Source organism: Podarcis raffonei, chromosome 8 (genome assembly GCF_027172205.1).
Source record: "Podarcis raffonei isolate rPodRaf1 chromosome 8, rPodRaf1.pri, whole genome shotgun sequence".
Lineage (NCBI taxonomy): Eukaryota > Metazoa > Chordata > Lepidosauria > Squamata > Lacertidae > Podarcis > Podarcis raffonei.
The window spans coordinates 61,640,868-61,712,956 of NC_070609.1; the positions used below are offsets into that span (position 1 = coordinate 61,640,868).

The 72,089-nt window shown below is 42.5% G+C and overlaps 1 long non-coding RNA gene across 2 annotated transcripts; it reads right to left on the bottom strand.

Annotated features, from left to right (window-relative positions):
• Positions 1–2,458: 2,458 nt before the first annotated feature.
• Positions 2,459–35,668, bottom strand: LOC128419516 (uncharacterized). Of its 2 annotated transcripts, XR_008331865.1 has the most exons (7): positions 35,344–35,668; positions 30,529–30,760; positions 24,330–24,434; positions 9,421–9,525; positions 3,776–3,864; positions 3,625–3,695; positions 2,459–2,657 (listed from the first exon to the last, which is right to left on the bottom strand). It is a non-coding gene; the product is annotated as an uncharacterized LOC128419516 (long non-coding RNA). The 2 variants fall into 2 exon arrangements; XR_008331866.1 differs by lacking the exon at positions 3,625–3,695.
• Between the last annotated feature and the right edge of the window lie 36,421 nt (positions 35,669–72,089).

A 72,089-nucleotide genomic window follows, 5' to 3' on the forward strand; every position in this document is an offset into this window, starting at 1 on the left:
TGACTATTACGCTGGAGAAACTGAGGACTGAACCTGAGACTATTTGGCATCCAGAGCTTGTGCCCTACTACGGAGCTATTTGGGAATGGCTGAAGGTGGTTTCCCTGCTTGAGAAAAAACTGAACTACTTGTCAAACACAGTTGCACATGGCTCTGTATAATATGTTCTATGGTCCAAATAAGCATTGTCAGAAAAGCATTGATTTAATTGCTGCTGTGATGATCCCACCACACACACACACACACACACACACACAGCCACCAAGAAAAGCTTTTGCAGGTGTCTCACACATTGACACCTTTTCCCTTTCTAAGGCACTTTAATCAAAGCACTTGCTCCAGAGGTGTATTATTGCTTTAAAATATTTCTGTGCTGTGTTTTTTTTTACCCTTTTCCAAAACAGTATCTGGAATGGGTTTACAAAATTCAGCATGAAATCACAATAAAAAGCACATCAAACCATTTGGCGCAACTGCTTCTGCAATCTCCCGCCATGCCCTACACCCCAGTTAAAAAGAAAAGAAATGAAAATTCCATCATTTCATCCTAAAAGGTGGTTTGGAAACTTCAGAGATCCTGCCTGAAACAGATGGGATTCCATTGCTCAAAGGCTGGTCTTTAAAATCTATCATCATTATTAAAAACGTGGACACGGTTAAACCTTGAATGCTGTGTGCCCAGCTGGATTAATTAATACCCACCAGTCATTGACCTTTCACTGAGAGCGTGGACAATCATTCCCCTCAAGACAGATGATCCTTTCACTCGCCTTCCATAGATGATGCATGGAGGGACCCCCACATGCAAGACCACACACTTTCTCTCTCTCTCTCTCTCTCTCTCTCTCTCTCTCTCTCTCTCTCAGAGATCAGACTCCCAGGGTGTGACATGTTTTCTTTCGGATCAACCCATAATTCACTGAATATTCATAAAACTGAAAATCAATAATATTTGTGGTGCAGCCAGCAATTCAAATAAAGGAACCCTTCTGTGGATATGCATTGAAAACTTTTGCTGCCTGGATTGAGACCAAATGGCCTTTGTGCCATTATGGGGTGGGGTGGGGACAATATTATGTAGACATATGAGGAAAGGTCTCTTTTGCCAGCACATCCACTCACCCACCCTGACAATTTTGTTTTGCCAGGTGCCCCAAAAAGCGAAAGAGTACCTGAGTACCCTCTGGCATTCAGCTACACAGGAAAACAAGCGGGAGCTGCAACAAAATGTTGCAGTGTTGAGTGCTGCTTTTTCGTGTGTCAGCCAGCCCTTCCTTCTTTCAGGGAGCCAGTGTGGTGTAGTGGTTAAGAGCAGTAGTCTCATAATCTGGGGAACCGGGTTCGCGTCTCTGCTCCTCCACATGCAGCTGCTGGGTGACCTTGGGCTAGTCACACTTCTCCGAAGTCTCTCAGCCTCATTCACCTCACAGAGTGTTTGTTGTGGGGGAGGAAGGGATAGGAGAATGTTAGCCGCTTTGAGACTCCTTCAGTTAGTGATAAAGCTGGATATCAAATCCAAACTACTCCTCTTCTTCTTCTTCTTCTTCTTCTTCGGGTCAGCCCATGACACCGCATCTTGAACTAGAGCAGTTTTTACAGCTCTTACCATCAGGAAGTTCATCTTAATGTTTAGTCAGAATCTCTTTTCTAGCAATTTGAATCTATTGGTTTGGGTCCTGCCATCTGGAGCTGCAGAAAACAAGCTTTATTCATCTTCCATGTGACAGCCCTTAAGATATTTTCCTCTCAGTCTTCTCTTCTCCAGGCTAAACGCCCCCAAACGCCATCAACCATTCCTCATCAGGCTTGGTTTCCAGGCCCTTGATCATCTTAGCTGCCCTCTTCTGCACACATCCCAGCTTGTCAATATCCTTCTTAAATTGTGGTGCCCAGAACTGAACACAGGACTCCAGGTAGGGGGTGACGAAGGCAGAATAGAGCAGTTCCTACTACTTCCTTTGATCTGAACACAGTCTTTCTTGGAAACCAGCGCAGGTGAAATTAATCAGGAGTGATATGATCAGTTTCTGAATGTTTTTGGGAGGCAGCATTCTCACATGGAGCATGTTGCCATCTGGATGCGACCAGGGCATGGGGGACAGTGGCCAGATCCAGGAAAGCACATAACTAGCAGAAGGAGGCAACCTTCTGAATTCTGGTGTGAAACGTGGTGTAACTAAAAACCTGCAGTTCCTAGACACTTTTCTCAGCCAACCATATACAACTAGCACAATCTGAAAATTATATGTATTTGAGGCCCGTTTCAGTATGCAAGCGTACCCCTCATAGAAGAGACCAGCCTTCTGCAAACTTGACCCTTACAGATGCTTTGGACCCACGTCACTGTACACCAATTGCACAAAATTCTACAATTTACCACAGATTATATTGTGGGGGACTTGTGTGAGGGAAAACTTAATGATTTAGAGTCTCTGGCAGGAGCTGGTCAAACAACAAGAAAAGCTTTATTAAACAAAAGGAAGTTTATGAAACAAAGTGGGTCAAGAAATGTGTTCTTTCAGGTAGAAGTTAACTTATTCACTTTAACTGACTATAAGATGTCTCAGGCTTATGCACAATACTATAGGCACAACTCTTCGTAAACTTCAGTTACTAAAAATCAGTTGTTACACTTCAGGTGGTAGATGTTCAGGTTTCTAGAACAGAGGGTAAAATGCTCAACTCAGTTTCTGTTACTTAGATATTACAGCTGAATACTTTCAACACCATACAGTTTCTTTCACAGCTTAATATTTTGGTTCATAAGCAAGGGGCACTTCTCCTCAGTTACCCACTCTCTTAACCATCCCACACCTGAGGTCTTCTAAATGGTACAACAGACCCAGGGGGTCACCTCACCCCTTGTCACTGGGCTGGGGGTCTTCTGTACCTAGAAGAACTCTCCCCTTCTGGCTATACTGAGACCCAGGTAGCCTGAATTCCCACAGGATCTATCTCTCCTGGCTTGGACTCAGCCCTCCCAGAACACTCCTGTCTGTATACCCTTCCCAGACCCTCAATATGGTCTCCCTATCCAAGCTGTGGGGCTCTGTCCTCTCGCTATGGATAGTCTCCTCAGTGTGGATGTTTAACTTAACTCAGAACCAGTTCTCCCTATCTCATTCCCTATCTCCCAACCTGAAATGTAGCCCTATCTCAAAACCAAAATCAAATCCAGCCCCATCTAACTCTCTCCCTCAGAAAATGCTCCTTTTATCCCCCCCCCCAAAGTGCTGTTCCTCCCCACTCTGTGGCTAGCTGACTCTGGAGCCAATCAGCAAGAGGTTCCAATACTCTGGCAAAGTTTAAGAGGAACTGCATCACCAGACTCTAGTCTGGCTCTGCTGTCCATCACAGACACCATCCAACCATCTTAGGGACTCCACTCCAAATTTGTGGAGACACCCCTAGACTTACCAGCCTCCACAGCTGGAGGCAGCAATTCTTCTGAAGACCAGTTGGTGGAAAGCATGGTGGGAGGGGAGTGCTCTTGTACTCAAATCCTGCTTGCTGGTTTCCCACAGGCATCTGTTTGGCCACTGTGAGAACAGGATGCTGGACTAGATGGGCTATTGACCTAACCCAGCAGTCTCTTCCTATTTCCTTATGTTCATATATTCTTACCTACAGATGCTGAGGATTGAACCTGGGACCTTCTGCATGCAAAGCAGGTGCTCTGTTACTTAGCCACAGCCCTGCCAAATTAAAAGCCATTTTATTGGCATTGACATTCAACACATTTTAATCTCTTCTGATGCTGTCGTGCAAAGCTCACCTTCCACAGAGGATCTGAAATTCTTCTGATCCCGCCAGCTGTGCCTCAGCACTCTTCCAAGGTGCTGTTTCAGAACTCAGCATCAGTCCCTGGAATGAAAAGCAAGGTTACATACAAGTAATTGAAGACAAAAATGCAGATCAATTAAAGCTGAGAAAATTCAATGTCTATTAATTTTTAATGTGCGTTGAGTGGATCTGCTGTCATCCCTTGCCTATGGAATTTCAGTTGACGCTACTTGGTGTATTCCTTGATTCTCTGTTTATATAGCATGCAAACGAAGGGGAAGAAGAAAATAAGGTGGTCCTCAGACGCTTTCGAAGGAGCGACTAATTGTACGTTTCCCATCAAACACGCTGCACTCGTCTTCCATCACTGTCCCAAGTCCATCTTTTATTTATAACATGACGAGATTTTTAAGGCTTTTTAAAATTTTGATGACTTCAATGGAGAATGACGACAGGATGGAGCTACAGTTAGAAAATGCCTCCGAAGTCCAAGGAGAACAAAAAAGAAGATAAGGAAACATGTTTTGGTTTTGTCAGAGACCAGAATATCCATGTTGCTTAATAGAACATTGAATGTATCAGGAAGTCAATTTCACATATTCCCAGAAGCCATGAAATATAGACAAACATGACAGCTAAGGGTGAGTTTTTTTATCATCAGAGTAGCACATCTGTTTCTTCCCCTTCAGTGCAATCCTACTCAGAAGTCCCTTTGAGTTCAATGGCTTGCTCCCATGTCATATGATTACAGCCCTTATTTGTATTCTGTGTGGATCTTTGATTGATAGTGGTGAAATCTACAAAAGAACATAAGCAGAGACCTGCTGGATCTGACCAAAGGCCCATCTAGTCCAGCATGCTGTTCTCACAGTGGTCAAGCAGATGCCTATGGAAAGCCCAGAAGTTTCCCACAATGTCACTGTTTAGAATGGTTCTCTTTTCTAGGAGGGTTCTGTTCCAATGGTGTCTTGTTCATCACCTTGGAAATCCATGTATAAAAATTGTGTCGCTATCCTGCCCTAATGCACCTGATGACTTGCACTACCTTCAGAGGAAGAGTTGTGTGAAGAATTTCTTTAACCTCTTAATCATTAAGATTTGCTCCAGAGGAAATTCTCTAAGGACTTCCGTATTCAGATGGATGTCAACCAGAAGGAGGGGCTTTTCAGTGGTGGGCACTCTGGTTATGAAATACACACACACACCAAAAAAAGAGAGAGATTCTGAAGGTGGGAACACAAATGTCATTTTAAAATCTGGCTAAGATATATTTATTTTCCAGGACTCATAGTTATTGCACTGTGCTTATGCTGTTTTATTTGATTTCATTTGATTCTTGGCTGTTTTACTAAGCCTGCCATCTCATCTGATTTCTCTGCTGTTCTACAGTAGCTTTGATTGTATACAATTTTAATGCTTGAGTTGGCTTTTAAAATTTGTAACCCACTTCGAAGAGGTTTTAACATCGGAAGATAACACAAATGCTTAGCAAAAAAAACCATGAATGCACACGAGTTTGTTTTTTTAAAAAAAGTTTTTGCATTAAAGTGGGTTATGCTTTCTTCAGACACTAGATATCACTATTGGTCATGTCCCACTGAATTCAGGAAGCAAAGACTACACTTTGTTATGCCGCGTTCTGACTTTAGGTGTCACTATTAGCTTTTCTAAAAAAGGTAAATGACTAGTCATCGCCACACCAATACAGGAGTATTGGAGTGGCTTCTCGTGTTACATGAAAAGGTTCAGAAGAGAGCAACCAAAATGAACAAGGAAATGGAACAACTCCCCTATTAGGAAAGGTTATAGCATTTGGGAGTTTTTAGTTTAGGGGGGGAAAGGCAGGTAGGAGGAGATATTATGGAAATACATAAAATTATGTGTGATGCAGTGAACATGGATAGGGAAATGTTTTCCTCCTCATAATTCTAAAATTTCTTGAATTCTAGAATTCCAGTTCATTCAGCGAAGGTGGATGCTGGAAGGTTCACAACAGTCAATAAAGTCCTTCTGAATTCACCCTCATGAGATGGCCTCTAATTTGGATGGTTTTAAAAGAGGATTAGACAAATTCATGTAGGAAGAGAAGGCTATCAGTGACTAGTACCTACGATGGCCATGTTCTGCCTCCATTGTTAAAGGCGGTATGCCACTGAATACCAGTTGCTGGAAATCACAAGTGGGGAGATTGCTCTTGTTCTCATTTCCTGCTTGTGGGTTTCCCATTAGGGCATCTGGGTGGCCACTGAAAAAGCAGGATGCTAAACTAGATAAGTCATTGGCCTGATGCAGCAGGCTCTTCTTATGTTCTTACGAATTCCACACGAATTTGAAGCCCAAGCATATCTCCAGAAGAGTGCTGTACAAATGGTAGTTTAACACATTCTAAGAACCATCAAAAATGCATTCACGTGTTCATGTTTTGCTGCTTAATGTGATGGGTTAAGGGGCTGTTCAGTATTGATGTCATATTTGAAAGTGGGCGGGGTGGGGTGGGGAACCAGGAGACAAATCCACTCTGCACAGCTTTAAACTCTTTTCTCAAACCCCTCCTCTCCCTACCTCCACAACACATCTCTGTATTATCATTAGCTTTTTGAAATCTGCAGAAGCTAGCTATATTTTGATTAACTACCTTTCCTGTTTTATCAACTGCTTTTAGTTCCTTGGCTTCCTTCCAAACTCATTTGGGTGGCCACATGGACCAAGCAATCTTGGCATCAAGGAGCATTTGCCTTTACAAATCCAAATCCTACTATTTCTTTAATTGTCATCTTCCAATCCAAACAATCAGCCTGTCCTACAGTAGACAACAGAACACTTCACATGGTTGTTGAGGTTCATTGCATTTCCATGGTGAAGTTCTCTGATAGTTTTCTGATGTGAACATCAACATTTCTCTCCAGGCCATTTTCCCATTGTATGGATGCATATCAGCAAGACAATATTCACCGCATCATACTCTGAAAAACAAATTTGATCCAGTACAAACCACCAAAACCATGGTCTACACCAGCACCAGACATTTTTCAAAGCACTCTTGGACCTCTTGTTTTTGACAGGGATGGCCAACTGTCAATCACCTGATGTCACTGTGATTTCTTTTTTTGTGGGACACTTTGCAAGGGGTTCCCCAAGATCTGAAAAGCACCTTCTACTCATAAGACCATTAGATGGGCCACTGGATCAGGTCTATGGCTTATCTAGTCCAGCATCCTGTTCTCACAGTGGCCAACCACTGCCTTAATAGGAAGCCAGTATTCAAGCACAAGAGCTCCTGTGGTTCCCAACATCTGGTATTCAGCAACATTGCTGCCTCCATCTAGAGAGGGCAGTGTAGAACCATCATGGTAGTCGCCATCCACAGACCATGAATTTATCTTTTAAAGCCATTCCAAATTGGTGTCTATCACTCCTATAGGAGTGAGTTCCACAGTTCAACTATGTGCCGCATGTCGAAACCTGAATCTTCCAACATTCAGTTTCATTGAATATCCACAAGTTCTACTGTTATGAAAGAAGAACAACTTTTCTCTGTCCACTCTCTTGATGCCAGGCTTAATTTTATAAACTTCTATCGTGTCACCTCTTACTTGTCTTTTCTACAAACTGAAAAACTCCCCAAGCTTCTGCCACTACTCCACTCTTAACCCATTTCTTAGTTCATCCACCATTATTAGCTAGCAATACTGTTTCAGTACGAACTGGGTTGAAATTTTCCAGGAAAAGAAATAAGATGCACATAAAGAAAGCCCTCCTGGATCAGGCCAGTGGCCTGCCCCAGTCCAGCCTCTTGTTCTCACAGTGGACAGCTAGATGCCTATGATGAAAAGCTGCAAGGAGGACCTTCCTGTGACTTGCAACAACAGGCATTGAGAAGCATTTCTGCCACTTACAATGGAGGCAGGCCATAGACATCATGGCATATAGCTATTGATAGCCTTCTCCTCCATGAATTTGTCTAATCCTCATTTAAAGGCATCTGTGAAACAATCACCTTGCCAACAAAGGTCCGTATAGTTAAAGATATGGTTTTCCCAGTAGTGATGTATGGAAGTGAGAGCTGGACCATAAAGAAGGCTGATCGCTGAAGAATTGATGCTTTTGAATTATGGTGCTGGAGAGCAGCAGTCTCTCCCATGGACTGCAAGAAGATCAAATGTATCCATTCTTAAGGAAATCAGCCCTGAGTGCTCACTTGAAGGACAGATCCTGAAGCTGAGACTCCAATACTTTGGCCACCTCATGAGAAGAGAAGACTCCCTGGAAAAGACCCTGATGTTGGAAAAGATGGAGGGCACAAGGAGAAGGGGACAACAGAGGACGAGATGGTTGGATAGTGTTCTTGAAGCTACCAACATGAGTTTGACCAAACTGTGGGAGGCAGTGGAAGACAGTGGAAGACAGGAGTGCCTGGTGTGCTCTGGTCCATGGGGTCACGAAGAGTCAGACTAAATGACTAAACGACTAAACAACAACAATGTGAAACAATCCCCCCCCCAAACACTTACACCACCTTGTAAGAATATTGCCCTCTCTCTGCCACCTCCAAATCAAGGAGGCAAATTCAAAGAGACCGTTTTAGTTTGGGGAAATGATCTCCGAAAGCAACCCTAAATATTAGTTAGCTAATCGGGCTATTTGATAGAGTGCTTAAAAGCCGAGGATGTTTGAAGGCCCAACGTAATATAATTTCTGCCAGTGATGTTCAGTTATAGCGGTGTCAACATTCATCAAGCTCGCTCACTCTGGTAACTTCATTATAGCAGCCACTCTGCTCTTTAACCTGTTTTCCCCACTCCTTTGCAAGAGGAAAACCTCTCTGAGCGCCTTAAGCGTATTTGGAGATCTCTTGCATAATGAACATCCCCTTCTGCAGCTGAGGGCACAGGTGTCAGCTCCTTGTCAGCCTCCAGGGCCAAAAACGGGAGTCCCTGAAATGTTGAACGAGACACCCTGCCACTACATTTTCCTGGTAGATGCTAAACTGTGAAACAGATTGTTCAAACCTTACGACACCCCCACCGCACCCCTCTGCATTCATAAGGCTCATTAAGGCCTCTAATTGCATTGCCTACTTATTGTTTCCTCCGCTGCGCCATCGCCTTCGCAGCATCATTCCAAATTGATGTCGTCCGGGCCGAAGCATTTTTAATAAATAAATAAATGCCCAAGTGCAATTTAGGCCAGCGTATCCCATGATGGGGGAGCTTTACCCCCTCCTTCTTTTTGCCACCACCAGGACAGAAACTCATTACGAAGTTAAATGAACTTGTTCCAAATTTCTGCATCCTCCTTCAGTTTCTCCCATCAATCTTTTTAAAGTGGCTTTTTGGCAGTCAAAGTGGCCATCTCTGTTCTGCAACAAAAGGACTTCCAGCTGAAGCGGTGACCTGACTCTCAGAAACGATGGCGTCTTTGTTAACGGCTGCAGCCACTCTTCCATTTGTTTCGTAGACAACTGTACAGCCCTACTTGATGAATGAGGAACTCCTCCCCACTCTGAATTCTCTTATGACCAAGAAGCTTAAGGCTTGTCCCATTGGTCTCCTGTTCCTGAGAAGAAGTACATGGAAGTGCCTGGAAGACAATCTTCCCATCCCACCAAATGGCAGACAATTTAGCAAATTCACTCACACAACGTTCCCTTGATGTATTGCAATTGGGTGTATTCAAATGACCAGAAAGGAGATTGGACCAGAGGTTGAATGGCTGTCAGTCATGGATTCTTTAGCTGGATTCCTGCATTGCAAGAGACTGAACTCGATTACCTTTGGGGTCCATTTCAGCCCTACAATTCTATGATTCTATATTCCTGCATGTTCTGTTATCAGTTATTTATATTGGACAATGTGATGATGTATCCATTCCAAACTTAAACCTGTTTCTCTTTAAGTTTCTCTTAGATTTGTTCCCAATAGAGGCAGCACACTATTCATGATAAAACTGAAAACAACCACTCCTGAGCAAAAGTAGATTCCATGGAGAACACTGAACAGTCACTTTAGTCTGAAGCAAATGTTCTGTATTGCTGCTGTGTTATTGACAAAAGTCATATTCCAGCCCACTAGTAACATTCAAAGAGCCATGTGGCTATTTTAATGCCACATTTTCAGTTATTACTATAAAAATTAGGTAGAAAATTACAGCGCTAATATTCATTTTGAACAAAATAGTTGTGGGAATTTGCATTATTATGATAGCATGGTGACTTATTCACCAAGGAAAGCTTTGCCTTTCTTCATAAAACTTTCCCATTTTTCAGATTTTCTTCCCTCAAACTTTCCTCTAAAAGTAACCCAGGGAACAAGCTAAAAAAAAAATCTCCAGTCCATTCAAATAGATATTCAACTGCTCTGGATGCTGTGAGATGTCTAGTCCAGCCTCTGCTCAAAAATCTCAAATGAACGAGAGCCCACCACCTTACAAGGGAGTCCATTCCACTGTCAAACAGCTTTTACCCTCAGAAAGTTCTTCCTAATGTACATTCAGAATATTCTTTCTCGCCATTTCTTTCTGATGGTTTGGGTCCTTTCCTCCTTAGCAGAAGAAAACAAGCTTGCTACCTCTTCCAGTGACAGCTATTTAGATATTTGGAGATATCGTGTTTCTTATTGTGTTTTGACTGCATATATCAGGGATGTCCAGCAGGTTGATCGTGATCTACCAGTCAATCTCAGGGTGCCCCTGGTTGATCGCTCAACAACTTCCTCCCCAAGACAACTTTGGTCAATCCAATGGTTAGATCACTTCCAGTTTTTTAATAGTGGGAGTAGACCACGGCCTCTTGGGAGTTGGACATGGCTGCCATAGATTGCTTTGAAGACCCAACTCTATAATGAGGAAGGACCTTAGCTCAGCGGTAGAGCTTTGCATGCCAATGACCCCAAGTTCAATCAACAGGAGCATCTCCAGGTAAGGCTGGAAGAGGACCCTTCCTGAAACCCTGGAGGGCTGCTGGTGGTCAGTGTAGACAATACTGAGCTAGATGGATCACTAGCCTTACTCAGTGCAAGGCAGCCTCTGTGATTCTAAGCTCATCCACTACCACACAGGTTCCCCTTGGCAGTGATATCGGTGTTGTGGAGCTGCTTCCTAGGAAAAGTGTGTCGAGTCTGCTCTGTTTCAATCTTCAGAAAAATAGTAAAGACTCATTATATTTATCCCAGCAAGCATTTGGGGGATTGTGATGGATTTTTAATTGCTACATTTTTATGTTGTTTATGGTGTCTATACTGCTTTTAAAAGTTTGCCTTTATTGTTTTGCTTTAGGATGATGGATTTTTAATGGTTTTTATTTATTGTGGGCTCCTGCTTTTATGCGATGTTGCAAGCCACCCCGAGGGTTCTCATGACAGGCAAGGTAGCAGTCTAAAGTGAAATGAAATCAAAACATCTATCCTGGGGGGGGGAAACAAACACTTTTTGTTTCAGAGATCTGAAATGGCGGGGCACACTCTGTTACTCTTCCCGTGTCTGGGCTCTGAGTTACCGGATTGCAGAGCGAAATAACATTATCACTTTAGCAAGGGGGAAAGTCCCATCGAGTTGCTCCTTTGTTTTCCTTCATAAATGAGTTGCAATAGTTAATGAGTGGGACTAATTAGGACTGCAGCAACCACAGCATGTAACAAAGACTCCTGCCTCACTAGCAGCACTACAGACTGTTGACTGTTGAACCAGTTTGGAGAAGATCCATTATTTTCATTAATGGCTCTCATTCTTATTTTAGTGTGTGTGTGTGTGTGTGTGTGTGTGTGTGTGTGTGTGCACGTGTGTTTTACTATCAGATTAAAATCACATTTTTTATTGTTTTTCCTAATGCAATCTGGTGTAATAAGTACAGAATGAATGGAATAGTTATTGTTTTAATTATTTTTTCATTTTGTTCTTTATCTTGCATCTTCCTGCCCTTATTTACTACTTTTATGTCTCCTGATCCTCATGTAACTTGCTGATATATCTGTAAGCATTTAAGTGTATGTGTAAGTTTTCCTGCACGCGCAGGCATATTTGGGGGGCACACACACACTCAAGGGTGTCCATAAAAACACATCATGCATTATTGCTTCTGCCGGCATTAGAAAATAAACTTAAAAGGAAAAACATAATAATTATCCTAATTAAAATCGCCTCCGCCACTGCAAAAGGCAAAGTTCTGGGTTCCCTGAGGTGGTGCTTCACTGGAATGGAAACTTAGCCTGTTTACTAATATGCAGGGGTGCCAAGTTGAATAAACTATTGTGGGGGCCCAGGTAAGCCCCGCCCTGCATAATTGATCACATGACACAGTGCATGCACACCATTTGAATAGGAAAGCCCATCAACCTTGTGGGGGCCCAGCCCCCTCAAATATTTTATTGTGGGGCCTGAAGCCCCCACAACCCCTAGGAGTTGCCTCTTATGCTAATATGGGTCACACAGTTCTGCACATACTTCTTAATTATTCATTGATCTGTTTTCACCTTGCTGTACTTCATATTGTTCCTGAAATGCATAATGAAGGGTGCAGCCCTAGGGTCCCTTATGGCCATGGGATATTCCAGACTTTCATTTCCACAGGTAGAGAGAGAGAGAGGACCATTGGACTCCCCTGTAGAAGCCTCCTTGTTGCATCTGTAGAAATCACCTGTCTCCCACCATCAATGCAGAAGAGCATATCAGAAGCTCATCAAAGTAGTCTATTCTCCTGACATTCCCTATGCAAGGGAATAGAGCCTGTGAATTTGTTTTTTGTCTGACTACACCACCACCCCTTTTCCACCCAGGCACCACATTCATCTTTCAAACATACACACACAATGCAGGATTGCTCTGAAATTCACGCAATTCATGATTATAAGATGTGATGATGGTGGTAAATAGCTTAAATGACTAAGAGTGGTTTAACAAGCAATCCCTTTTCCCAGGGAATTCTGGGACTGTAGCTCTGTGATGGGCAATAGAAGTCTCATAACCACTCTCAGCACTCTGAACAAGCTATAGTTCCCAGGACTTCTTTTGCAGGGGGGCAGGACTGTTTAAAGTGGTATCAGTAATTGTTCCTGCCTCCTTTCAGAAGTTGCCCAGAAATTGTGTTACTCAGGCAGACCTTCAAAGTGCGAATTTTCTTTTGACCGACAGTATATACGTATGATTTTTTCCTGATATTTTTTTCTGTGGTTTTTTTCTTTGTTTGCTTTGTTTTGTTTTGTTATTGTAGCTTTTGTATCGGGTACACATTTTGCTGTTTGTGTTTGGTTTGTTTTTTACCAATGTGCTATTTAGAAATGTTTACAGAAAAAAGTCAGGGTTACGGTCTCGTTGACAGGTGCAAACCAGACATGTTGCCTTTTAGCAATCTCATTCTGGGGTACTAGATCACCTGCAGAAATCTCAGCACGAATCGGATTTGCAATGATACTGGTAATTTTCCAGATGTTTCCGTCGCTGGTTGCTAAAGCAAAGTCTGGCTCACAGTGAGGTCCTGTGGACAGGACATGGTAACTGGCTTGAAGAGGGTTCAGTTGTAATTCCCAGTGGAAAACAGCAAGAAACAAAAAAGATCACTTGTAGCAACTGAAGATCAAGTCAGCACATTTAAAAGTTTAAGAGGAGACAATGTCACAAAGACCCAGGCCCTCTGCAAAATCTTTAAGCATTGACTTCAGCAAAGTAACAGCAAGAAATGCTCGCAGAGATACAAAATCTAAGAAAAATAATGCTGGCATCTAATTACCCCAGTGCAGTTTGCTGTTTTTATCTGTAATTGGACTGTATAGTCTTTCATTCTAATTTACTTTACATCTAAACTGTGATAATCAAGACAAGCAGAACAGAATGGCCTGTAACTGACTATACCACTGACACCCGTTAATGCCTAATTATAACAACTAAATTAAAGATGTGACTGTAAAGAGGTTGAGTACCAGTCTGAAGCATTTAATTCGGTGGAAAGAAGTAGAGATTTTAAATCCTATGTACGAAAATCAATATTATGGCTCATTATATTGGTATTGCTAAACAGATTAATGAAATTAAGTATTTTGCTTTTTTTAAAAAAATGTTTTATTGCGATGTAAAGATTGTTGCTACTGTTGTTTTAACAAAAGGCCTAGATAAAGAAGAAAACCCACATCCTGAACCAATTTACCGAGCAATCTAATTAAGATAGTGTTCAGAAGACTCTCTTGTGATACCCACATGTCATTTCAGGATACGGGTTATAAGTGTCATTCGTAGTATTGTTATCTTGCAGAGGCTTTCACTTAAAAGGGCTCATTTCCAGGGCTTTGAAAATCATATGTAATGTTGTATAGAGGGCAAGGATTGTATCTGTAGGATAGATTGTTGTGTCACCCAGAGCCACAGAGGCATCCAGGTTGAGGTTAATGTAAGGGAAACACCCAACCAAGTGAATCAGAAGATGAACAGGGACTAAGAGGGAACGTAAACTGGTGGTGAAGGAAGAATTTAAGCTAGAAAACCGAACAATTGTCGGAACAAGGACAGAAATGTTGGCCTATAATGAACCACAGGACTCTTATTCTTAGGGCAGATGAAAATAGGAAAAATCTTGCACAAAGTGTCATCCACTTCAATAGGGATGGGGAAGCTTTAGCCCTCGGGATGTTCTGGAGGTATTGTGGGATAGATTTCAGCTTATTCAGTCAGCTGATATGGGCAAAGTGCTGGCCAACCACACTCCCTCTTGATTCTTGTCCCTCTTGTCTTATTAAATCCAGCAGGGTGGGTAGGGTTGGCTGGTTGGCTGGCTCCAGGATGTGGTTGATGCTCCATCGCATGACTGGGTGGTCCCTATTGCATTGCAAGAGATGGTTGTGTGGCCCACATTAAAATGCTGGTGAATTTTCATGAAGACTTCTAAAGACAAACAAAAACAAAAACAAGCAAAACACCCCAAACTGATGTGGAAATATGGAGAGCTAAATTTAAGACTGGAAAAATGAGAAACTGAGAGGTCAGAATTGACCCATCCCAAATTTTAAGTGCAGTCAAGGATGCTGCCTCATCACCAGAAGTTGAAATAAGAGTCAGTTGCCAGTTGAGCCAGATTTTTCACATGGAATGTAAAGCACCATTTCACCCTTTCCCTCAGGGAGCAAAATGTCTCAAGACAGTCTTGCAAAAGCACTTGAAGAGGGTGCAGAGTCAGGGTGCATGTGGAGGAGCAGGGAAGCGAACCCAGTCCACCAGATTACAAGTCCACCGCTCTTAACCACTACACCACACTGGCTCTCAATAACTGGGAGCTTTAGTTTGTGAAGGGGACTGAGAGTTGTTAGGAGACTCCACTGGCACCAACTCTATAGGGCCGAGGTGTCTTTGGCCCCCTCAATATCTGTGGGGAGGGGGCAGAGGAGGCTGCGCATGGAGCTCAGCTTCAGTGTTTGGCTCCTCTTGAGTAAGTGTGAGGAGCCATCGGCCATTGAAGCCATGCCACACTGGGCTCCATGCTTGACCTTCTCCCGGCGATGCAGCCACAATATACTTTGTCACTACAGACAATGTCAATCTTCCTCAAAAGGTATAATAATTCAAAAAGTCTAACCATCTACAAAGAGTTAATTTTGCAGCTGAACAGGTGAGTCTCCTTAAAAAAAGTACAGATACCCATTGATCCATATGATTCAAATAAAGTCATAAAATATGAATATTGTCCAATAAATAGTACTGAAGAGGAAGCAGACAACACTTCAGAAGCAGAAAGTATTCTGAGTACTAAAATGTTGGACATGCATATTCACAAGGAAAGTTAGATGACTCAAACTGTGAGCTAATGACTTTTAATACACCATTTGGACATTATAAATTTAAGTGAATGCCGTTTGGCATTACTTCCACTTCTGTGGTATTTCAAAAAGTCATTGCGGAGATCACAGGATTACAAGGTGTGGAAACTATAATGCTTGATTATTTAATTTGAAAGAGGGGCCTCAGTGAATGCAACAGAAGACTCAGCACTTAGCATTAAATAACAGAGTTGAGGCTAAGGCTGCAATTCAACCCTCACTTACCTGGCAGTAAGCCCCACTGAATGCAATAGTGCTTACTTCTGAATAGACATAGTTAGGATTGCACCCTGAGTCCAAAGCTGAGCTAGTGTTACTTTTAGTTCTTGCCTTTGACTTTCCTGTAACAGATGTTTTGCCCATACAGATATGCTGCTGGAATTGTGTGTTGTGGATCATAAAAAGAAAAGCTCGACCAATACTGAATTTGTATACCAACCAGGGAAAGGCTGAGCAGTTGAAAAGGGAGGCTCAAAAATCAAGTTGTCTCCTATTAAAAAAACAAAAACCCTCCATAGTAGCAGCTCCCTCCCACCGTAAAAAGCCATCAAAACTCAATATTTTGGGTTGCATCCAATAGTAGACTTATTTAGAGTAGACCCATTGGAATGGATGACTTGCTCGAGAACATTAATTTCAGTGGGTCTACTGTGTGTAGAACTTAGTTGGGTAATACCTTTTGCCAATCCAGTTCTCCTGCCCATGCATGCCCCTCTCCTGGTAAGCATCAGAAGCTGTAATGTTGGAAGGGACTGTAGTCCAACCCTCTGCAATACAGGAAATTCAGTTAAAGCATCCATGACAGATAGTAATCCAAGCTCTGCTTAAGAATCTCCAAGGAAGGAGAGACTACCACCTTCTGAGAGGTTGTCCATTCTACTGTCAAACAGCTCTTACTGTTAGAAAGTTCTTCTGGATGGTTAGTCAGAAACTCCTTTCTTCTTACATTTGTCCCTACTGAAATTCATTTTGTTAGTTTGGGCCCAGTTCTCCAATCTGTTAAGCTCATCTTGAATCCTGAATTCTGTCTTCTGTCTTCTGCAGCATTAGCTACCCTTCCCAGTTTGCTGTCACATGCAAATTTGATGTGCACCCCCTAGATTCCTTCATCCAAGTTGTTTATAATGCCCTTGAACAACAACAACAGGCCCAGGACAGAACCTGGTGGCACCCATTTGACTCTTTTTCCCAGGACGATGCGAAGAAATGATAACGTTAGTTACCCAGATATTTGTGCGTAAGATGCAGTTGCACTGCATTTTAAGTAGGGATTTATGTATTTTAATAACATATCATTGTCTTTTATACTTGTAAACCACTTAGAAGCCTATTTTGACCTTTGATAATATTTATGTTCAATAATAATAATCAAGAATAAATTAGTTTTCTACTTACACTGAGTCTTTAGTGTATGCGGGAACATTAAACAATGTTATCACCCCAACCTCTTCTATCCATCATCTCAGGATTTGGCAGCCTCCTTCCGCTGCCTACACAGAGCACATTTCTAAAACAGCCGTGTGAGGAACTGCATTTCTCGTGCTTCAGGTGATCACAGGGAACAGTTCACTGCCTGCCTGCAACCAGGTTGCCATTATTTACTGCACACCTGTGGCAGGCAATCGGCCTTAAGGCTGGCCATGTGACAGTATTTCAGCTGTCACATTTTATTGATTACAAGGCCCCATATTGGGTGTGCAGGCACTGGGGTCGGAGGAGAAGAAATTTCCTAGTTTATTGAATGGTTTGACTTTTGCTGGTTCAGGTGTATGAAAATGGCTGGACCTCACCACTGGGGCCATTTCATAATTTAATGAAAACTTAATAAACCTGTGAAAGCAAAGAAGTCTTTAAACTGCTCCAAAAGAGATGCTTAAACCTGTTATATGTGCCTGCCTATAAAAAGATGGATAGTGTTGCCATTCACCCGGGGACCGTCTTCGGTAATAAATTTGGATGCGATTTCATCTGCTTTCCTGAACTGTGCATCAAGCAGGTGCAGCCAGAAGTGGCACTTTGGGGGAAAGAAAAGGAACATTAGACATTATCGGGGAGGAGAGTTTTCCATTTTATTGCACCAGCATTTTATACTGTCATGGCATCTGATTTTGTATGATGGGTCCTTAAAAAAGGCATATACAATAACAAATATGAATAATTTCGGCTCTGTTTACATCTAGGCATGTTTAGCCTGGAGAAGAGGAGACTGAGAGGTGACATGGGAGCCATCTTCAAATACCTGAAGGGCTGTCATGTGAAAGATGGAGGAAGCTTGCTTTTGGCTGCTCCCGAGGGGAGGACCCAAACCAATGCATTCAAATTACAAGAAAGGAGATTCCAACTAAACATTAGGAAGAACTTCCTGATGTTAAGAGCTATTTGACAATGGAATGGACTACCTTGGAAGGTTGTGGACTCTCCATCTTTGGAGGTTTTTAAGCAGAGGTCGGATGGCCATCTTGTGCTGTAATTCCTGCATTGCAGGGGTTTGGACCAGATGATCACTGGGGATCCTTTCCAATTCTGCAATTCTATTATTCTAAGTCATGTGCTTTAAATGTATACTGTGGATCTGCCCAACTGGCTGTCATTCCTGTTACTCCTTCCATCACCTTTCTTCTTCCAACTTGAGTTGTTGCTGTGGGGAATTCTGCTTCTTCTCCTTGCGTTTCTTTGCTCTTCCTTTTCCTTTGCTAGCCCTATAGCTGAATGGCTTGGGGCCTGACTGAAACTGGCTGGGTGAGTATTTTGGAACTGGGGAAGTTCATATTCTGGTGTGATTGGGAACTATGGAAAAGCAGGAGAGAGAGAGCCCTTCAGACATGCAGTTGTCTGTGGAGTCTTTCTTCCCACTTTCAAAGGGACACAGACAACTTGAGGGCATAGTCTGTTGCTCTGATTCTGTTTCCAGCTATGTGCATTCATTTGAAAATGTGAAAGGTACCTTTTCGCTCACTTTATGGCACCACCTGGGTTTCAGATTTGTGTGCCAATCATCCAGAGTACAGTAATCAGCTTGTAGGCAAATCCATGAGACATATTTCAAGTCTGATCTGATATCAAATGATTGAGATGTGAAGTCTTGGTAGCTAAGCTCCAACCCATCCCATCCCTTCCTTATATCCCAGAAATCGTCTCTCTGGAGAGGGGTTGGACAGATGATTTACAAGCAGATGGAGTGCAACTCCAATCATCCCTGGCCATTGGCCATACTGGTTGAGGCTGATGGAAATTGGAGTCCAACAACTTCTGGAGGCTTCTGGGTCCCTTGTTTCTGCTTTAGAGGGCAGCGAAGCTGGGTTTTTCTTCTTCTGAACTTATTTTCCTTTATGACTTTGGCATCCTTGCAAACTTTTTTGGCCACTCATTTTGACACAGTTGTCATTCAGAGAATGTTCCCTGCTCATATTGTAAAAATAAAACTCCCTGCATTTTCTGTAGGGAACAAGCAATCCCTGGGGTGGGGTGGGGAAAGATTGTTATCCAGCTTTTGGCTTTGTCTTATTTGTTGTATCTTTGGACAAAAGGAAATAAATGTGTCATAAGGCATTGGCTAATAAGAAATTGCAGTTAAGCAGGGAAATGTGCTAGTCCTCCAAATGTCATAACTTGTCTTGAAACCTCTTGTTAGAATGATGGGAGGAAGACCAAAGTGTGTGGGCCCAAGGAACGGGATGCTGCTTCACTCATGACTGTACCTCAAGAGATTGACATCATCAGGACTGTGCCCTGACTCGAGAGAGCCAGTGTGGTGTAGTGGTTAAGAGTGGTAGTCTCGTAATCTGGGGAACCGGGTTTGCATCTCTGCTCCTCCACATGCAGCTGCTGGGTGACCTTGGGCTAGTCACACTTCTCCGAAGTCTCTCAGCCTCACTCACCTCACAGAGTGTTTGTTGTGGGGGAGGAAGGGAAAGGAGAATGTTAGCCGCTTTGAGACTCCTTAGGGTAGTGATAAAGTGGGATATCAAATCCAAACTCCTCTTCTTCTTCCTATTCTTCTTCTTCTTCTTCTTCTAATATATAATAGTGTTTTAAATGTATAGTGTAGATTGGACCAATGGCAGCTGCCTCAGCTCTGAGGGATCTGGGTCCTGGTGACTGTGACAGAGTGCTTCATAGTTGGAGTTTATAAGGAAAAAAACACATCTATGTCTGATAAAGATTTTTTTAAAAATTAAATGCATAAAGTTTGTGTTTGTTTCGTTGTATTTATATCCCACCTCTTTCTACAAGGAGCTCAAGGTGGCATACATGGTTCTTCCCTATCTCATTTAATCCCTACAAAAACCCTGTGAGGTAGATTAAGCTGAGAGGCAGTGACTGGGCCCCTGAGCTGACATGCAGTGAGCTTCAAGGCCAAGTGGGAATTTGAACCCTGGTCTCTCCCAAGTCCTGGTCCAACACGTTAACCATTATACCAAACTGGCTCTCAATGTGCATAAACTAAATGGTGCCAAGTCTCAGCATTTGTTTGGGAGGTGACCTATTGCACATCTAATGCACAGAGTATTAATGTAGTTTCTCCCCCCTTCATTCGGGTATTTAAAAAAAATGGAGGGGGGCATCACCTCACCATTCATTTACTCTGCCAGTGTGCATACACACATTTCTATTGGGGAGAATGCCAATGTAGGACAGAGCGACATAATTTGAGCTCTCCAATGTACACACAATTTACTTTAAATGTTGTATGGTTGCAAGCTGGTTAACAAGTTAGCTCAGAATCCAATTTATTACCATTCTTGTCATATTTTGGATTCTTCCCCTTTCCGTATGACTAGAAAATATCAGTAAAAAAATTAACCTAAAGCTTAACGGCTTATGTAAGAATGCTCGACTAAAAAATGTCACTGGAGTTATTGAGCTGCACCATTAAACCCCTCCCTCCCAAATACGTTGCAGACTAATTTCCATCTAACGCTTAGTCAGCAAACAGAAATGCCAATGGTTTTCTTAAAATTCCATCTGTATGAACCAAACCAATAAAGGATCTCTTCTTAAAGTTGTGTATATCTTTGTAGCTTTAAAAAAAACCCAACACCAAACAGCAGCCAAATATTTAATTTTGTTATACAAAATAACTTTAAGGATATATATATATATATATATATATATATATATATATATATATATATGATTCTTTTGATTTCCTTCAGCTCACTGTATTTGATTTACATCAATTAGGTCTTTCTTATAAGATATCATATAACAAGAAGGCTAATAACCCAGAAATAACCTCATTAAAAAGACAGCATATCAGTCTAAGCAGAATGAACTCTTAAGCAGAAAAACTACTGACCTGGAAAGTAGCAGGAAGAGGTAATAGCAATGGGAGGGGGGAGAGAAAAATGCATTCCTATTAACTAGTCAAAAGTAGAAATCACTGGCTATATTTTTTAAAAAATAATAATAATAATACAATACATGTCTGGGAGAAAGGTGTGTTTTGAAAAACAAATTATTTTTTATCCTTTCAGATTCTGCAACCCAGAGGCTTCCTAAGATGTCAAGGTATGAAATGGCTAATTTGGGGTGTTGTCTGGTGCTATCTAACTAGGACATTTATGGGTCACAGAATACGTTTTTGGCCAGCCAAGCAACAATAAGCTTGTGCGTTTCACAAGAGTGGATGACCCCTCAAATACCATTGCTAGCTCTCTGGTTACTCTCTGTTACACGAGAGAAGCACTGACAGGGTGTAATGCGCTGACATCATCGGCATGCTGTTCCAATGATTACAAATCTACCTTATTATGCCTGGTAATGGCCATAAAGCACTGTTTATAGAGGGCAAGCGGAAAAGGTGATTGGAAAACCCTTGGCTCCTCAGAAGACATGCAAAGATGTTTTTTTTCCTGCCCCAAAACTTTCCTTGAGGAATTGTTCGCATGTTTTGGAAGTTGGCGTAGGGCCAGTGAGGGAGAAGAACATCATGGGATTCTTGGGAACATGGGATTGGCTATGCATGGCGCTTTGAAGTCCCAACATCAAGACTGCATTGCACTTGACTGCATGATGTCAGATGATTGACAGGTAGGAAGCCCCATTCCTCTGTCAAATTTAGGACCTGGCCAGTGAAGTCAAACAGGCTCCCCCACCTCTGATTTAAAACGTTGGCCACCAGCAGTAATGGCCACCCACTTGGATGGCTTTAAACGAGGATTAGACAAAATTATGAAGGGGAGGGCTACTAACAGCTCCTTCCAACCTATCAGTTTGAAAACATGCCCAAAAGTGCAAGTAGATAAATAGGTACCGCTCCGGCGGGAAGGTAAACAGTGTTTCCGTGCACTGCTCTGGTTTCAGTGTTCTGTTGTGCCAGAAGTGGCTTAGTCATGCTGGCCACATGACCCGGAAAAACAGTGGGAGGCCCCATTAGCTAAAGTGGTACCTCAGGTTAAGAACAGTTTCAGGTTAAGAACGGACCTCCAGAATGAATTAAGTTCTTAACCAGAGGTACAACTGTACATGCCTTGTTTCTTTTTTCAGATTGTACACTGGATTCATCCAACCTAGCTCCAGAAGTGGCAGAAAAAACTGCACTCATTTATTTTCTCACACAAAAAGTCAAGAATAAGCCCCAAATATTGCACCTCCCCTCCTCAGAAGGAGGAAGGGGAATCCCCAACACAGAATCGCCAACCTAGTATGCCACATAATCCTGTATATTCTAGAAGACGAGATGAAACAATGGGTGCACTTGGAGAGAGACACCATCAAAAATATCCCCACAACTGCAATGCATTACTGAATTAAGTCTGGATAACTGACAATTTGTTGTGAGCCTCTGTATTGAACCCTAAAAGGAAATTTTCTGCTACGGTGTGGTGAGTGGAGAGCCAGTGTGGTGTAGTGGTTAAGAGCAGTGGACTTGGTGAACCGGGTTCGCGTCTCCGCTCCTCCACATGCAGCTGCTGGGTGACCTTGGGCTAGTCACACTTCTCTGAAGTCTCTCAGCCTCACTCACCTCACAGAGTGTTTGTTGTGGGGGAGGAAGGGAAAGGAGAATGTTAGCCGCTTTGAGACTCCTTCGGGTAGTGATAAAGTGGGATATCAAATCCAAACTCTTCCTCTTCCTACAGGCTCTGTTCCGTTTATCCACATGTATTTTACAGTGCTGATCACCTTTGGCCTTTGACTTGTTCTTAGGACTTGCTCAGTGTTTTATGGTTTTCTTTACCACTTGATAAAGAGATTTACACATTTCCTAAAAACACACAACCCCCCCCCAACAAGAAGTAATCTTTCTCTCTCTTCCCTTACCCTTCCCAGTAGAGTTTCAATGCATAAAATCTGTGTTAACACCATCATACTTCCAGTTTTGCAAAAAGAGAAAGAAAAAGCCTTCCAGCTACATGTTTATTCTAGGTTTAATCTACTCAAAATGGATGTAGCTTCCTTTTGCTCAGGGCTGCACTGCAGGCCAAACCACATTGGCTGGTCAATGAGGAAGTTGCTTTGAAATTTCATGACATCTCAATACATTTCCTTGAGCTCAAAAGGATTCATCTATAATAAATGCTACGAACTCAAGATCAGACCTCAAATATGCTGCACTGGATATATTGGAAGATGAGTATGGGTTGTATCCCATTCAAGTTTCACTCTGAGTAGACCCATTGAAAGTAATAATCCAAAGTAAGTTATGTCCATTAATTTCAATAGATCTACTCTGAGTCAGACTAGCACTGGCTAAAACCTTTAGTGTTTAATCTACTACTTGAACTATAGGTACAGAGGCTTATCTCCTCCGCAGTGATAGCTGATCAGGAATAACTTCCTTATGGTAAGATCTGTTTGACAGTGGAATCGGCCACCTCAGTATGTGGTGGCCCTCTTTCCTTGCAGATTTTAAAACAGAGGTTGGACGGCCATTGGTCAGGGATTCTTCCTGTACTGTGGGGACTGGACTAGACAACGCTTTGATCTCTTCCACCTTTACAGTGCTGTGATTCTATGACTGCCGCTCTTCGCGGGTGAATTGCATGCTATATTTAAATGTGAAACAACTGTTACCCTATTCAGAGAGTCAGGTTTTGAGAATGACAGTTTGACCACAAAGACAAAAAAATAGCATTATCCAATTTTCAAAGAGAACTGGCAGATATAATGTATTTGGATTGTCATCCAGCTTCTGATGGCCACACCTTGGAGGAGGCAATTAAGGAAATCACTAAATAGTTTCACAGTTAAAGGCAAAGTTAAGTACTGGTAAGGAAGAGCAGGAAGTGACAAACAACTTTTAGCCTCCAACAAAGTCAATAATATTTCAGTTTTTATTAGGAAAAAAAATGGGCTCCGGTGTATTAAATTTCAATTTCTGTGCTGTTTCACACGTTATTTTTCCTAACCTGATGATTAATATTTGAACAGAGCTCTGTGTGCACAATGAATGGATAGATATGCAAGTGGCTATTTTGTATAGCTGAACATTGGCTGACTGGAAATTAGACTGTTGCTTTAATAGAACAATAAGAGATGGGTGTATCAGTTGCTTCACAGCCTGTGCCAATTTTGCACAGGTTCACCCCAAAATTCATTCTCCCTTCAGGAAAATTTATCTTTGGGAAAATTCTCATTGCAGTGCCCCTTTTTCTAAATTATTTTCTCTTACATTATTATTATTATTATTATTATTATTATTATTATTATTATTATTATTAGTCTTCTTCCCAGATTGGGACTCAGGCAGCTTAAACAAATTAAAACAGCACAGATAAAATACAAAAAGCTAAAAACATGTAAAAGATATACCGGATCATCCTATTCGTCCATCTCCTTCAGTATTCTCCACTCTGACTGGTAGCAGTTCTTCAAGGTCACAGGCAGAGGTCTGGCCCATCCCTGAAGAAAATATTTCTGGGGAGGAAGGAAAAGATAGGCTGGGTTAGAGCTCAGCCGCCAAGACTTCAGACCTCAGTCAGATGACATCACACTAGACTTGAAATGGGGCTCGTGGATTTGAGGGGTTTTGCGCAACCTGTGAGAAGAGGGCACTTTCAGCCTTTTTCAAGCACATTCATTTGTTATTATTATCATAGCTGTTTTAAAAAGAAAGACCATCCTTTTTTTAAAAAAAATAATCCTCTAAAGCCCCAAGTGAGCTAAGTAGGAGGTTTTGCCGCCAAAATTTTGGCAGCCGGGCCCCATCAATAATTTACACATCACCCAGAAAGCATATTTCTCACTGTCATAGCAATTTATCATTAGATAGATGTTCTTGGCACCCAACACACAGTGTTAAAACTTGATATAGACAGCCAAATAAGTGAAATGCGGAATGCTGACAGAGTAGCTATTGGCAAGCTTTGATGTATCAGTATTTTAGAAGATATCAACTTCTCCGCTGAATGCTGAGGCAAGGCGAACAGTTGTCAAAAGGGAGAGATTGGTGGCTTGTCTTCCTTAGGCGGTTGTGGGGTTTTTTTCTTCCCCTTAATGCATATGTTTAGTGCTAATGATTTGAGCAGTTCCAGTTGCTTCTAATTGCACTGTGTGGATTTCAGTTTATTTATTTATTTATTTATTTAAACCTATTTATATACCGCTGTACTATAAAAATATATCACAGCGGTCTACAATGTAAAATCATAAAACCATACAGTAAAATAATATGAAAAATTAAAAACAAGTTAAAAGGAAACACACACCAGTAGACCAATGTGGGAGATGTACTATTGATGTCCTGCATCAGCCTGGTAGAATAGGAAAGTTTTCAGTAGGCATTTAAAAATAGTTACAGGAGGTGCCAACTGATTTTCTATTTGCAGGGTGTTCTACAGGACTGGGCTGATGACACTAAAAGCTCAGTTTTCTCACTGTCTGGGTTAAGCCCAAGGAGAATGCCCCATGTTAAGATCCTGCACCAAACTCCTAGGCGCAGTAAAACTATATGGTGCATATACCCTTTCTGTGTGTGCAGTGCTTCCTCCTACAGGAGGAGAGCCAATTGAAATATCATACAAAATAATGAAGTAATTAATTAATTGCAATGTATCCAGTTCTGGACACCATACTTTAAGAAGGATATTGACAAGCTGGAGCGTGTACAGAGGAGAGTGACCAGGATGGTTGAAGGTCTGGAAACCAATCCTTATGAGTAACGGTGGAGGGAGTTGCGTATGTTTAGACTGGAGAAGAGGAAACCAAGAGATGTGATAGCCACCTTCATATATCTAAAGGGCTATCACATGGAGCAACTGTTCATCATAAGGCTTGGTTTCCAGAACCTCAATCATCTTGGAGTCAAGATTTAGTGTTGGAAATGCTTGCTTTTTTTGCTGCTCTTGGTATTAATTTTTTGTATCTTGATTGCTGGGCCTTATTATGACTTATGTGGGGATCGTTTAATTTTACTGTGTGCTTATGGAGATGTTTTCATTTATTGCTCATGACTCTTTTTTGCTGTATTTTCATAATTATGTAAATCTCTTCATGTTGTAAGCAGCCTTGGAAAGGAGGCATATGGATAAATTATGGTGATGATGATAACCGATCAAATTTCGCCCCCATATTTCGTCTCTCTCTAGACTCCATCTGCCCCAGCTGCCTAAAGAATTTGACAAGGGATGAGGGGATGACTGCTTCTTTCCCCTGCTCCGCCTTCCCCTTGATGCCTGTTTGCAAGAACAGGGTGTTCCTTGAAGAGTAATGTTTGCTAACTCTCTCACGCACATGCTTCCTCCACGGCCACCCAGCTCCCATTGCACTCATGCTAGCCAGGAAAGAATTCGGAAGACAGACAGCAAACAGGGATCTAGCAATTGGCAACTGTGTCAGGAGTGACACTCAAACAGAGTGAACACCTCAGTCGTGGAGAAATATGGCCTCCTCAGCAAAGGTTGCTTAAAACAAAAGCTCATTTATCTGAATGCGGCAGACACGCAATCAATTTACATGAAGAATTTCAAAATTAGTCAGATTGTAATGAACTATGAAATACTGATTAATGCATTTTTGCAATGTTTGGTTAGAAGTGCACGGTGCCCTGTAGCATATTCTTGCTATTTCCAACATGTACAGGCTAATCATAAGGTTCATATCAATTGCCAGAACATAAACAGTCTCTCAATTCTGACAATCTCTCATCCTTAAGCGCGCGCACACAGAGAGACACACAAACACAAATATTTGCAGATAGAGAGACTGTCATTAAGGTGAGAAGGTGAGGTAGTTGGTGAGGCTGGGAGACACTGGCTGGCTTCCAAGGTCACCCATTGAGTTCCATGGCTGAGTGGGGACTTAAAGCCTAGTCTCCAAGATCCTGGTTTGACACTCTAACCACTACACCACTGACTTGATAACAAGCTAGATGATATATACAGGGGTGCCAACTTGAATAAAATATTGTGGGGGGGCAGGTAAACCCTGCCCACATCACATGCTGTGGCACTTGTGCACCATTTGAATGGCAACGTCCATCAACTTTAGGAGGGGCCGACCCGTCAAATATTTTATTGGGAAGGGCAAAGACCTATCGACCCCTAGAATTTGGCTCCTATGGATGGATGAATAGGTAGGTAGGAATATCTATCTATCTATCATCTATCTATCATCTATCTATCTATATCTATCTATCTATCTATCTATCATCTATCTATCATCTCTATCTATCATCTATCTACCATCTCTCTCTCTCTCTCTCTCTCTCTCTCTCTCTCTCTCTCTCTCTCTCCCACCTATCATCTATCTTACCTTTCCTCCAACAACCTCAAAGCAGCTTACAAGATACTCCCTTAAAATATCATCTTCATAACAATGCTATGAGGTAGTGTGATTGGCCCAGGATCGGTGAATGGCTGAGCAGGAATTAGAACTCAGTCCCAATGTTGTAGTGCCCTTCTGGCTACCAAGAGGGGGAGAGGGAAGCTACCAAGAGCGGAGAGCAGGCCACTTGGTGAAGGGTTGGTGGTGGAGTCAATCTGACGCTCTTGCCACTGTGCCCCCAGCACACCAAACTCCCCACTGCTTTGCTCCTCCCCCCTCCCAGTAACTAGCTGTGATGCACAACATTTGGAAGCCAGTCAGTCAGTCAGCCCCACCCACCCATACCACCCAGTTGCCAGCTACCAATATTGGCCATACTGGCTGTGGTTGATGGGAGTTGGGAGTCCAACATCTGGAAGGTGAAAAGTTCTCCAGTAGGCGAAGTTTTAAACTAGAGATTCCGAAGAAATACTGTTTCTGATTCCCCCACCCCAAAAGTCACATCCTTACAGGGCATGTCTTAAATAGTTTCTTTCTTGTTTATCTGAATCAGTTCAATTATTCATGTTTATGCAAGAAATGCATGAGCTTTTTGGCTACAATCCTCCACATCCTTTCCTCCAAAACGAAGGAAATCCCTGGACTTTGGAGTTGACATGCATAAATTTTTTGCTGCATGCAGACTGGCCTCTTTCTGTAGTTTGATATGGTTGGCATCATTACTCAAAAAAATAAAAATAGAACCCATAGCTAGATTTAAAATGTTCATGCTGCTTATCTCATCTAATTTTCTTCAGTCAGATTTATTAATGAAAAATAGGAAACAATATTATTGGTTATGTGGTTATCAATGAGAGTTCTGGAACTGCCCTTGCAATAAAAATTCAGAAGCAGGGCAAAATTATTGTTATTTTAAAAGAGTTTATTATCTTGTATAGGTGAAGTCTTTTCTCAGAAGTATGGGATGTGTGAAAAAAATAAACATAAATCCCATTGTACACAATGGAAGATCTTTCAGTTTGGGGTTGGTGGTTGCCAGTAGCAACAAAGAATGGAAAATTGCCATCTGGCTTCAAGTTTTAAATGGGATTTGAATAATCAATTTAATAATGGATCTTGTACACGCCTCACAAAAATAATCACTTGTGTTGGCTTCCGAACAAAACTTTGGAATAAGACAAAGATATGCCTTACAAACGTAATACAAAGCGAACAATCATCTACCACAATTTTGATTTGCATTCCTAACTTTACTTAAAGTTGAGAGGAGCTGCTCTCCTCATCTGCTGGGTTGTTCAGATACAACTCATTTGTAAATAGACAAGATGATAGCTGCAAAGAGGCAACAGAGCTAGAGGACTCCAGTTCCCCAATCCTCCCACAGAGTATAAAATGGCTGCCCTGAGGGAAGCCATTTTAACTGGCCTAACACAGCAGCCATTGCCTCATGGTAGGCTTGCCAATTCTCCCAAGGTTCATGGGGAAGAGATGTGGTCCATTAGCAGAGCACGTGCCACTGACACCGAAGGTCCCAGGTTCAATCCCTGCCATCTCCATGTCAAGTTTTTCTGTGCCCTTACTATATGATTATAAATTATTTCAAAAGTTCCATTGGGAAGGTCCTTGCACTTCAACTTACCATAGGTAAGGGAACTTTTATTTTTTATTTTAGAACAGGGTTTTCATAAAGTGGGTGAAGGCTATGAAAAGGCTGGCGAAATTAAACATCTGCATTGTTAATATTTTCACTCTCGCTAGATGGAATTATGGTTTAGGAACAGAGATGCTGCATAAAGGTTTCACACTATTCCTTCATTTACAAGATAAATATTGTACCAAAAATATCCTCACACAGTGCTGAGACCAGCAAAAAAGATGGAACTGATTATCCTGAGCTAGAAGTGTTACAGTTGTATGGAGAAGCTTGAGAAAGATTTCTATTTCTGCAAAGTGTCCTTAATGTGGCACATATCAAATTAGAGAATTACATGGCACTCCTGCGGAAACATAATCTGAAGCCGAGCACTTATGTTTTCAAGCTAACATCTTCCTGACTAGGGTTGATTTTTACTTCTGCCATTAGTCATCAGACCAGTTCCTACTCCTTAGCCTTGGGGTGCCCACTGTTGCTGAGGTGGGGTTTACTCCTGGCAACCTGCTCAGCCCCTCCACAGTGTCCCAAGCCAGTGGGCCGCTCTCCTGGTTTCCATGCTCTCATGGCATTCCTAATCCTCCTCTGGCCAAACCTGCCAAGAAGTCTCCATGGGGATCATGACAACCAGTGGGGTCTTCTTATATACTTACTACAACTTCATCTGAAGGAACAGTTGAGGATATTTGGCCTGCGGAAGAGAAGACCTGAGAGGTGATATGATGGCCATCTTCAAATATCTTGAAGGGCTGTCACATGGATGATGGAGCAAGCTTGTGCCAGAAGGTAGAAACCAAACCAATGCATTTAAGTTAGAAGAAAGGAGATTCCAATTAAACATCAGGAATAACTTCTTTGTGGTAAGAGCTGTTTGAAGTGGAATGGACCATTCCTCAGTAGGTAGTGGACTCTCCTTCCTTGGCCTAATCCAGTGGGTTTTTCTTATGTCCTTATTACAACTTTATCTGAAGGAACTGTGGAGGGAGTTGGGGATATTTAGCCTGGAGAAGGGAAGACTGAGAGGCGGTAGGATAGTAGCCTTCAAATATCTGTCCTATCCCCTCTCAGGCTAAACTCCAGGCTAAACTCACCCACCTTTCTCAACTGTTCCTCACAAATGAAGCTTTGTTTCCAGGCCTTTGATCATCCTAGTGGCCCTCTCCTGCACAAGGTCCAACTTGCCAATGTGCTTCTTAAACTGTAGTGCCCAGAATAGGACACAGGACTCCAGGTAGGGTCTGCCCAAGGCAGAAATGAGTGATAATTTTGGGAAACCGTTTTGATTTTTTTTCTACAATCAAGTGATATAAATAAATAAATAAATAAAATACCACTACTTCCCTTGATCTGAACGCTAGACTTTTGTTGATGCAGTCAAAAATTGCATTAACCTTTTTTTTTGCTGCTGCATCAGTGTTGACATGAGAATTTTGTGGCCTGCTAAGGGGCTATGAATCTAGGGGCCTGCTAAGACCCCTAGATCCTTTCAACATGTAAATATGAATATATCTGACCCTAGACTCCACCTTGTGCAACAGACATGGCACTGAAAAAATTCTCCCCCGCCCTCCATGTCCACCCACACTCAAAGCTTACAGAGAGATGATTTGCATGGCAGATATCTGCTGAACCAGCTTGGCTCCTCGTTAGGTGTGAGGCAATATGTTTCAGTTCATTTTGAGAATGCAATGTGACTTGGAGATGAAATGGATGTCCGTCTGCTAGACAGGTGCCAGAAACATCATTATTCCATCTCTGCGTGATTAATTCCTCTTGGGCCCCTGCCAGATGGCATGGAGAGAACACTCTGCGCTGCCAATCAAGTGACCTGAAATGACAGAACAACGTTGTGAGTAGCCAGCCTAATCAGGCAAAGGTCCAACAACCGCCAGGTGTCATTTATAATTTCTATAACATATTTCTCTTCCTTCCGCACCCCAAAAAAAGTCGGTTTATTTGGAGAATTATCAAAGTCATTATTGTTAAGAATTGCCCTTGCAATGTATACCGTGGAATAATAATTACTCAACTGACGGCAAATTGGCCAGATTTTAAGATTAAGTGTAGTTGAGTGTACCGATGTCAGCAACTGAATGGTTTGTAGATTTCACATAATATATCTGTTGCTGGATGGCATGACTCTGGGTTTCAAGTGAGGGGTGCTCCCTCTGTGCAAAATGTCGTGAAGAATGCTAGCTCTAGATCAGGCTTCCTCAACCTCGGCCCTCCAGATGTTTTTGGCCTACAACTCCCATGATCCCTAGCTAGCAGGACCAGTGGTCAGGGGTGATGGGAACTGTAGTCTCAAAACATCTGGAGGGCCAAGGTTGAGGAAGCCTGCTCTAGATCCTCCACTTCATTATATTTTATGTAAACAATTTTGTTTCTGCTTTTTTATGCAAGGGAGCCATTCGAAACATTTGAGCTCCCACCTGCAATCTGAAGTGGTATCTCCCACCAACAAAGAACCACATGAGTGTGCTAATGGTGTGGCCCAGCTTATAGCATCAGATCACCCCCAGACAAAAACTGCAGATGAAAAAAAATGATTCTTACCTAACGATTTAGACAGGACTCTCCAGAAATATTTTGATACCTGTGGGCTATAGCCTTAGATGGACCAGCAGATATATCATGGCTCCCCCGCCTGCCATTGGTGTGGCTGTCCTGATGTCACAGAGGAGCTAAGAAACCTAGCTATAGGCAGCAGGCTCCTAAGCAGAACAAGGAGGACCTTAGGATATGAATGCTAATGTTGATGTGCAAGTTTTGTTCCAGCCATGGCACAGTCTTACACAAACCTTGATCCATCCAGGGAAGCAAGAGACTGTCATAGTTTAAGGGCACATTTCAGATAGGCAAAAGCCCTCGAGGAGGACAAAAAGCAGGGTGGGGAGAGTTGGGGTGTGACCTTGGAGAGATGGGGTGTGACCTGTGGGAAGGAAGGAGTTGTGGCCTGGGAAGAGTCCTGGGGGCCAGATAGAGAGTCCTGAAGGGCCACATTTGATTCCAAGGCCTGTGGTCCCCTACCCCATTTTAGAGAGGCTAAGCTTGATTTTGCAGACCACACAAGGCCCACTCTTTGAAACAAGGGTGTTTCAAAGCATCCGTTTGAAAGCAAAGGTTCTTCCCGCCTAACCAAAAAAAGAAAACTACGTCAAAAGGGTCATGCCAATAGATCTGATCCAATGAATGTCCGTGAGTATGTCGAATTAGCCCCTGTTTGTAGCCTAAATGCCGTTTGTGGCACAGTTCTATAAGGGAAACGTCATGACACAGTAATTTGGGCAATGGGGGAGTAATTGAGTTAAGATATGCTGATAAAGATCGATGGCAAAGGTTTGGAGTTATGACACCAACAAAGTTACAATGACATTAGCCCAAAGAGAAAGACACAAATCCATTACAAAGATACAATCAAATATTCAAAAAAGCCCGGCTTGCTCATTACTTATTCATGCTAATACAAGTATATTAAGAAATCTAAACAGTGTTAGCACTCAATCTCTCACAGACCAAATGAGCTTTTGCATTTATCAGCCGCGAGTCATCAGGACCCAACGTTAGCCGTACAAAGGTGGTAATATGACATAACGGAGATATTTATATCAGCACGCGCTGACTGAAAGATACAGTGGAATTTATTAAATTGAGTAATGCCTTTGCATTCTGGGCTCCAATAAAAGACATAACTGTGCAGAAGTCATTTCCCCAGACAATAAGATTTACCTTTGTAATCACTTAATGATCCTGTATGTGTGCTCTCTCTCCCCCCCCCTCTCTCTCTCTCTCTTGCTCTTGCTCTCTCTTCTCTTCACCCCCAGAGTTGTCCAGCAGAGAATGCCCTGAGGCAGAGGTTTTCAACCCTTTTGAGTCCACAGCTCCCTTAACCGACTACATTCTTTCTGTGGCACCCCTGTAGGCCTCAGGAGCCTAGCTATGTCACCCTTTGCCTGCAGAGCTGGTAGCCTCTCACCCTTTTCCAAACACCCTCCCTTGTGGAGTGTTCCCTCTGCCTCCTCTCTATCCCCTCTCCTTGGGAGTCCTCTGGGCCGCCACTGCTGCTTCCCCTGGTCTCTGACCTACACCCCCCCCCATGCCCCAAAGAGAGGTACCTCCCAGAGGCACCCTTTGCTCAGGGAACTTGTAGCCAGAGCTGCTGCAACAAACAGCTGTGCAAGCCTTGGGGAGACAAAGACGTGAGGCAGCATCAGAGGAGGGTGGGAAGGAAAGATGGACAGAGGCCAGTGGTGCCTGCAGCACCCCTGACTATTATTCAAGGCACCCCAGGGTGCCACGGCACACTGGTTGAAAACCACCGCCCTGAGGAAATCAGGGCAAAACCTTGAAACCCCCCCAATAATCTTTCTACTTGAAGATTGGCATGCATGTCTAGTACATTTTTCTGCTGATGTGCATTTTTTGCTATTGTTCATTCTTTCCCAAATGATCAACACTGTGCATAGTTAAAGGTCCCAGGCCACAGAGAGGTTAGGCTGGCCTCAACTAGAGCCAGGGCTTTTTTGGCTGTGGCTCCAATTTGGTGGAATGCTCTGTCACAAGAGACTAGGGCCCTGCGGGACTTGACATCTTTCCGCAGGGCCTGCAAGACAGAGCTGTTCCACTAGGCTTTTGGTCAGGGCACAGCCTGACTCCCTCCTTTGGCAATCTTCACAGAACTTTAGCGTAATGGTTGCCATCAATTTGAGTTGAATTAATTTATAATTAAATGATTTTAGAATGTTATATTATTTTATTGTTGTTAGCCGCCCTGAGCCCGGCTTCGGCTGGGGAGGGTGGGATATAAATAAAAAAATTTATTATTTTTATGGAAATCGCTCCCACAGGAGGGAGTGATGATCACCAACTTGGATGGCTTTAAAAGAGGATTGGACAAATTCACGGAGAAGAGGGTTGTCAATGGCTCCTAGGCACAATGACTATGCTCTGCCTCCATGGTAAGTCTTCTGAGTACCAGTTGCTGAAAACATCAGGAGGGGAGAGTGCTCCTGTGCTCAAATCCTCCTTGCTGGTTTCCCTTTGGGGCATCTGGTTGGCCATTGGAAGAACAGGATGTGGAACTAGATGGGCCATTGGCCTGATCCAGAATTCTTATTGACCAGGTAGGGTCATAAAGAAGAAAGGGGACATTCTGGTCTCAGTTCCAAAGTGTAAAGAGCTTTAAAGATCAGTTCATTTCACACTTCTCTAGTCAAAGCAAAGTGTGGCCATCATATTGTTCCAAACGGCAACCCATTTGCCTTTATGGATTTTTCTTCATTAGTAAATAGGAAACATTACAACTTATTTTATTGGGTTCCCACCTCCCCAAAGAATGTAGGGTGAAGTACACTGTGTTCTCGCAAACAGATAGGGCTTTTCTGAACTATAGGATTTCTATTCTGCTGCAGTGAAAGCCATTGATTCCCCTTCATGTTAATCAGATTTCAATTTATGAAAATATGTTAGCAAATCAAGGTTGTGCACCTTAAACAGGATGGATTTTGTCATCAGTTTCATTTGTACAATGAAATTTTTTTTAAAGCCTTTTCTTTCCTAAAAGCGGTAAAGTTCCGCTTTTGAAAGGCACAGCTTTCATCCAGTCCAATTTCTTCTTTTTCCTCCCCCAATCAAAATGTGAGTTAAAGGGGGGGGGGACTAAATGCAGACACTGCTTTAGTATTTCTTGCACATAGTAATACCTAGCACAAGGACATATGTAGATCTGCAAATACTGTTTACAGTTCCTTCTTCACTGTAAAAACACTCAAGAAAGGTATAGTTTCAGTTTTATCCCAATGACATTTCGTTTATTAACTGTGACTGATAAATCCAGTGCCTCTGAAATCAGATAAAACTTTGATAAATGGCTTCTTTGGGAGCAGATCGCAACGGCTAAGCCCTGTTCATCTGTGGCCACCCAGCACCAATCAGCACCATTTTATTTAATCAACAGCTCAGAAAACATGGCATTTGAAAGCTATCATTCCATTAAAAGATGGGAGAAGATAGACCTTTCCTGTAAGGGAGCCTTGGAAGACACAAAACTACAAAAACTGAACCGTGTGTGTCTGACAGCAGGTTTTATACTCTTAAGTACAAAATGAGGAAGGGACAGCAACCACTGCAAAACTGGGGAGGATTCCAAAACCCTCATTAGAATTTATTCGCAGTGTAGTGGTTAGAGCATTGGAATGAGACCTGGGAGAGACCAGGGTTCAAATTCCCACTCAGCCATAAAGCTCACTAGGTGATTTTGGGGGGCCAGTCCTTCTTTCTCAGTGTAACCTACTTCACACAGTTGTTGTGAGGTTTCAATGAGTCGGCAGGAGAACTATATACGCCGCCTTGAGCTCCTTGGAGAAAAATGGTAGGATATAAATGCAGAAGAAATAAAAAAAAAAAATTTACCCTTCCCAGAATTCTAGTGCAAGTCAGACTTCCTCTCAGCTACTGTTTTCAAAAGAAAAATGTGTCCATTAATTGCAGCCACACAGTTAATATCACACCTAGATTGGTCTTAATTTTTTTTTGCTGCCTGCACCCATATCAACAGGAATCGAAGGGTAAGTTTGCAACAAATCTAAACACATTTACTAAGAAGTAAGCCTCATTGAACACAAAGAAGCTCAGACCCTACAAGTGTCTGTATTTTCCAAGGTCAGTCCCAGATTTACAGAAGCTGTTCCAGTTTCTCATTTGATCCCAGAATGTCCCACTTTTCCTTAGGACGTTCCTATTTTCATCAGAGAAATGTTGGAAGGTATGGAGCTATAACCTTTAGAAGACATCTGAAGACAGCCCTGTATAGGAACGTTTTTCAATGTTTAATGTTTTATTATGTTTTTCTTATGTTTCTGGGAAGCAACCCAGAATGGATGGGGCAACCTAGTCAGATGGGTGAGAAGAAGAAGAAGAAGAAGAAGAAGAAGAAGAAGAAGAAGAAGAAGAAGAAGAAGAAGAAGAAGAATGTCCCTATTTTCATCGGAGAAATACTGGAGAGTATACAATCTTGCTTCTGAGTAAACAGCATATGAGACAAATCAATGCATTTTTTTCTTGTACAACTCGCACTTTTTTAAAAAATATGTTGCTTTGTCTATTGCAGGGTCTCTGTTCTTTACAGCAGCTTCAGATCTTTCCCAGTCATTTTCTACCAGCTGTAGCTAGAGTGAAAGAGAATGTGTGATGGGGTGTTGTTCCTGGGAACCTGACATTTATCATTCAAGTGAGAGAAGATCTGATGATTCTCAAATGACATAGCCGAGAGCAAGTTATATGATCTTTGTTTCCAACACATAGAATAAAAAGTTACATTTCTCTCTGGCCCATAATTCATTCTGTTTCCAGACATTTTTCTTTTTCTTTTTGCACCACACCAACCTTACTCCTGTTTCTCATAATCCTTAGATCCCTGCCAGCTCCTCCTGCCCTGCCTGACCCTCATTATGCCACTGAAGGAGTCTGCGAGTAGTTGCCGCCTGCATCGTCAAGCCCTAACCATTCCACTTAAGTTCCCGGAACATTATTGAAAGAGGTCTCATGGAAAAAATGGACAACTCCCTCAATTGCGATTTCTCATTTTCCCCCTCTTCAGTTCTTCACATTTCCACATGTGTTGACATGTTGTTGTTGTTGTTGTCTTCATGAAAATTCATCAGCCTTTTATGGTGCCATTTTCTCCAAATATACACATTTTTCGCATGCAATTCTGCCCAATGCACAGATTTTCGGAGAATTATTTCCCCTAACATTAATTGTTCCTGTCACTGATAAATGCCTGCTTATGCACATGTTACCCTAGCAGGTGCATTTTTCTACACATTATTTGTCTGGAGCCTTGCATTGCAAAATTCAGAGAAATGCAGGTTTTGAAGGATGGCTATATTTCAGGTTACATCTTGTGTGAATTTGGCAAGTTCATCTTCCAATGAGAACCAACTTGAACGTCTCCTCCATCCCTAGTCAGTGGTGGAGCGTGTGCTTAGAAAGCAGAATTTTCCAGGTTCAGTCCCTGGTGTCTGTACTTAAAAGGTCCAGGGTGATTTTGATTATTTAACCTCTATACCACTTAATATAAATAAAATATCTCTAAGTCATGTACAAAAAAACTGAAGCAACAACAGACAACCTAAACAAAATATTACAAAAATACACAGTTCTCTATAAAACTGTTACATTAATACAAATCTACTAATATCAATTCATTTTCCTCTGTCTCTCTGTCACCTCTGTTTCCAATTCACACCCTCTGTCTTAGCCTTTGGATTCTCACCCGGGGTCCAAACAAACTTTCAGCTCAGCCACAAAAGACTCATGAGAAGAATTGCTGGAAACAGCAGATATCAGCCTAGTCTCTCACTCTAGACTTGTTTTTTCTGAGTATGCCGAAGGTGGATGGTACTTCTCCAGGCTTCCCACAGCTGTGTTCCATTCAGCTGTACTCTCCACACCCAGTTCCAGGTACAGCAGTGGGTCCAGGGCATGGGGAAAGGGTTTCCCTTCACTTACAGCTTTTTCCTCTCCTCATGTTTCTGCTGCTTTACTGTCCCGTGATAGGAATGATGTCTACCTGATGCCTAAATGCCAACCCTGTAGGTGTGAATCTAATGTTCATTAGAAGCACATTCCAAAGGACAGGCTGCTGTCACACTAAAAGCCTTGGTTTTAGAAGGCAAAGGACAAACCTTGGAAACATATGGCCCTTAGCAGTGCCTGTCTTGAGGAACAAAGTAAACATGCATAGGATCCAGCTGTAACCTCCTTTTTTGCAGTCCTCTGTTCCAATTCAAAATGGAAAACAGCAATATTGTTTTATTAAAAAGCGCAGACTTCAACACCTGAAAATGCTGCACTTGTTTGCTGCATTTTGGAGGTGATATGATAATGAACTTTGCAACCTCTGAATTAATTTTTTTAAAGCTGCTAAATATAAAAAGCAACATATTTAACTGGGGAGGGGGGATAATTTCAAAGCAAAAGCCAAGTGTTTGCTTATAGAAAATATAAGGAGTAAACTTTTAATGGGCTTGCTTCCAAACAATTTAATAGCTAAGTGATATATGGTTTACTTTAATACACATTCTCATTAAAACTCAAGTAAATATCTCTGGATACAGACACAGTCCATGCCAATTCTCTTTATTACTTAATTTTCCAGGTATCCCAGCATGATCTGAATAAATTATGCTGACAATACAAGACTATAAATGATAAATCAACAACACAATTTTAGTGATATATAGGATGAAATGTAAATAATAACCAGAGCTGCTAATTGCCCTGCTACCTGGCAACAAATCAGTAAGTGAGCTATTTCCACTGGTAATGCTTCAGTAGTGTAACACCCCAATCATTAAGCATTTCTGGCTGGTAAGCTCTTTCTGGGGTTTTTTCCCCTCTGTATAAGATGAAACTGTAGTATGAAAATTAACATTGGAGAAATAATAAAACAAAAAGGTGGCAAATGCATCATTCCTTGATGGTGGTGGTGGGATGTGACCGATAATGCTATTTTTGGTTTGGAGATGTGTTAAACCCCTGGTATTCTAAAGCTTCTTTTGTCTACAAATGCAGATAAGAGAACCATTAAAACCTTTTCCTATAAGTCCATCATCTCTGACTGTAAAGTCAACATTCTCATTATTGTGGATGCCCATGCATTAATCTGCAGCATCAGCACCATCAAAGAACTTCTCTCCAAATATCTTTTACTAGCAGACTTGCACCTGACATTGCTCACGAATGTTTTAAAAATAATAATAATAAAAATCAATGCAAGTTTGGAAGATTCAGTTTCCAAACCTTGCTCAGAATAGTGGCCAACTGTGTCCAAACATTGGCAAAAACTTGCTCCTTTATTTTAGGAACCATTGTGCCAAAATTGTTTAAAGTCAGTGCGGTTTTAAATGTTTGTTCCCCCATCTTGATTCAAAATGGTGGCCAATTGTTTCCAAGCACAGATGAAAGCCTTCTCCTTAATCTCTGGAAACTTCGTGCAAAATTGGTTACAATATTTTAAGAAGTGTTCAATTGCCTTGCAAAAAAACAACTTTCCAAAACATGTGTTTTCATTTGATAAATTTAAATTTGCATTTGGATACAATTAAACCGAGAGATGCATTGCAACATTCACAAGTGTGAAATCTTATGGACGTCTAAGTTCTGACCAACACACATTATTCCAGGAGGTACAGATCAGATATTTTTACATAGAAATGTTGAATACCATAAGCAGAATTAGCATGAGCATCCTATGCATTGACCAATGATTTTAAGACCACAAGGGCAGTAAGGCCCCCAGTTCTGATCGCCACCTTCCAACCCTTCTCTGTCCCCCTGTTTAAAAATAATTCCCAGCCCAAAGCTATGAGCAGTGATATGTGGCTGGACCCAGCTGCCATGTTAACATCCCATAATCCTAAAGCAGCAGCATCCGAAGGCATTTTGGAAATGCAGCTCAACTCAGCAAGAACTGCTTCCTTGTTCAGAGGTCTGCTGCTTCTTCCACTACCACCACCCAGTGAATCCATCGGATCTACCAGAGGTCACTTTGCTCAAGTCTGCCTCAAACCTGGAGCCTCTCTGATTTCCATCTGCCTTCAGGCTATTTCAAGGTGCCTGTCACAGAAAAATAGGTAGCTGGAAGTCCATCTAGCTCAGATTTATCAAGTCAGAGAGGGGACAGGGGTCTTTTTGGCACCACAGAGCAGATCCTCATCAGGATCTGTCTGGTCTTCGGCCACAATAAAGATTGATTGATCCTCCTCAAGATCAGCCTTGCGTTCAAGAGTATGTGGAGTCTACACTGATGGGCAGCAGTTCATCAGGGTTTCAGACACAAGTTCTTCCTGTTGATGCTGGCAATGGAACCAATGCTTAAAACTGTTTTGGGGAAGTGAGATAGGAGGAGGGGGAGGAGGAACTCTGAAAGGCAAGCTACTGTATTTCTGCAATATCAATACATAGCATAAAATCAGATAAGCAGCTCCCCTACAGTGTTTAATTGAGAGAGGTGGCTACTTAAGACAGACGTTAATTAGCCTTTGCTTTGGAGTTGTTAGGGACCTGCTTACCAAAACCTAGTAAAGCAGGTTATCAGTTACTTTAGCGCACGAGATAACCTGTTATCTTGCAAGCTGAATTTGCAAAAAAAAGGAAAAAAAGGACAAAACAAAAACCTTGTGCATCTAATCGTTCAGCACCAAAGGGCAATTTACTCATTGACATTTGATTATGCAAAAGTTGCTCACGATCTCTTTCAAAAGATAAGCTCTCTTTGCTGGCTGGCTGCAGAGCTGAGAAGAGGCTTCCTGGTGAAGAAGGGAATATGTTTCTAACACCCACTAGATAGTAAGATAAAGGTAAGAGACCCCTGGATGGTTAAGTCTGGTCAAAGGTTGCTATGGGGTGTGATGCTCATCTCACTTTTCAGGCCGAGATAGCTGGCGATTGTCGACAGACAGCTTTCTGAGTCATGTGGCCAACACATGACAGAAACCAGAGTGCACAGAAATGCCGTTTACCTTCCCGCCACAGCGGTACCTATTTATCTACTTGCATTGGCATGCTTTCAAACTGCTAGGTTGGCAGAAGTTGGGACAGAGCAATGGGAGCTCACCCCATCATGTGGATTAGAACTGCTGGCATTCTGATCACAAGCCCAAGAAAATAAATAAGGATTGGGGCATCTTTTCATATGTCAATGCACTCGTTATTATGCATTTCACCCAGGATGCTGTTGCGCTCCCGTCATTTCACAGCTAAGCACAGAGGTCGGCAACCTAAGGCCCATGGGCTGGAAACAGCCCATGAGGGTCGCGTAACCAGCCCATGAGCCGCCACCGAACCGAGCTGCCCACTCGGTGAGTCCCAGCGCGCTGCACTAAACTGGCACAGTGCGGCACGGGGACTCTCTTCTGCGGCACCGGATATTGCTTCTGCGCATGCCCAGATGCTGAAAAATGCTTCTGCACAGGCATGATTTTCAGCGTCTGGGCATGCGCAGAAGCGATTTCCGGCGCCACACTGGTCTGACCCACAGAGGATCTCCACGGGAGTGATCTGGCCCATGCCCGGTAAGCCTTGCCGACCCCTGGCTAAGCAGCTTGGGTTCAGCATCACCTATGTTATTGAGCAGACTCAAATGTTGCTTTCAGGCAGTGCTAAGTTGAAATGCTCTCTCAGTCTCACAAAAAACCCACCATCCCACCCCCACCCAATGAGAGAGTGTGGTTCCCCCTCCCTGCTTTCATAGAGGTGCAAATTTCTTAGGCATTTCCAGGTGTGCTAGGGAGTTGCACACCTCATAAGCTGAGGTGACCCAGGTTTTATTTTCCCTCTTTTTTTGTCCATCCATGTGGGGGAGGGAAGCTTCCTCATGTCCATTCTCTGCACGCGCACACACACACACCCTTTACTTCCTGGGGACTGGGTGAGAAGAATGCTGAGGAAACACATTATTTTTTTAATTTCTATACCGCTTACATGCCCAAATAACTCCCTAGTGTGTTACCAGTATAAAAATTCATTTAAAGAAACTCATACATGATTAAAGTACACAATGAAACAATTCAATCAAAATATTAAACAAACATTCATGATTAAAACTGACAGTAAAACAAACTCATGAAAAAGTGTAACAATTTTTAAAAAAGCAATTTAAACTATTAGGTCAAGAAGTCCAGGGGAATGATGAGCTAAGCAGCTAAGCAGGTGTGTCTTCAAGAGCCAGCAGAATGCCAGTACTGATGGAGCCTCCCCTATGTCAGCAGGGAGGGAATTCCACATCACTGGTGCCACCAAAGAAAAAGCCATGATACCACTAGCCAATAATCATCAGATCATTGCATTAGATTCCAGTCCAGTCAAGAAAACAAGACCTGTGCAGAACCTTGAAGCCTTCTACAAGTAGAGCAGATGGAATGGGGCTTTAAAAAATGGAGAATACATAGGGAAAAGAACTTTCAGCCATTTTGCCTTAACTAAAGTGAGTCACCCCACCACAATTCTATGAAGTCCCCCCACCTTCATGACTGCAAATTTCAAAAGTCACAGCCCTAATAAGAACATATGAAACAGCCATACGTCTATATATCTGTACCAAGCCAGACCTTCTTCTTTGGCGATCGCTCATAGCCGAGTAAGATTGTCTTCTCTGAGCATGGTCTTAACAGTGAGTCCGTAAGTGACTGTGGAGGCCAATTCTGGACCCACATGTCCTTCCACAGTGGGGACATAGGTTTCTGGGTGGGAGTTGATCATGGTGAGGGTTTGCCAAGCATGCCTTCCTCTTAGCACATTTCTCCCTTTCATCTAAGCATTGTGTACTTTGACTGGCAGCAGCTCTCCAGGCTACCAGACACAGGTACTTTTCAGAATCATATACCCAAGATCCCTTTAATGCAAAACCCAAGAGATGCTAGCATTTGAACTTGAGACATATCACAATTTAGGATGGGATGGCTAACCATCGCTTTACCAGATGTTACCAGATTACAACTCCCATCAGCACCTCCTAGCCATTGGCCATGATGGCTGAAGCTGATTGGAGTTAGAATCCAGCAACATCCAGAGTACAACAGGTTCTGCACCCCTAAACTCCCATCAGCACCTCCTAGCCATTGGCCATGATGGCTGAAGCTGATTGGAGTTAGAATCCAGCAACATCCAGAGTACAACAGGTTCTGCACCCCTAAACTCCCATCAGCACCTCCTAGCCATTGGCCATGATGGCTGAAGCTGATTGGAGTTAGAATCCAGCAACATCCAGAGTACAACAGGTTCTGCACCCCTAAACTGGGATTTACAAAAGTCGGCACCAAACTGTGTCTGAAGCAGAATTTGAGAGCTATTTTTCCTCTGGAGATGACATATCTGTAGATACTTCAGAAGAAATGAAAAGAACCTGAATGGGATTAGCCAAATTCTTGGGGTAGATATCACATCATCATCATCATCATCACTGGCCCCAGTTTTGCTGGAAGCAGTATTTCCAGAGTAATTATTCTTCCCAAAGATCTGAATTAAAACCTGCAACTTCAGAACCACCTCAAGAGCTTCTAAGACGGGTTTTGAGAGTTACATTTCTTTTAACTCTGCTGAAGATTCAATTTTTGCAACACCTCCAAAACCACATGAAATATTCAAAACTCGATATGTTGCATTCTTTTTAACTAAGATCTGCTTTAACTCAGTGCTAGTGTGCAACTGAAGTCAAAACATTTTTGCTTTTGGCAGATGATAGCAATAAATAAAATAGCCCTGACGAACAGCAGAAAACTGTTAATTATGTGTTGTTTGCTCTATTCTTTGTGAATCACTTGCATGGTTAAAAATTAATTTTATGATGTTATTTAAAACAATACATGTGACATTTCAGATGTTCTAGAGAAGGATGCTTAGTAATAATAAATAGGTGGACTTGTCAAAGGAAATTTGCTAACTCAAGCATCTTAAATGGATAAAAGGAACTAACTATAAATTACAACAAGGTAAAAAAAGAGAAAGCTTTATTTTCTTTAGAAAAGCCCCCAAACATCTATCTTTTGTTTTTATTCATTGATGAATTCTGGATAGGCAGAGAAAAACAATAAAAGTTTGATGATTACATAGCCATCCTTGACAACCTTAAATATTTCAGAGACTAGGAAAAATATCAGTCTAGTCTGAGACTTGCATTAGGAGAAAAATTAATTCTGCCAGTGACATCCTAAAGAAGGCTGGGGAAGAAAAGGAGGGGCGGAATAATGGGGGAATAACTGTATGCCCACTTGAAATATTATTCTCACTTTAGCAGTTATGATCATGCAGATGTGGGCACAGCTGTCCTTCCAATCCTGGATATGTAAATGGCAGGTTCTGTATTGCAGTTCCTGTATCAATGTTCTAGTTCTAGTTTTAATATTGCAGCAGGCCAGGCCCTCTTGCTTTTGTTGGAACACATAAATTTAACCTATATTTAGATACAGGTTTTAAGATGAGGTCCATTCCAGGCGCCACATTGACACGCATCAATGAGTGGCCATCCAGATGACGTCAAAAAAGACTTGTAAGGTATCTGGAAACTGTCCTATGAGGAAAGGCTGGAACATCTGAGTAAGAACCTTCTGGAGAACCTTCTGGAGCAGGCCCAAAGGAGCCCATCTAGTCCAATATCCTGTTCTACCAGTAGCCAGACAGATGCCTATAGGAAGCCTCTGGCATCCTCATCCCTTGAAGCAAGACAGGACCAAACCGGGAGAAGAATCAAGAAGAAAAGAAGTAAAGGCTGGAAACTAGCCAAGGATGCACAAACACACCAGAGCCCAGGAAGACCTTGTTGCTCAAGAAAGACTCAACACTAACAGGAAGTCCTTTTATATTCCTTCCTGTTCAGGAGCACCCAATGGCTGGCATGGGTGGGTGGATGTCCTGAAGATCCTTCACTGAGAAGCTACCACCTGACATTCAGTGGTTCATCACAGGGGGCAGCCAAACATGGATCGAGCAGTTCCTAACCCTTCATGGATATTATCTGGAGGCTATGAGGATTTTCTTTGGATACAAGGGGTCCATTTTCTTATGGGCATAGCTCCCCTTAAATCATGATTTTATGCTAGCACAATGCTGCTGAGAACCAACAGAAACGTTTCCGACCAGAAGGAGAGAACCTACATGTCTGAACTTGTACACTATGTACAGAAGAGCCAAGGAACATGTGGGAACATAAGAAGAACCTGCTGGATCAGGCCAACAACCCGTCTAGACCAGCATTTGTTCTCACAGGTGTAATGGAGGTCCATGGAGAAAGTGCATAGCCTCCTCCATTAATTTGTCTGAACCCCTTTCAAAGCCATCTGGGTTGGTGGCCACCACTGCCTCCTGTGGGAATGAGTTCCATAGTTTACTTATGTGTTGCTTGAAGAAGGGCTTTCTTTTCTCTGCCCTGAATCTTCCAACATTCAGCTTCATTGGGAGTCCATGAGTTTGAGTGTTATGAAAGAGAGGGAGGAAAACTTATCTCTATCCAGTTTCTCCATGTTGTGTGTAATTCAGGGATTAGGAGACACAACTGTCATTACAACTCAACTTTCCCCGATTCCATGGCTTACTCCCAGGGAAGTGGCTAGGAAGCAGCAGCATAAAAAGTCTTGCAAGGCACTATGTAACAACATGTCCAAAATCTCCTCTCTCTCTCTCTCTCTCTCTCTCTCTCTCTCTCCCTCTGTAAGTCTTTTGTAGCATATCAATAGATTTTTAATTCATGAAAAGGATTTTGCAAGAAAAGGTATTATTGATCTTTCTTAAAACTGTCTGAAGAATTCCCTTTACTAATTCTAAAAAAATTGAGCAGTTTGCTGTAAATAATTTAATTCCCCCCCTCCGTCCTTGTACACAGAAATGTCAGGATCCTTCTGACTTTGGACTGTCATATTTCATGAACTTTTTTGGTCCTTATATGGACATAAAATAATAAGTTACTTGTTCAACAAAATTAAGTCAGTTATGGCAAATTAAGTCATTGCGGGAGCCAGTGGAAGACAGGAGTGCCTGGCATCCTCTGGGGTCATGAAGAGTCGGACACGACTATACGACTAAACAACTATATATATATATATATATATATATATATATATATATATCCTTTTATATACCAAAAAAGGAGATAATTATTAAAGAACACACAATGTTCATAATCTCTACGCATATTTTAGGTCTATGTCATACCCCAAGGGAGCATTCATAAATCAAATATTTTGTATTCTCTGGCAAGGAAAACCAGACAAACAATGCTATTGAAGAATTCCCTATCTGCGCCATGATAAATTGAGGTCCAAATGTGGTATCTTACAAATCCTGCTCTGTGTATCCTTTCACTATCAGAAGCATGGTGTTTGAGGCTGGGACAGGACCTTATTGGTGCTGGCACCCAAGTTGTGGAATTTGCTGCACTAGAAAAGTGATTAATTTCTTGCTTCCTGCCTTCCAGCACCAGGTTAAAAGCTTCTCATTAGATTTGTTTTTACACAGAGTGGTGATGGGGAACCTGTGGCCCTCCAGATGTTGTTGGACTCCAACTGCGACAACTTAAAATTGTGAGGTTTTTAAAATTAGATCATTATATCACAAAATCAAACATGAAATATCCCATCCTAGCACAAAAGATGAAGTTTAAACACTGCATCCAAAATAACATCTGAAAAACATAATAAGTTCCCGTCCCATACAGCCATTTGTATAGAAGGCAATGCACAGTTCTTGCTAACCAATAATTTGAATAATATGAAAGGACTCCTCTGTTTGAATAGGAGAGGCAAAGTCTCATCCCAAATGCAACCTGACATATGCAGGACTGCCCTAAAATTCACTAAAACTGTTTTCATTGATTAAAAAAATCATCTGTTCTATTTAACTGGGGGAAACGTTCAGAAAAGGGATTAGTTTAAACACAAGTACTTATCACATGGACAGATGGTAGGTGTTATTTTTCTTGTAATGCCTCTTTGAGGGTGATCCACTGGGTAGCCACCTTATTCCACCTGCGGTCCAGGGTATTGGGGGGTGCTCCCCTCATCCAGGCCATTAGAACCATCTGCCCTGTGGGCAGGTTAGGAGGAGGAAGTGACCCCATCACCACCTCTTTAAAGAAACCGTCTGTTTGTAATGCTATGCTACGGATATGGGTTGGAGGATATGGTTCAGTCATCTGCAGTCAATCTTTTGCAAGGTGCTCTGGGAGCCTGAAAGGGTCAATTAATGAATCAGCCAGAATCCATATTAGGTTATGGGCGTAATCGTGTAAGGCAACATACATAAGGCTGGTGTCCATTGAGAATGGGAGGGCAGAAGGCAATGAGATCAACAGCAGGTGAAGCTGGAGCCAATGAGAAGCAGAGCCATCCCTTGATTGGTTGTAAGAAGACCAGCTGGCAGGTAGGGGCTGTCTGAGAGAAGTGGTGGGCCAATGGACCAGCCACCACTGCCTTAAAAGCATCTCCTGGTATAATAGAGGCTCATGATAATATGTGGCAGGAGGAAGGGGAGGAGACATGGTATCATTAGGATTAAAAGCAAGGCTAGACAACAGATCTATGTAATTACAGGCATTTCAGGAGGCTCAAGCTCTCGGTTCTGGCTCCCGGTTTCCTGAGGGGGAGAAGCTGGCTCAAACTCTCCAGTTAAGACAAGGAAACCAGGCAGCATCCCTGCCAGCGCACACTAATCCTCTCCAGTATGGTTTTCTGCTAATTTGTCATGGCACATATTTGCCTTATGTCTAATTAGCATCAAATTGCAAACTGCTATTTGCTAACAATTTGTTGCATCAATCTGCTTGGAAATCTATAGTTTAGCATTGGATTGCAGCTTATCCTGTCGATCAAAATTCCAATTCACACCATACGCAAAAAAATAATAATATCCTCCTCCCGCCAAAAGGAGGAAATGCGGCAATGTTTTATTACACAACCAGAGAGAGAATTAAATAGGAAAACATTCCCGTAGCAGCCCATGCAATGTTGGGTTATGTAAGTTTGCACCGTGTTGTATCTTGTTGCTTTCTTACGAAGCACAGGAAGAACTGCATGTAGAAATGTATCAGTCTTGCTTGGATATCACAGGAAGAGCATAAAAATAGAAGAAGGGCCTGGTGGATTAGGCCAAGAGCCCATCTAGTCCAGCATCCTGGCCTCACAGTAGCCAGCCAGTTGCCCATGGGAAACCTGCAAGCAGGACTCAAGCTCAAAAGCACACTCCCCTCCTATGGTCTCCAGCAGCTGGTATTCAGAAGCATTGCTACCAGCCCTGGAGGCAGAGCACTAACTCCATCATGGCTAGTCACCAGTGATAGCCTTGTCTTCAAAAAAATAAAATAAAATCTCTTTTAAAGTCATCCATAAGAACATAAGAAGAGCCTACTGGGTCAAGCCAATGGCCTATCTAGTCCAGCATCCTGTTCTCACAGTAGCCAACCAGATGCCTGTGGTAAACCCACAAGATGAACCCAAGCACAATAACACTTGTTTCCTTTATTTATTTTTCCAGGAGATGAAAGTTCTAACTCAGGGAACCTGCGGCCCTCCACAAGTTGCTGGGCTGAAGTTCCCTGACAACTGGACACACTGGGTGGGGCTGATAGGCATTGCATGACCAGCTCCTGTTGGGTCATGGGCTCTCCATCCATTTCTAGTACAGTGGTACCTCAGGTTACAGACTCCGCTAACCCAAAAATAGTACCTCAGGTTAAGAACTTTGCTTCAGGATGAGAACAGAAATCACGCTCTGGTGGTGTGGTGGCAGCAGGAGGCCCCATTAGCTAAAGTGGTATCTCAGGTTAAGAACAGTTTCAGGTTAAGAATGGGCCTCCGGAATGAATTAAGTTCTTAACCCGAGGTACCACTGTAGTTCCCAAACATTTTCAGAGCACTGCCCGCTTGGTTCCATAAACTCATCCCCAGTGCCCACTACCTATGGGGGGAAAGGCATTATGTGGAATAGTGGTTTGCGCAACCCAGTAACACAATAAATTTCGAAGTAGTAAGAATTATTTGCACATTTATTCAATCAATTCAAAAAACGTGATCCATCTTTTCAAAGTCTGATAATCATTTAGACCTCCAGTGCCCCTAGCCACCCCCTTGCCTCTTAGCACCCCTTAGGTAATTCCACCCCCAACCCCCAGGGGGTGCTACCATCCACTTCGGGAACCAATTCCCTAATCACTTGCAGCAGAAGCTTCTGCTTGTTTAGAAGTCCATTGTCTTCAGTGTGTTCAAGGTTTCAGCTATAACATATATAGAGAGAGATTTGAATGGTGGGGAGGCTGCTGTCATATCATATATTCCATCCCAACACACACACACACACACACACACACACACACACACACTGGAAGAAGAGTGGGAGGAGAAAGATCTCTGTATGCTAACAAAGAAGAAAAGATTAACTTGCCAAGCATAAAATCTGAACGTGCGGGCAAGGGGGGAGCCCAAGGTGCTTAAGAGTACTCAGCACTGACATAATTAAATCTACCACATCTAGGTCAGCTGAGGATGCACGGTTTAAGCACCTATGATTTATTCAAAACTTTTGAACAATCCTGCTCCCTTTGACAGCTCCCTAACTCTTCTGCTTCCCATAAAATGGTTGATCTGCTAAGGCGGCAGACATAGATTGTGTATGGATAGGGGTGTGTGGAGGGGAAGTAAACACAAATGTTCAAACCAGAAAACCAGCACCAGGGCAGGCATCTTTCAGTGACAGGGATGCCATGTCACCCAAGTCACGTATGGGTGACGGAAACACCTGTGTTTTGGCAGTGTGTATGACTTTAGCCAAGCAAATTAGAGAGCCATTATGGCATAGTGCTTCACAGTGTTTCCTAAACTTGTGTCTCCAGCTGTTTTTAGACTATAACTCCCATCATCCATAGCTAGCAAAAGTAGAGGTCAGGGAGGATGGGAACTGTAGCCCCAAAGCAGCTGAAGACCCAAGTTTGGGAAGCACTGGGCTAGGGCCTTGGAGAGACCAGGGTTCAAATTCTCACACAGCCATGAAGCCAACTTGGTTTGACCTTGGGAGCCAGTCACTGCTTCTCAGGCTCACAGGGTTGTTGTGGGGATTAAATGAGGAGGGGGGAAGAAGAACCATGTACGCCACCAGAAGCCCCTTGGAGGGAAAGGTGGGATAGAAAGGCAATTAAAATAGAAATTAAAAAATGAAACTAATTTAATAAGTAAAGGCAAAGAGGGTCAAAGTATCATATGAGTCACATGTGAGAACAGGATGCTGGATTTGATGGGGCATTGGCCTGATCCAGTGGGGCCCTTCTAGTGCTCTCATTGCAAAATGCAGCAAAGTGCAGATTTTGAAAGATGCCTATGTTTCCATTCTCATGTTCGTTGCGGAAGTGTGAATTAGGTAGATCTCTGGGTATATGAATTCAATATATAATAATAATAGGTTTGCTGTTAGCTGAATCAGACTTCTTCCCCCAATCCTTAAAAGTCTGAGGGCAGTGGCGGCTGTGGTTGGAGGGTCCTATGAAGATATCTTGCCCAAGGCCTCCCCGCAAAAAAATAATAACCTCCCGGTTTTGGCACTGGACATGCACACAGCCTGGAAATGCATGGAGGTCCTGCTGATACTGCAATGAAATGCAGTTGGGGAGCAGACAGGGCTCGTAGCCTTGAGCCTACATTAGCCACTGTTTCATTTGTACAAGGAGGTCTATCACTGTCATTCCAAAGTGCAGGTGTTCTCAATGATCTCTCTCTCTCTCTCAAGAAGGAAACGGTCTTGCATATTTGTGGGTTCAATGTTTGCAACCAAAGCCCCAGGGTGGAGATATGGGAGGAAATGCATGTCCTGTACATCGCTTGAAAACAACTGCCATTCCAGACAAGGATCTGTTGTCTTTCCCGGAGAGGTATTTGACAATGAAAGATCAAAATGAGTCTAAAACATGCTCCCTTCTCCCGGGAGAATAGCAGGACTATAAAATACTAAATAGGCTTATATCCTGGTGTAATACAGTTGCTAATGCATGTTTCCTTACTTGCTTAATACAATATGAAACCATCCAAGCTCTCCCGTGGGCATAATAGAACTCACTAGACATGGCACAGTAAAGATGCTTCTGTGCTGGTCTGTAATCTGCATCTACCCAATAAACAACGTGGGGTGGGAGGACAGTGTACCCTTGCGATTGCATTCGAGCTATGTGTGGGAATCTTCCCTTGCAGACAAATAAATGTGTCAGACCAAAACAAAAAGCAAACCACATTCCCGAAACCTAAATTCATTGGCATGTGTGGGATTTCACGTGCAATAAACAAAGGGACTGGATAGGAGAGTTATTTCTGCTATCTAAACAATGAAGAGATAGCCTTGAAGCAGTGATAGAGGGGCATCTCCCTTGAGCAGATCTGACTTCTCTGTAGAACAGATGTCCACTAGGAGTAGCTGCGCATTCTTACGTGTTTTCATTTCCCCATGGGATTATTTTTTCTCGCTGTTCTTCTGTTCTCTCTTGCCCAACGCAACCAATTCAGCCATCCAGAGACGTTTCTTGAGACAACCTTCTCCAGGTGCTTTTGGACTCTAACTCCCATCAGCCCCAGTGGGATGGGGAAGGTGGAGTCCATACCATACTGGTGGGCACCCAGTTGGGAAAGGTTTCCCTAAGACCTTACAATGTTCTTGTCAACATGCCTGTTCTGCCTTTACACTGGTGTCTTCTTTTTCAGAAATAGCAATTGCACAATAACTTGAAAATGTTAGCCTGCTTAAAGGTAAAGGTAAAGGGACCCCTGACCATTAGGTCCAGTCTTGACCGACTCTGGGGTTGCGGCGCTCATCTCGCTTTATTGGCTGAGGGAGCCAGCATACAGCTTCCAGGTCATGTGGCCAGCATGACTAAGCTGCTTCTGGCGAACCAGAGCAGCGCACGGAAATGCCATTTACCTTCCCGCCGGAGCGGTACCTATTTATCTACTTGCACTTTGACGTGCTTTCGAACTGCTAGGTTGGCAGGAGCAGGGACCAAGCAACGGGAGCTCACCCCGTCGCAGGGATTTGAACCGCCGACCTTCTGATCGGCAAGTCCTAGGCTCTGTGCTTTAACCCACAGTGCCACCCATGTCCCGTTAGCCTGCTTACTCTTTTACAAAGGGGGAGAGAGAGATGACAATGAAATCAATGGTGCGCCATTTCCAAAGCCTTTTGCAACATTGGCGTGGTAGCACCTCAGGGGAAGGGCTGTTTCATTTTGTCTTGGTGTCTCAAATCACCAAATGATCATCTGCCCTTCTTTGTGATCCTTCTATTAACCTCTCTTAGTTGAGCCCATCCTAACAGATGAGGGAATTGGGGGTGTTTAGTCTGGAGAAGAGAAGACTGAGAGTTAATCTGATAGCCATCTTCAAATACCTGAAGAGTTGTCAAACGGAAGATGGAGCAAGCTTGTTTTCTGCTGCTCCCAAGTGTAGGACCCAAACCAATAGATTCAAATGAAAAGAAAGGAGATTCTGACTAAATACTAGGAATAGGAAGAACTTCCCAAAGTTAAGAGCTGTTTGACTGTGGAATGGACTCCCTTTGAAGGTAGTGGACTCTCATTCACTGGATTTTTTTCCAACAGAGGTTGGATGGCCACCTGCCAGGGATTATTTAGTTGTGATTCCTGCATTGCAGGGGAACTGGACTAGATGAAGTTTGGGGATTCCTTCCAACGCTACAATTCTATGACTGTTTGATCATCTTTCCTTCTTTGTGCTCCTCCTATTAGGCCCTCTTGGCTGAGCCCATCCCTCTGGCAAGTTGACTTAACTCTTCTTGGGGAGACAAGGTTCCTCCCCTTCTAATTGTCCCTTACTTTGAAGGGCGGTTGAGCCACACTGGGCCCACAATGAAAACGACTTGGTTCTGCTCCCCATGCCCAGCGTCGACATTTTCCCAGTGATTCTACAGGAGTCAAAAACTCAACAAAGCGCATCGCGGATGCTGTAAAGAGAACAGGCTGCTCATGTCTGTGACCACTGTATGCAAACCTTGGCATTAGTCACCGCCGGGCTGCCTCTGACAGCCCTGAAGTGAGGGAGATTAATGCAAGGCAGGGGTACTTTATTATTGTCATTCTGTTCTTTCACACACTGCCTCTGACTTTCAATTTTGCTCCAGAATTAATTGTCTGCTCCTTACAGTATGACTGATGTAGAAGGGTACAAGCAACAGAGGCACCTGGTTCTGGCCTTGACAATCTGAACTCGCGCACAGAAGGATGTATTGTTGCACGGCCACATTTGTGGACAGACAGGCATCTTTCAAGGGGATCAGCCAACATTTCTTTGGGCTTCAGTCAGGTTTGACTGAAGATTATCCATTTTTTTAAAAAATAGATCCATCCCTCTCCAACACACACACACACACACACACACACACACAGAGCCCATTTTACTAGTTGCAACAGTAACAAAACACCAGCATCATTAAAAAGTGATAGGCCATGATGCTCTCCTCTGTGTTTTTCCTACAGCCCTTATGTAATGGCTTTGGATTCCTAGGCTTTGTGTTTTCACGTTGGAGGGGTTGTAAATTAGTAACGTAGGCGAGCTCAAATCCCTGCCCTCCCTGATTTAAGCATTGTTGGAAGAGCATTATATACAGTATCTCCGACAATAAAAAAATATACATGACTATGTACATCTGTATCATTTACTATTTACAGCCCTTAACAGCGCCGAAGCAAATTACTTTTTAAAAAGTAAGACAAATATTTAAAGATCCCCTATCTAAACGGGAAAGCCTGGCTGTATATCAGGTTTAAGATGATCTGCTGTAAGGAAAGATGAAAGAACATATTTGCCGGGAAATTGAGGCCTGCAATTTTAGGGTAAATATATAAATAAATGGAGAACCCAAGCCTCCTTGCTGTAGGCAGTGTGACATTTTGTTTTTCTTTTTTTTAAAAAGCATTAACCTCTGATCATATAGATCATATAGAACAGGGGTTGCCAATGTGGTGCTTTACAGATGTTTCTGGACTCCAACTCCCATCAGCCTTAGGCATCATGGCCAGTGGTCAGGGATGATGGGAGTTGTAGTCCAACTGCTGGTTGGAAGGCACCACATCAGGAAGCATCCCTAGCACTATTAAATTATTGTCACCACCAATTTCTTTCTTCTAGACTGGGGGTGAGATCTGGAATAGTGTAGAACTCAGTTTCTCAAACTTTTGACACAAAGGGTTATCGTCAACTATGTTCCAATCACAGTAGACCCATAGAAATTGATGGACCCAAGTTAGTAATATCTGTTAATTTCAGTATGTGTGGGGGTATTCAACTAAGTTTTACACAGAGTGGACTTATTGAAATTAATAATCATAACTTAGTCATGTTCATGAATTTCAATGAATCTCAAAGTTGAGAAAATAACTTGAAGCTGGAAAGTGAGCACCACTGGTCATACTTCTCTGAGCCCCTGATAAAGATTACAGACTTCCAGATAAACCATTAACCATCAATGGTGGCTTTTGCCTCTTCAGAGGTAAGATTGGTGGTGACCAAGAAGAAGACTTTATTCATGGTGGTGCCCCATTTATGGAAACTGCCCCCCTTTGGCCATCCAATGGTCACTTCTTCTTTAGGACTCACCTTCCTTGGAGGATTTTAAGCAGATGTTGGATGGTGATCTGTCATGGATGCTTTACCTGTAATTCCTGTATTGCAAATTGGACTAGGTGAACCTTGGGGGACCCTTCCAGTTCTACAATTCTTCGATTCTATGAATTAAACTGATGTGAACTGAACTCAAGAGGGAAAGGAGTTTTGAATCTATACATTCCAAATAGCTAGGAAGAAAGCAGCAGGTCTGCAAAAGCATCTCAGAAAGGGGCACCAGAAAGGACCACAATAGGATGACATGACATCAGTGTGATGATGCCCTCCCCTTCAAATGCATTAGCAGGGCAGATTACCATAAAATATTTTAAAGTATAATGAAGGCGTTAAGCTAAAAATAGCAACTCAATGAAAGCAAATTCAAAATAAACGACGTTAAAGAGCTTACAAACCTGGGACAATCGAAAAGTATGCATCTGGTGCTGGAAGAACAAGAGAGTGAGCACCACGTGAGGCTCTTGGGGAATAAAGTTTCAAAGCCAGGGTGCCAGCATCGAAAAGGCCCTCTCCCCTGTAGGCACCACTCATTGTTAAGGCAGCAGGGGAATCAAATAGAAGGATGGCTGATGAGAGTCTCACAGTACAGACAGGCATAAGTGGAGATGGGCCATGAGAGGCATTTAAGATCCAGGGCAGATTTTTTAATTGACTAGGAGCACCCAGCACAACATGCTAATGATGCCAGGTACCAGTGAGCAGTCTAGAAAAGGGACAAATCAGGCAGCCCCATGGTTTGGAGAAAAATACTAGTCCCTGTGGGGTGCCATGTTTTGTGTGTCAGGGTCTCCAGATCCCTTCATCAGCGGCTGTTTAGGGTTGCCATATTTCACATTTCAACTTCAAAGTTGTTGAACTTTTTTCAGGAAACCATTTAAGCTTTTTGAGCTGTTTCCTGCTGCTTTTCCCATCGTGTTGCCATACAACCGGGTTTCCCCTGACATTTTGCCAATTTGGCAAAATTCCCCCCAAAGCCATTTTTGCACCTGAAACAAGGGCATGGAATTTTCCTGACGTGTGGCAAACCTATTGCTGTTGAATCAACCAGAATGCATCAAAATACAAATTTCACTCATGGATGAAACTGGGACAACTCTAGTTCAGTGTTAGCTTCCAGATAACAATTTAGTTGTGACTAAGAGGACTCTGCCATCTCATGTGGAATATAAGGTTATATGTGGCTTCTTGTCAAGATGGTTGCATACTCTCTTCCCAAACATTGGCCTCTGAGTACCAGTCACAGCAGTTTGTGCCTGGCTTGTTGACTTCCCAGAGACATGTGGTAAGCCACTATGGGGGGAAAAGATCTGGACTATAGAAATATAATAATAGAGTTGGAAGGAACTCCAAGGGTCATCTAGTCCAACCGCCTGCAATGCAGGAAGCACCATGAAAAATCCCGACAGACTAAAAACCTCCAATAGGGAGTCCACCACCTTCTAATGGAGCCCATTCCACTGTCTTAGCATCAGAAAGTTCTTCCAAATGTTTATTTGGAATCTCCTTTCTTATCATTTGAATCCACTGGTTTGGGTCCTTCCCTCTGAAGAAGCAGAAAACAAACTTGCTCCATCTTCCACATGGTAGCCTTTCCGGCTAGGTGGGCCTTTGGTCTAATCCAGGGGTGCTTGTGACTGAAGACACCATTATTGCCACTGAAGAATTAAAAAGCATCACCGAGCTGCCTTGTCACCTCGGATGTCATGATTAACTTACATCTTTCATGTAGTTTGGATAGCAATAACAATAGAATGGACAGGAAACATATTAATAGGTGATGTTACTTGATATTAATGTCTCTCTCTCTCTCTCTTTCTCTTTCTTTCTCTCTCTCTCTCTTTCTCTCTCCCCTCCCCGCTCTCTTTCTGCAAGGACTTCAAGAACACCTTTCTCAGACACACGGCTTGAATATGCAATAAATCTCTGCAGCTTTATCTCATCCCCAGCTTCAGTATGATCATGGAATTACGTTAAAGGGTACAGAAGGCCAAACTCTCTTCCTAGTGTATACCAGAGAGAAAATTACCACCACTTGAGTCAAGGGAAGATCTAACTTCATCAGATTAATGATTTATCACAGGCGCAATGAGCAAAATCTGAGCAGTTACGGTTGCTTTTTATGGACAGAGACATCTTCCCTCATCTTCCTTTGTACAGACTCCCATCGAGGAGTTGATTGTAGCAATATTTCTCCACTTCCCGGAGTTATCATGAAGAGCCAGATTAGACAATAAGCAGGATGAAGTGGTAAAGCTTTTCTGTAGAGTGAACCACTTGAGGCTGTTGGAGGAGATTGTATATTAAATATGGTGGGTACTAAGATTTTCAGAGTCTGCTTTGGGTTTGTTTGTTTTTACTAGAAACTGGAGATCCACCAACTGGACGTTTGTTTGCAAGTTGTATACTTAGAATTTAAGAATTCTAAGTTTTGGTTTTAACCAATTGTTTTGGTTATCAGAACTGAGAGGAGCTCGCAGTCTTACCACTGGCTACCCTCAAGCTTTCTTCCCTATAGCAATATAATTTAGGGTGACTGTCATTCTGTTGCTGGTGATATTTACTTGTTGGAAATAAAAAATCCTTGCTGATCACCCTACAGATCACTCTGAGATATGCCAAATTAGGCTCTACTTACTGTAGATGCTGCCCCACTCCCTCACATACAAATCTAGCCTAGTCATCTCCTTGTTCTATAAGTTTCTACACACTGAGAGTTTTCATACTGCAGGAGCATTTAGTTGTACAATCTTCTCATACACCATACACAGGCACAAATTTGGGGAGGGATGTGACTCAAGGGCAGAGCATCTGTCTTGCATATGTTGTTGTTGTTGTTTAGTCGTTTAGTCGTGTCCGACTCTTCGTGACCCCATGGACCAGAGCACGCCAGGCACCTCTGTCCTCCACTACCTCCCGCAGTTTGGTCAGACTCATGTTTGTGGCTTCGAGAACACTATCCAACCATCTCATCCTCTGTCGCCCCCTTCTCCTTGTGCCCTCCATCTTTCCCAGCATCAGTGTCTTCTCCAGGGAGTCTTCTCTTCTCATGAGGTGGCCAAAGTACTGGAGCCTCAGCTTCACGATCTGTCCTTCCAGTGAGCACTCAGGGCTGATTTCATTAAGAATGGATGCGTTTGATCTTCTTGCATATAGAAGGCCCCAATTTCAATCCTCAGCATCAATAGAAAGAGCTGGGAGAGATCCCTGTCTGAAATGCTGGGAAGCTGCTGCCAGTCAGTGTAGGTGGGCCCATGGTTCAATTCAGTATAAGGCAGCTTCGTATTTTCCTATGGACCTGCAGCCCACAGTGATCCCCATCAGGAAAGTCTTTACCACTTGGCTTCTGCTAATTGTCGAGACCAGCCTTAACTCTACCCCTTTTTAAAAGGAAAAGGTGTGCAAGGCTAACCCGTTGTAATATCCTTCAAAGCTGACGTTAAGTATTCAACTGTTACTTAAGCAAAGTGTGAGCGATTAAATTAATCAATCTTCCCAGCCATGCACTGAACAGATGTTCAATAAATCCTCCTGCTCACAATGGGCGAGGGGGAGCAGGAAGTCCACTTTTTAGCTGTCCTTCATCAGTGACATCCCTCAGCCCGTCCTTTCAGTGGGCCTCCTGGGCCACTGTCAAGGCAGTTCTGCTGTGTTGTTTCTTTATTATAAATAACAACAGGCCACCTGGTCTACCTGCAGTACCTGGAAGCTGAGGTTTAATGATCCTTCAGGCTACATCCTCTGCTCTCTCCTGATCCCCGATAATGGGACTGATGGGAACGGCAGAGGAGTGACGGATGGCATTGACAGATGACTCCAGACAAACATGTGCTGACAAGTAGTGAATATGGGGCAGCCTTGCAGAAAGGTCATGATCAAAAGTACTTGCTTGACTTTCAAAGTCCTCCCCCTTCTCCCTATGAAAAACAACGATTCAGGAGCTTTAGTAGGTCTTGGTGGGTGTCGTTGCCCCCTCCTTCCTTCGTTTGATGGTAGGGTTTTTTCTTCGACTCCTCGGGAGAGCCTGAGGTGTTTAAAGCATTGCCTGTCCATGTCAAAAGAGGGAGGAATCAACACAACTGTGTTTATACAGCAAGCATTCTCACGGCACATCAACCTGGACGGCTTTAAAAGAAGATTAGAAAAGGCTGTGGAGAAGAGGGCTACTGGTCATGATGGTGAGGCAACAATGCTACTGAATATCAGTTGTTGGAAAAGACAGCAACAACTGGCAGGCCTCAGGTTCGTAATGACTGTCATTATATCAATTCTAGTGGAAGGGACTCTCGAAGAAGGCAATGGATGGCGGTTTTTCAACAGAGGTTTGGTGGCCATCTCTCAGGGATTCTTTAACTGCAACTCCTGCATCGCTGTGGTTTGGACTAGATGATCCTTGCATCCTTTCCAACCCGACCATTCTACGATTCTGTCATTCTAAACAGGGCATTATAAAAACCTCCCTTCTTCCCAGCTGAGTCCTTCAAGGAGGGAAACAAATGTGGCTTCCAACAGCAACCCAGTCCTTTTTAGTCACTCATCATTAAGCCAAAGGTCCAGCCACATGGATATGTGATCCATTTATATATCAGTCCCACCCTGAAAGCCCCTCTCATGATAACAGCAGCAGCACATGACGACAATGACTCAAGAAGAAGATGGAGCAACATCAGGTCGGATCTCATCTTGGAAACCTTTTTCATGTTAATATCAACTGTGACCAAAATGAGTCGACTGACATTCAAACGTAATTGTTAAAATCCCTCCACCTCAGATATACAACTTCAACCTTTTGAGTGCTGCCATTCCATATATGGACTTTATCCACATTTTAATGAGGCTTTAAAATCTCCGAGATTAAGCTGGTATTTTATGTAGATCTGCCTGCTTTTTATGATATCTTGACATGTTGTACAACATTTGTGACTACATCGATCTTTATAAATTCAGCATCCCCCTCTCCATATATATATATATATATATATATATATATATATATATATATATTCATGACAAATGCCTCCTTCTATTCCAACCCCCATCCTCTGCATTAAGCACATGGCATTATAACCAGGAGAAGGGTCATATATCTCCCTTGCTTTTTCCTCTATTGCATGTCAATAAACAGGTGGAACTGTAATGTTTGCACATTGGTAGGCAACTTACGACTATGTTCTGCCTCCATTGGCAGAGGCACTACGGCTCTGAATGCTGGTTGCCTGAAATCACAAGAGGAGAAATTGCAGCTGTGTTCAGGTTCTGCTTCCAGGCTTCCCATTGTGGCATCTGACTGGCCAATATGAGAAGAGGATGCTGGACTAGACAGGCCATTGGCCTGATCCAGCAGAGCTCTGGTCTTGCTTGAGGGCTTCCCAGTACATTGTCAGCAATATGCTGACAAGTTTTGGGGTGAACAAAGGTGCTGTTTCTCTCATTTTAAAAAAAAACCTTGCACAGTTGCCAGGTATCTCGAGCAAGCCTCTCTACAGTTGATATGGGGAACCTTTGGCCCTCCAGATGTTGCTGAACTACCACTTCCATCATCCCCAGCAAGTGTGCCCAATGGCCAGGGATGATGGGAGATGTAGTCCACCAACATAGCAAGGGCCCAAGTTTTCCCACACCTGCTCTATAGCCTGCCAGCTACATTCCCTTCCAGGACCGGAAACTCAGCTGGAAGGCCGCAAAGATAGTGCTGTGTGGAAGCCCTACAAAGTCTTTCCCCTCCATCCTCCCTAATCACAGAATCAAAGTGAGGAAATCAAATCCTTATTCAGCTCACATGTAGCCTCCCTGTGCTTCTTTTTACTTTTTAAGTTCAGAGAAAAGGTGAGTAAGATAGAAGTTCATAAAATTGTGCATGGAATAGAAAAAGTGAAAAGAATAAAGTTTTCCTTCTTCTCTCCTAACACTGGAAATTGTGGGCATCCAATGAAGCTGATTTGGGGTAGGTGAAAGAAAGTAGTTCTCCATGTAACGCACAGTTAAACTATGGAACTCACTCCCACAGGAGGCAATGGTGACCACCAATCTAGATTACTTTAAAAGAGGATTAGACAAATTCATTGAGGAGAAGGTTATTGGTTGCTACTAGCCATGGAGGCTATGCTCTGCCCCCAGTGTTGAAGGCATTAATGCTTCTAAATACTAGTTTCTGGAAACCACAGGAGAAGGCTCTTGTTGTTGGGTCCCTCTTGTGTGTTTCCTACAGCAGCTGTTCAGCCTCCTTGAGAAGAGGATGATGGACATGATGGGCCCTTGGCCTGAACCAGCAGGTTCTCATGTTTTGATGCTCTCCAACTAGGGATGGAAGGATCTGTCTATTTCAATTCTCTCAACTTCTCATTTTCCATTCTTATGTTCAGTTCTCTACATTTCTGCATCATGTGTGATTTTAAAAAAAAAAATCCTCTGAAAATTCACCTGCAGTTTAAATTGGATTTCTCCTGATAAACTCATTCGTTTTGACTAATATACTTCTTTTTTGCAAGCATTTTGCTCTGATATAATGCATTTTTGCATGACATGTCTGCATATTTATTTATTTTTATGCACCCTTTCCCCTAATATAAGCGCATTTGTAAACATTGGTTGGGGAACTGCAAAATTCACAGGTATTTTGTTTTGGTAAGTGTGGATTGTTAGAATCGGCTTTAAATGTGAACTGAACTGAATTTCTATCCAATCCCTACATACAGTACTAGAATCTGGGACACCCAAAAAAACTGTAATATAATACATTTTTTATGCTACTTTTGCAAATATATATTCATTCTTATGCTCAATTTCCCAGAATATATGTATTTCTCTAAAGTGCAAATTCGATAGGATAGCTGTATTTCAGTTCACATATTGTAATGGCAAGTATGCATCTGGTAGATTCTGGTAGAGTGTCAAACTAAAATCTGAGAGGTAACAGTAAAGGTAAAGGGACCCCTGACCATTAAGTTCAGTCACGGACGACTCTGGGGTTGTGGCACTCATCTCGCTTTATTGGCCGAGGGAGCCGGCATTTGTCTGCAGACAGCTTCTGGGTCATGTGGCCAGCATGACTAAGCCACTTCTGGCGAAACCAGAGCAACGCACGGAAAAGCCATTTACTTTCCCACCAGAGCGGTACCTATTTATCTACTTGCTATTTGACGTGCTTTCAAACTGCTAGGTTGGCAGGAGCAGGGACTGACCAATGGGACCTCACCCCGTTGCGGGGATTCGAACCACTGACCTTCTGATCGGCAAGCCCAAGGCTCAGTGGTTTAGACCACAGTGCCATCTGTGTCCCCATAGAGCTAAGAAACCAGGGTTCGGATCCCCAATTGACCATGAAACTCATTGAGTAACCTTGGGTCATTGTTGTAGGTGAGAACAAATCAAATAAGGAGGGGAGAACGAAGTATGCCAGCTTGAATGAAAAGGTTGACACAAATGCTTGAGTAAAAAGGTGGGATACAAACACAATGCAACAAAATAAAATGACGAATGCGATAAATGCATTGAAATGAGAACTGAATGGATTTCTCTCCTACCTGCCCCATCCCTCACAAGGGCAAGCATTGGGCTAATGTTGTATCAATCTAAAATATGCCTCCAATCCCAACTCTAGACAAGGCTGCATGGATTCATCCTGCAGTGTTTCCTCTAATGTACGCTTTCAGCTTAGCGGGGAGGTGGGGGGGGTGGCAAGGAAGAGGAAAGAAAAATGACAAATCCTATGTGGAGAAAACCATGTGGTTCTCTCACACCTGGGACAGTTATACATCTTCATGCCCTCTTCTCCGCTCAAACGCAGAGACAAGCCTTCCCCGTGATTTTTTCCTGCTGTTTCGTGCTTTTAATCTGAAACAAATGATTGCAAATGGGGAGTGGGGTGCATTGAAAGTGGGGGTGGGGAGGGAGAGAAAAGCATTATCACCTTGGCGGAACATCAGGAGTATTAAAAGAGAGAGAGAGAGAGGAAGGAAGAAGAAGAAGAAAAGGGTCTATGGGCAAATTCATCTTCCACTGCTACAATCAATCTCTCACCTAAAGAAATACACAATAACTAGGCAGGAAAGGTTTAAGATTTATAGCCCAGAAACATCTACACTGACCAGCATATACCTTAGCCTCCTTGGCTTGCCTCCTTGCTGGAATGGCTCTTTCGAACAGTTACAATGATATACTGTCTCTCCCTACTGTTTTACAAGTACATTAGCTTTATTTAATGAGATCTCTGAGTAATTTAACAGATGTATATAGGACATAAGACTAGGAAAACTCTTGCTACTCGAAGACTTTTGCCAAAGCAGCTCATCTGCGTCATGACGCCTCGGTATAATGTTATTGGGATTTGGGGGGAGGTTTTTTTTTTTAAAAAAATGAGGCTTTAAATGGATGGATCATATCTATAATTGGCAACAACACTCGTATGCCCACAGTTACTTGTTACTATACTGGACTGATTCATCTCCTCCCTTAAATAGGATAAACGCAAGGAGTGGAGTGGGTTATGTTATATAGAGGGAGAGAGATTCCAGGAGGAAGACTGTATTTCCTCTTCACCTTTATGTCAACCATTTTCATTTTAAGAATTTATACCTCGCTTGTCTGGTGATCGGAAATGAATGAATAAAAAACAATAAAGCCAATAGACTGGCAAGAATCAGTTATATATATAACCAATCAGGTATATATAACCAATGTTTTATTATTGTACTGATATATATATATATATATATATATATATATATATATATATATATATATATAAAATTATTTTATATATATATATATATATATATATATATATATATATATATATATATAATGATATATATATTATTATTGTACTGATTTTATATATATATATAGTACAATAATAAAACATTGGTTTAAAGCAAAAAATCAATAACAAAAGCACAAAACTAGTAACAGTAGCAGAGAAACTAAACCAGCCTTTGTCAAAAGTCCAACATACACATCTGAGACCTATGAAGTTATGTCCTGTTTCACTTCTGCAAACTTTTGGGTGTCCCCCAATTGTAGGGTTTCAAAATGGAACTTAGAAATCTTTGGGGTTGTTTCTTTTCTTTCTTTAGTAACAAGAAACAGTCAATAATTGCTGTAAATGTTGATAGCGATGCTTCTTACCTTTCTGAGGGCTCTTCTGTTTCTAGGTATGAAGGTAATCTGATTGGCAGGCAGGTATTTAAAAAGGTATTAGAAGGAAATGACAATGGTAATAAATTCAGATTACTAATTAATGACACAGGGAAATGGAATCCAGACTACCTTCTCTATTTTTTCACTGAACACAGACACGCACACACAAAATGAAAGGGGATTCACTTTTGTACAAGAAGCAGGCTGGACAATCTTTATTCCCACATATGTGGAAATGATTGTAGAACAAAGACCCCATAGAACATAAGTTGCAATTCGCTTGTATACACTTCTTGAAATTAATTCCTCTAAGTGCATCTACTGCTGTAGATTCAACAAATGACTGCAGTGGCGAGGGGGGGGGGACCAGCAATTTCAAATTTCTCCCATTGTGCTAATTGAAATCAGCTCCCTCCCCCCCCCTCTCTCTCAGTAAGTAATGTATAGTCTCATTAAACACAGGATTTGTTTCAGTTTATAAATGTATTTGTTATATAAAACCCTTTTTCTAGGAATCCTAAAAGAGAGGGGGGGGAGAGACAGAGGGAGCCATATTTACTATTCCAGCAAAGTGCTCAGTGTCCTCTTAGCTTCCAGGATATTGTGTTAACCTTGAATTAGACCATAAACTACAGTCACAGCACATTTATGTATTTTTCCTCCCCCCTCTACAAAAAAAAATCAGGGTGTTCTCAACATGATTGATTGCATGTTTGGAAGAGGATTCGATGCACTTCCTGATCTAGAGTTTTAGTGTGAGTTTAAAGAATATGTATTATATCCTGCACCCTACCTATGGTTGGTGATTAACTAATGGGACCAGGGCTATTGGGGAAAGCAAGGATGAAGAACCTGTGGTCCTATTGATGCTGTTGGATTTCAATTCCCATCAGCCCCAGGCCTGCATGGCCAATCTCAGAGGATGGTGGGAGCTGCAGTCCAACAACATCTGAAAGGCCATCCCTGGTGCAGAAGCAAATGATGCAGTAAACTTTCTGCAGCTAAGCAAGTCTGGAGTTAACCTGGATGGGAGACCACTGAGATAGGGGACCATTCCTGGGAGAATTCATACAGTCCACCCTCTTAACTCATGGGATTTCCTGCCATCAGATGTAGTGATGACCACCAACATGGATGGCTTTAAGAGGGAATTAGATAAACTCCTGAAAGATAAGGCCATTACCGGATACTAGACTGAATACTATTTGCTTTATGCTGAATGATATGTCTGAATATCAGGAGACTGCTAGGATGTTTAGGTCCTGCTTGTGGTCTTACTGGAGACATCTAACTGGTTCCCTACTGTGGGTAATAGGATGCTAGACTAAACAGGCCTTTGGTCTCAACCAACAGGAACCTTACATGGCCGGGAGAACTACTTAATGAAAGTTAATATGGATATAGATGCAATAAACATATTAGATCACATAATGTTTCCAACTAAGACTGTCCCTCCTCCACAAAACACCCACCACCCACTTTCATTTTAATTGATGGCAATGCCAATTTTATCCATGAATAGGAATAGAGTAGAAATTCACAGAGGTTAGGATTTAAAGAAGAGTTTGCCATATCCACACTTTCTGAAACAATATCCAAACTGAAACATTTTGTACTTCTCTGAATTTTGCAATGCACTTGTGCAGACATGTAGCAGGTACAAAATACAAAATACATATACTGTACCACTTGTCCTTTAAAATACCTGTATCAGTGAAAATAGCATAAAAAATTGTATTGTATGGAAAATTATAATACTAAGTTAAAATTACATATAAAATGTGTTTATTAGGATAAATTCATTTTAAAATGCTGAGAAATTTCTTTCTCCTTTTTTTAGCAAATTGCTGCAGCGATGTGTAGAACTAAATTTAGGGTTGGAAAAATGAGAAACTGAGAGAACCAAAATGCATCTCTAGCCATGAAACATGTCAAATTATAAACCCAAGTCCAAAACCCCCAATCCAAATGAATAACATCTGAGAAGGATGGGGATAAAAGGAAGAGGAGAGATTTTGGGGGTGTGATGACAGAGTCCATATTCATTGCCCGAAATTTCTTTCCTTGAGAGCTATGCATTAAGTTGTATTTGTTTAATGAGAATGACACCGGAAAGATGTATAGAACATGTCAGATACCCAGTTCCAAGGCGTTCTGGGAAAAAGATAACATCAGGAAAATCTGGCCACTCACTTTGTCTTGTAGCCAGACTTCTCTATCTACTGGTTCTTCAGGGGATTATAAATGAGAGGGCAGAAGGAACAAGGAGCAGAATAATGAAAATACACACACACAAAGAAAAATTATAACATTGCAGAGCAAAGTAAAGCCAGATTTATTGACCTCACAACTACATAATCAAGCAAAAGTTATCACTGCAGAAAACTTTTAAGCAAGGCGAATGATCTTAAATAACAAGGGAGTGCGATGGAATTTACGGCACTTTTAAGATATGCAAATTGAATGCAAGGTATAGACATAAGGGTAATTAATTGTAAATCTAAGAATAATGTTTCTTTGTCAGGGCTGTCTCAATGTTGCGGAATACATTCTAATGTGCCTTAACTCTGAACATTTCTTAACTACGGGTCTAATTATAAGATGTTCAGAATTTCAAAATAGCAGTTATTCTTATCATTTAATATAGCCATGGTAAAGTTCCTTAACGGAATTTACTGATTACATGAAAATATTTTAATTTTCAGGGATAAAAGCGCCTGTGTAAAAGTCCAGCCACTTGGAGGGAGAGGTTGTTCTTTAGAAATAATAGGATTCAAAAGAGCTATCTTTTCCCTCCCCACAAAAAAAAAAAACTAAAGGAAAAAGAGAGAAGTAGTAAAGACTCCCACCATATTCCCTATGCTCCATATTTAAAAGTCATAATATTAACTCGCTGTTTGTAAGCACCATAATGGTACAAAATATAATTATATGGTTCCATTATTTACTCCACATTCCATATATTTTTTGGCAAGCCATTCACGTTACAATAATTAAGGTCAACATTTCCATTATAAGCGAGCCATAAAAATTCACTCACTTGTTTTTAAACCTGGACATAAAACCATGTAGTCTGAAAGAAAATTGATACAAACTTATGTGGTGTGCAAAAAAATTGCACACAGGGACGGCACATTCCAGTGCTGTTCATCTTCAGACATTCAGGATCGGTCCCAGAGCTCATGGCACCCCCATTGAGATGCACCTAAGACACTGCTTTTTTATTTCTTCAACTCTTCAATATGATTTTTATTGCATTTGGAGTCTGTTTGACGCATGACTTACATATGTGTCCTATAGACCTCCATGTAAATCTGTATTTTATATATGGTCCAGGACAGGTTTGGTGGACCTCCAGCCTGTGAGTCAGTCCTAGCCCACTAGGGAGGTCCAAGTTAGCCCACAAGGCCACTTCCCCCAAATCACGCCCACCTGCTGACATCACTTGTGATGTCATCTGATGGACAGGAGGGCAGGGTGATCTCCGGTGATGACTGCACATGCCTGTTCTCTCTCTTGTATACCTAGTTCTTGTATGGCGTAATGGTTAGAGTGCTGGACTAGAACCTGGGAGACCAGGGTTCCAATCCTCACTCCTCCATGAAGCTCACTGAGCAACCTTGGGCCAGTCACCACCTAAAAGCTCAACCCACCTCAGAGGGTTGTTGTGGAGATGAAATGGGGAGGAGGAGAACCATGTACGCTAGCTCAAGCTCCTTGGAAGATAAAGGCGATATATAAAGGCGAAATAAATAAATAAATAATACTCACCCCATTTTAACCACTGCAAATGATATTGCACTTTTTGGAGGGGAGGGGGACGTTAAAAGATAGAATTTGACATGGGCTAGTAGGCACCTTGTATTTTCTTCCTCTTAAAAAAATTGAAATGGGACAGAAAAGACTTAGTGTCGGTGATGTGAGAATCAGCATGGAATTTTGTTCCTTATCCAGCCTTCCCTAATTAAAACCATTGTATGGTCTAGCCCTCTACAAACACACAAACCCTAGCAAAGAAGAGGGGAAAGAGCCAGTGGAATCTAGCTAGCTAAAGTTGTGGTGGGACCAAACCCTCACAACAACATCCTGGGCAGTTTCACCAAATAAACTTTACAGAAAGTCAGTTGAGGGGGGGGAGAAGTTAGATTTACTTTTCACCCTATCCCAAAAAATGAGTGGGAAGGTACAGGATGCACCTCTCCCCCAGTGGGCAAAATGATTTCCACAGCTTGACTTGGCCGCTTCTCAAAAATCATTTTCTGCCAGTCGCTGATGAGCGACAGGAGGAGGGTTTTCTTAATGCTTCCTGGTTAGGAGAATGTTGGACAGTTAGACTGGCCATTCCAATGAGCAAGTGTGTTCAATTCTACCTCATGCTCTAGTGTGACAGCACCACTCTCCCACAAAACACAGGTTAAATTTGCTGGGTAAAAGGTAAAGGGCCCCTGGTCAATTAAGTCCAGTCAAAGGTGACTATGGGGTTGCAGTGCTCATCTTGCTTTCAGGCCAAGGGAGCCAGCATTTGTCCACAGATAACTTTATGGGTCATGTGGCCAGCATAACCGCTTCTGGCACAACAGAACACTGTGACGGAAGCCAGAGCGCACAGAAACGCCATTTACCTTCCTGCCACAGCAATACCTATTTGTCTACTTGCACTGGTGTGCTTTCAAACTGTTAGGTTGGAAGGAGCTGGGACACAGCAATGGGAGCTCACCTTGTCGCACAGACTTCAACCACATGTTAAATTTGCTGGGTATTTAACAAGGGATGGATAAATCTGTCAACTTCACTTTCTCTCGGTTTCTCCTTTTTCCAATTTTAGGTTCAGTTTCCCACATTTCCATATCACTCCACAAATTCCATGGGGATTTTTTTAAAGTCTTCATGAAAACGCATCAGCATTTCAGGCTGAATTTCTCCTAATATATACTTTTAAAATCAATTTTGCCTAGTGTACACATTTTGGCAAGAAATTTCCCCTTATGCCATGAATCTCTGGACCTTATTTTCACTAATATATTCATCTGGGTGCACACTTCGTCTAGAACCTGCATTACTTATACACTTTACTTGGACAAAGAAGTGCATTGCAATATTCAAGGACGTGTGAATTCCAATATTTGGGGATGTGTGAATATTCATTGGGCATCATTTCAGGAAGTGTGAATTGGGTTGATTTGCCTTTAAATACAAACTAAATCAAATCCCACCCACCCCTCTCTAGATATAATAAAAGGATTAAAAACAAACAAAAAGAAATATTACAGAATAATTTCTGCCCAACATAAACAGAGAAGAGATTAATCTGTTTACAGAGGGTGTAATTCAGGGCGCAGAAACAGCCCTTCAGCTTTCTGGATTCTGCAAGCTTTGCCACCAGCTTGCTGAGCATAATTTGGATATGGTTATTTAGAACCCACCAGAATAATGCAGTATGAAGACTGGTGCGGACCATAACTCTCATGCAATTTATCACGTGGAGAGGAGCTACTAATCTTTTTAGGAAACAAGGCACCCAAAGTTATTTAATGCTGATATTTATGCTCCAGAAGGCAATCTAGTATGACTCCAACCATTTCTTTTCTGCAGCCTCTCTACATATGCAACTCTTTAGCCCACAACAATATATTCTGTATTGCCAGTATGGAATTCTGTCATTAAACTCCAACCTTGTGCTACATATGCCTTCAGTTTATTGACCTAAAGAGATGTCCTCGTAGCATATCTATGAGTATATTCATATAATAACCAAAGGTAGAAGCTGTGATTTCAGGAGTTCAGCTTTATTTATGTATCTTAGACTGAGAAAGGCAGTGACTGGCCCTAGGTCACCCAGTTGAGAGCTTCATGGATAAGTGGGGATTTGATCCCTGCTCTCCCAAGATCCCAGTTCAACATACTAACCACCACACCCCATGTCTCTCTTTCACAACATGATGCACAAGAGATCCCTTGTCTAGTCCAAGAACAGACCTTCTTTCCCAAACCAGTGCCCTCCAGATGTTATGGACTATGGGAACTGAAGTCCCCAAAAAATCCTGGAGGGCATCAGGCTAGGGAAGGCTGCTCTAAAATCTTGCCAGGAATTTGGAGGACTCATATAGCAACTGCTCTAAATATATAGTGCAGATGGGGAGTCTAAGTACCCAACCATCATCCCTCTTCTCAGGGATTTGTTTGTTTGTTTGTTTGTTTGTTTGTTTGTTTGTTTGTTTGTTTATACATACCCCACCCAACTGGCTGGGTTTCTTCAACCACTCTGGGAATTGTAGCTGTGTAAGGGGAATAGCTACCAACATGAGTTTGACCAAACTGTGGGAGGCAGTGGAAGATAGGAGTGCCTGGTGTGCTCTGGTCATGACTAAACAACAAAACAACAACAAGGGGAACAGGGGGTCTCTTAACAACTCTTAACCCACTTCACAAAATACAGTACCTGGGATTCTTTAGGGGAAGCCATGACTATTGAGGGTGACATCATACTGGTTTAAATGTATGGAGCAGACAGGGCCCAACATTTTATCTCCTGGACCCCATTGGCTTCCCACCAATTTTGTGCATAAGAACAGCATAAGACACTGTTGCCGCTTCAGCCTTGGGGTTGGGGGCTGGAGTTTAGTTTCTTGATTTCTTCCTGACAGACAAGACTTTGCTTGTGCCATATGTCAAGAGCTCACACCTATTCCAGTCATGTCCTCCCGCAGTCCAGCTGTCACCACTGTAATTACTGAATCCAAAGCCCACAGAAGTCCGCTGTTTTGGAAAGGCTCTGGTCTCCTTAGATCTTTACTACCTATGTTATAGCTGATTAGGACCCTGCTCGCCTTCTGTTGGTCTCTTGAAAACTGCCGCAATTCTCATTCATCACGGAAGGGAACCAGCTGCTCCAAAGTCATCCCCTCATAACGCGATGTTTGATGTCGTACTTGCCCGCCTGTCCTGACCTTCGTGCTTTCGACATTCAAAGGACACCTACTGTAGAAGAATATCTGGCTCCCCGAGAGGTAGCTTGACAATTGTCACACGCAAAATGAGAATGGCATCGTTTACATGCCCAGGCTCTCCTCAGAGCACTGCAGTTACGAGTCCTGCAGATTAAAGCCACAGTGAAATGCTACGCTTTGAGCACTCTCCTGCCACCCTGACTTTGGGCTTTGAGACTTAATAACATAAGAGGAGCATGCTGAATAAGACCAAAGGGGGACCTTTTAGCCCAGCATCCTGTTCTCATAGTTGCCAACCAAATGCCCCAGTGCAAAACTCACAGGCAGAACCACTTATCTAAGAACATAAGAAAAGACCACTAGTGGCCAGTGGCCCACTTAGTCCAGTATCCTGACCTCACAGCAGCCAGCCAGGTGCCTCAATGGGAAACCCATAAGCAGGATTCAAAGACAAGAGCACTCTCTCCTCCTGTGGTTTTCAGCAACTTGTATTCAGAAGCATTACTGACTCTGACTGTGGAGGCAGAGCACAGCCATCACAACTAATAGCCACCAAAAGCCCCCGGTCCTCCAAGAATTTGCCTTTTGAAGCTGTGTTGGTTGGTGACCATGACTGCCTCCTGTGGGAATGAGTCTCACAGTTTGATGAGCTGTGTGAAGACACCTGGTTGTTTCCTATCCTTATTGATCACTCCCACCTGAAATGCCATCTCGAGATGGGTCCAGCTCTACCCTAAGGCACAGGGAGAATACACTCCCACATTCCCCTGATGAAAATTGGGATGTGTGTCTTTTGGCCCCGCTGCAAGCTCCAGTGCTAGCTCATCCCTGGGACATTCTGGGATCAAATCAGAAGCAGGGGTGGCTTCTGTAGTTCTGGGAATGTCCCAGGAAAATAGGGACGGTTGGAGGCTATGAAGGAGGCAGATGGGGCTGGGGAATGACTGCAGAGTGTTTCAGGACAGAGATGTGCATGCCACACAACCTTATCTGCACTCTCAAAGCCAGTCTTCTGTGCTCAAGCGCAGCAGAGAATGGTGCTCCATCATCAGTGTTGAAGGAAGACTTCGCTTCCAGTCTAGTTGACTTTTGTGTCTAGATTGGGGGTGTGGACACCATATTGCCCTTCAGCTCAGGCAGAATCAGCGTCTTATCTCAAGGCTTCCCAATTGATGGGGATCTCATATTCACTAACAAGGTAGCAGGATGTAATGGGGGGGAGGGGGAGACCACCTTCAGTGCCACCTTGAAATCCTTGGAGGAAAGGCAAAGATATCAATGCAATAATGAATAAACAACATGAAAATATAGACAACAGTGGATTTAGGCCGTAAAACCACAAGGATCTGCTCTGCAGTGATGGAACTTTTCCGAAAGGGACAGAAATTACATTGCAATCCAGCAGGATGGATGGATGGGGTTGGGTATCTAGCTGACTATTTTAGTCCAGTATGGCATATGCGTCATTGACATATACCCCAGTATGGCATATCATTGGGATATCTCCCTATGTTAAAGAAACATGGCCACACTTTCAGAAGCATGAGCATGCTGATTTGCTGGAATAGAACCACGTCAGAACTCAGGCATTTGAATCAGCAGCCATCAGCACAGGAGATGGTTCCCCCCTCCCCAAGCCAGACGGTGTTAGGCCTCCATTGAGATTCATCCTGCCTCAGCCATCGCAACAGATGAAGACCCTTCCCTGCTCAAAAGAGCCCACGTGGGGGAACACTTAGCAACTTTGATTGGAAACATGTTAATCTCGAGCTATCATCTTCCCCAACATAAAAGCATCCCTAACAGAAGGCAACCCTTATTATTTATACGAGCTGAGATCATCCCTGCTTTCTGATTCATTCAGATGGATGCCAACGGCCTCAGAAAAAAAACAACAAGCATTTCTTCATAAAGAAAA